The sequence below is a fragment of the Nicotiana tabacum genome, chromosome 6 (genome assembly GCF_000715075.1).
Source record: "Nicotiana tabacum cultivar K326 chromosome 6, ASM71507v2, whole genome shotgun sequence".
Taxonomy (NCBI): domain Eukaryota; kingdom Viridiplantae; phylum Streptophyta; class Magnoliopsida; order Solanales; family Solanaceae; genus Nicotiana; species Nicotiana tabacum.
The window spans coordinates 210737500-210809588 of record NC_134085.1 but is presented as its reverse complement, the minus strand read 5'-3'; the positions used below and the strand labels follow the sequence as shown (position 1 = coordinate 210809588).

At 38.3% G+C, this 72089-nt stretch overlaps 3 protein-coding genes across 11 annotated transcripts; all 3 read right to left on the bottom strand.

Annotated features, from left to right (window-relative positions):
* Positions 1 to 25393: 25393 nt before the first annotated feature.
* On the bottom strand, positions 25394 to 47428 carry LOC107789812 (sister chromatid cohesion protein PDS5 homolog D). 5 transcript variants are annotated; one of them, XM_075256633.1, is made up of 19 exons: positions 46899 to 47428; positions 34640 to 34843; positions 34296 to 34474; positions 32545 to 32671; positions 32303 to 32470; positions 31460 to 31879; positions 31212 to 31301; positions 30768 to 30853; positions 28704 to 28755; positions 28090 to 28173; positions 27944 to 27996; positions 27699 to 27767; positions 27390 to 27606; positions 27243 to 27286; positions 27007 to 27072; positions 26697 to 26913; positions 26539 to 26582; positions 26285 to 26356; positions 25394 to 26204 (listed from the first exon to the last, which is right to left on the bottom strand). In XM_075256633.1, the coding sequence occupies exons 1-19, from the start codon at positions 46950 to 46952 to the stop codon at positions 25961 to 25963; spliced, it is 2490 nt and encodes an 829-aa protein (XP_075112734.1). In that variant the 5' UTR covers positions 46953 to 47428; the 3' UTR covers positions 25394 to 25960. The 5 variants fall into 5 exon arrangements, with proteins under 5 accessions (XP_075112734.1, XP_075112730.1, XP_075112732.1 ...); XM_075256629.1 differs by lacking the exon at positions 46899 to 47428 and adding an exon at positions 35329 to 35842; XM_075256631.1 differs by lacking the exon at positions 46899 to 47428 and adding an exon at positions 35329 to 35842 and having other exon boundaries at positions 26285 to 26353.
* On the bottom strand, positions 45452 to 46903 carry LOC142182344 (uncharacterized). Its single transcript, XM_075256634.1, has 2 exons — positions 46166 to 46903; positions 45452 to 45848 (listed from the first exon to the last, which is right to left on the bottom strand). The coding sequence occupies exons 1-2, from the start codon at positions 46617 to 46619 to the stop codon at positions 45838 to 45840; spliced, it is 465 nt and encodes a 154-aa protein (XP_075112735.1). The 5' UTR covers positions 46620 to 46903; the 3' UTR covers positions 45452 to 45837.
* Positions 47429 to 51900: 4472 nt separating the features above from the next.
* Positions 51901 to 66561, bottom strand: LOC107772387 (sister chromatid cohesion protein PDS5 homolog D-like). 5 transcript variants are annotated; one of them, XM_075256628.1, is made up of 18 exons: positions 65934 to 66446; positions 65578 to 65737; positions 63270 to 63473; positions 62889 to 63070; positions 62374 to 62500; positions 62120 to 62287; positions 61150 to 61999; positions 60932 to 61050; positions 60715 to 60807; positions 60445 to 60537; positions 60187 to 60279; positions 59813 to 59895; positions 58611 to 58662; positions 58277 to 58363; positions 58139 to 58179; positions 56460 to 56511; positions 52886 to 52923; positions 51901 to 52804 (listed from the first exon to the last, which is right to left on the bottom strand). In XM_075256628.1, the coding sequence occupies exons 2-18, from the start codon at positions 65698 to 65700 to the stop codon at positions 52075 to 52077; spliced, it is 3135 nt and encodes a 1044-aa protein (XP_075112729.1). In that variant the 5' UTR covers positions 65701 to 65737; positions 65934 to 66446; the 3' UTR covers positions 51901 to 52074. The 5 variants fall into 5 exon arrangements, with proteins under 5 accessions (XP_075112729.1, XP_075112728.1, XP_075112726.1 ...); XM_075256627.1 differs by having other exon boundaries at positions 65578 to 66517; XM_075256625.1 differs by having other exon boundaries at positions 60932 to 61999; positions 65934 to 66457.
* Positions 66562 to 72089: the final 5528 nt, after the last annotated feature.

The window sequence follows — 72089 nt, the reverse complement described above, 5'->3', positions numbered from 1 at the left end:
TAGGCTCTCCTTCTCAAGAAGAACCCAAGTCAACTTAGCACAAACTAGTGTTTGAACCACTAATTCATAGATTAAACCATGAAATTAACCCAAATAACAAACACTAACCTTAAATCACAACACCCATCAATTACCCACACTAGGGTTGAGCCACAACCCTAGCTAATGGGTCTGGCTACTCATGCTTGAAGAGAAAAACAGAGAAATAGATGAAGAGAAAGACATAATAATTAATTACTAAAGTAAATACAAAGATTCAATGACTACAACAAGGTAAAAGTGCCCAAAATGGCTACGAAAAGTGTACTCACGAGCGCATCTAACGTATGATAATATCTGATACCCTAAAAATGGAAAAAGGTTCTATTTATACTAAGCTGGAAAAAGTGGACAAAAATGCCCCTACGGAGTCAGTGCGGACCGCACAAAATGGTGTGCGGACGCACTAGGCTCTTGACTCTGCAAATTTAACTCTCTGAACCCAGGCTCTGCGGACCGCACAGAATGGACTGCAGCCACGGAGGCATCTAGTGCGGTCCGCACAAACATGACCGCGGATCACACATGCTTGATCTTCAGAACTTGGTATCTCTCTGAACTTTGGTTCTGCGGACCGCACAGAATGGTAGTGCGGCCGCAGTGCCTTCTGTGCGGGCCGCACACTATCTACTGCGGCCGCATTACTTTAATGCTTGAAAATCCAACTCTCTGAATCTCCCTAGTGCGGACCGCACAAAGTGTAGTGCGGCCGCACTAGGCCTGTTTCTCCTGAGTTTTGTCTTGTCTTTGGTACTTGTGCCAGTTTCACTCATTTTGAGCCGATCTTTGACATCTCATCACTTTGTTGATCAAACCTGCAATCGAGCAAAACTTATGAGCCTTTTGGGACTATTTTGTATGAATTTATAATCAAAGCGTAAGCAAGAAGGAGCATGAAATGCATCAAAATCCCTAGTTATCAACTCCCCCAAACTTAAGTTTTTGCTTGTCCTCAAGCAAACAAAATAAAACTCACCCCTTAAGTGAAAATCCAAGAATTTTCAACTCTCCTAAAGTGACCTCAACTAGCATCAATTGGGACTAACAATTTCCCGCAATACAAATGAATCATTAACAACTTTTAACTTTTGAAAAACCATGGATCAAGTGTGACACAAGAGCATTAAGAGTTGACTCAACACATCAAATAACTCTCTCAATTTCTTTGGTCATTGTGGAACCCAAACTCACACATCCTCAACTCTCTCTAAGCAAACCTCACCTTTTTTAATATTGGCACACAAACCGAGGTTAATGGAAATTCACTCATCTCTCTCAAGAAAAAGTTGCAAGTCCGGTCTAAGTATCATATGCTTTCCCCTTATGTAAGTATCCACTAATGTAAGCTTCATTCAACTCAAGATCCTATAGGGCTTTTGTGGAGTCATTGTGAAGACTTTTGGTTCAGGGTAGGAAATATTTTGATCTAAGTGAGTTCTATCTTCCTTTAAGCACTTCTTTTGATTCATTTGGCACACATTTTCTTGACTCTTTGAGTCATCTCACTTCTTTCTAAGGGGTTAGAGAGACACGTTGTCATTCTTTCTTATGCAATTCAAACCGTTTCTCCTTTTTCACCTTCCACACCTTTCATTCTTTGCTTTTCTTGAATCCCTTTTTATTCTTTTTCACATTGAACATTCTTTTTGTCTTTTGCTTTTCTTTCTTTTTCATTACCTTTCCTTTTCTTCATTTTTGTGCCTTTTACCACTTTGTTGTCATCCTCGTCTCTCCCCCCCCCCCAAACTTATACTTTTGCCATGTGCTCAAGGAAAGATTGGGTGCCAAGAGATGGTATCTTTAGAACGAGTATAGGCTTGTATCATGGTTCTTGAAAGAAAAAGGTCCAAGGCTCAAAAGAGTTAACTAGGGATCATGTCATTGGTAGGCTATGGAAATTTTTAAGCTATCATTTGGATCAAGGAGGGCCTATAATCATGTCTCAAGTCAAAATTCACTTAGGATTTCGCCTCAACAAACATTCGGGGCAAGTTCTAGACCAATGACTCGGGACTTGGCTTTGTAATTCAATTACTCACCACACAAGCTAAAGGATCGCTAAAGACATAGAGTCGGGGGACCACAACGACCTTAGATACGATTTGAGCGCACAATGGTCCCGAAAAACTACTTGATGATTATCGGTCAACACAAGAGTCTCATGGTCACGACTTTTACCATCCTAAACACAACATTTTGTCTTTGACCATGGGATCAAAGGCAAATGTGTTAGGCCCAAGTGAAGCTTTGCTTGAGGTACCCTTAGCTACAAACTACTGAAAACAAAAACAAAAACGGACTCAAACCCTTAAGAAGGTTGTCATTCCATACATCATTGGGAAGAGCCACCCGGTTCACACAACACTCCACCTTTGGAAAGAACGGTGGCATTAAGAAAACCAAAGGCTTCTAAAAACGTCCAAAACAAAACAAAAAGCTACGAACATAAATAAGAAGCTAAAAATGAAATATTTTTGCGGAAAATAGAATGAATATATACAATAGGGAGTTTGAATATACAACAGGGGATGAATATATACAATATGATGTAACTTTATATACAGACCCAAGGAAAGATAAAAAAATGCGATAAAAGTAACTAAATATAAAATTATATACAGACCAAATGAAAAATCAAGAAAGCATAAAGATATCAATATATACAGTCATCCATAAATGTGTAGGGCTCACCCCCTCAAATAAAAGCTGTCATTGTCCCCAATGTCAACTAGTCTAAATAAGCACCAAAAACAATAGAAAAAGAATATAGAAGACTCCCTAAACCGTGTTTGTCTGCATAGGATCATGGGTGGTCCCTGGGTCCTCTGTGTGCTCGGGAACCTCAGGGTTCCCGGTGGTTTGCCCTGCTGCTACTGGGACCTGGGCCTGGACCTCGACAGGCTGTGGAACTAGTACATCCTATGGCTAACTGGAGAAAGCCTCCGGTGGGTCCGCCAACTAGATGATTGCATCGTCTGCTCTCGGGATCTTCCTCCTCTTTGGAGGCCTCTGGGTCTGATCCGGCTGTAGATAAGTTGTTGGGATTGGATCATCAAGTAACAGGTCCAAAGGCAGCTGGTCTGCCTTCAGTCTATCTATATCTGCCTACAGCGCCTTCACGGAATCCTCAGAGGCATGTGTCTTTCTAAGCTTCTTGTGCTCCCGAGCAAGCTCCTTGAGAGCTTTGCTGTGTGAATCAACTGCCTTGATCAGTGTCGCCTAAGTAGTGAGGATTTTCTTTTGGTTCTTAAGTATCTCTTTCAAAGCATCCTCTATAGATTGGGGCACCTGAGGGGCTGGAGGAGCCGACTGAGCCTCTACCGTGGTAGTCAATGTGGACAACTTGGATGAGGTAGTCTGCATCCAGTTGTTTATACTCAGTAGGTCCTGGCTCAGCCGGTGGGTAGTGATGGGATGGGCCCGAGTAGATGGGATCTCCAGGCCTACTAATGTGGAAGGACCAGGATGAATGGCTGAAGGTGTGGAGGGTCCGGGAAGCATGTCAGCAGAAATGGAGGTAGGCTCAGCAGGGACCTCTACCACAACTGGCTCTTCAGACCGGCCAGTTGGGGCAGAAGCAGGGGCTTTGTAGTTCTTGTCCTTGGGGTTGTCATTTCCCTTCAAGCTATACCAGGAGAAAGGGGTTGTCGCCTTGACCTTGATGTCATATGGCCTCCTGTACACCTTTAAGTCCCGGAAGTACATAGTGAGGATGTTGGGGAAAGGATAGTTCTGGTCATGTTCGACACCCACAATAGAAATGATTCGAGACATCACATTCCCCACGTTGATGGGGTACCCTGCCATAATAGAAGCAACCAAAACAGCCCGGTGGAGAGGAAGGGTCTGGTCATGGGTAGTAGGATCTAACCGGCTGCACACAAATGTCTCTTAATCTCGAGCCTCAAAGTTCAAGGTTCTCTGCAATATTTTGAGCCCCACAGTCAACCAATCAGGAACGGTACCTGGGATTGCCAGGTACTAAGCTAACCATGGACGAACCTCCTCGCTCATCTCCATCTTTGCCATATATAGAGTCTCATCCTCCTCGTTGAAGCCCAAATATTCGTTTATTGACTTCCCATCAAACAAAACTTTTAAATTACGAACTTTGGTCACTTTGGAGCCCTTTTTGATGTGGGCTACATTGCAATAAAACGCTTTGACCAAATGCTCGTTGGCATCGACACAGTCATCTAAGAAGTGTTCCCAACCCACTCGAGTTCTGAATTGTCACATTAGGGTTGAGGGGTAATAGATCTTTGTCAATGCAACTCCGCTCCTGTATCAATTTTTTCACTAGACACCACTCCCTAAACTTGTGGTATACCACCTGGCTCACAAACCTATCCTCCCAAACGTCGGGCTTTCTATTTCGGGCAATGCCTCCAACCTGAGGCTCACCACCCTTAGCTACCTCCTCATCCCCCTGTACCTCCTCCTCACCTCCGCCTGTACACTCCCCAGATAATGAAGTTGTGGGGGAGGTGGAGTATTCACCACTGCCAGTTGCTGAGCCCTCAGACGACTCAGTAGAAAAATGCCTTGGTGCTTGGGCAGTGGGTGATGAGGGAGGGTGCTTCTATGTTTGGCCCTCTTCGGATACGGGATGTATTCCGGGACTAAGTCCGAAGAGATCTCCCGAGAGGGATCGTACTCACTCCCCGACATGTCAATGGCTATGTCAGCCACTTTTATGGTCTTCCTCATGTTCTTGATGTTTTGCCTAGCTTGGGGAGTGAGTTTGACCATTTTTTATTTTCCACCCCGGGAAGATTCACCTCTGCCGGGTTGTTTTTACCTCTTGCCTCGTTGTTTAACCATTATCTGCAAACACAATCATCTAACATTGTTAGTATCAACAGAAGCAGTGGGAACATTGGTGCAGAAAGAATTGCAGAACAGACTTAAAATGTTGCAGACAGGTTGCAGGAATTGCCCAGTGCAGACCGCACAAAATGGAGTGCGGCCTCACTGGGGCCAGTACGGTCCGCACAAAAACTACTGCGGTCCGCACTGGGATGGGGTTCAAACTACCCATCCTTTGAATCTGAGCAGTGCAGCCCGCACAAAATGGTATCGCGGTCGCACTAGGCCAGTGCGGACTGCACAAAGTATAGTGCGGCCGCACAAAGTGGTATTGCGGACCGCATTAAGGCACCGCACTGAAGCGACCGAGGTCCGCACTACGTGCCCAAACTTGGCACTGAGTTAAGGCATCATATTTTGCTTTTAAGTCCAAATTTATCCCTAATTTATGTCCCTACATGTTTACCCAATCCAGTACACTAACTAAGTAGATAAGAATCAAAAATCTAACTACCCTAACCTAACAAATTAAGACATTACAGGAGAAGGACGAAATAAAAACTAACAAAAAATGAAAATTAAATGCAAGTGACAAAATTAAACAAGTAAAAAGAAAGATTAATGTACCATATTGTGAGGTGAATTGAATCAAATGAGATTCAACAAGTAATCACGTGCAAGTGAGACGATGAACAGTGTTTAATTTCTCAGAGGTTTCAAATTTGCGAAAAGGGTAACAGGGGGTCCTCAGGGTCTATTTATAGAAAAGCCCATGTGGCCCAGCCTCACCTACCAGTACGGACCGCATAAAATGGACCGCGGTCCGCACTGCCTTGTTTAGCACAAGCTTGAGAAGGCAACCTTCTGTGGTCCGCACAAAACGGACTGCGGCCGCAGAGGTCCACCGCAGATCGCACAAAATGTAGTGCGGCCACGGTGGCAAACTTTAGAGAAGCTTCATCTTAGCCACACCAGTGCGGTCCACACAGAATGTACTGCGGCCGCACTGGAAACTTCATAGACCTGCACATTTGTCCATCATGCCTTACCCTGCATCAACATAACCTTGCAACATCTCACAACCAATTAGCCCAAAAATCAATCAAATACTACAAAGAAAATCAAAGAAAACTACAAAAAGAAAAAGACATGGGTTGCCTCCCAAGAAGCACCTGATTTAACGTCGCGGCACGATGTAGGTTACCACCACATCACTTGAGATGAAGGAGCGCCACCACGTGGCTATCATCAATCTTTCCAAGATAATGCTTGACCTTGTGCCCATTAACTCTAAAGACTTCACTATTTTTGTTATTCAAATCAAGAGCACCAAAAGGGGTCACAAACACAACTTCAAATGGTCCACTCCATTTGGATTTGAGCTTTCTCGGAAACAGACGTAACCGGGAGTTGAACAAGAGAACCAAATCACCTACATTGAACTCCTTTCCACGAGCATATTTGTCATGAATGTACTTCATCTTGCCCTTATACAAGGATGAACTGGAGTAAGCATGGAATCTAAATTCATCAAGTTTATTAAGTTGGTCAACACGAAGATTAGCTGCAACATCCCATTCCAAATTCAACTTCCTCAAAGCCCACATGGCCTTGTTCTCTAGCTCAACCAGAAGATTTCATCCTTTCCCAAATACCAACCGATACGGAGACATCCCAATCGGAGTTTTGTAAGTCGTACGATAAGCCTATAGAGCGTCATCCAACTTCTTCAATCAATCGGTCCTATTAGCATTGACCGTCATTGACAAGATACTCTTGATTTCCCTATTGGAGACTTCCACTTGACCACTAGCTTGAGGGTGATAGGAGGTATAAACCTTGTGATTAACAATGTACTTGGAAAGCAACGTGTCGAAAGCTTTATTGCAAAAGTGATACCCCCATCACTAATAAACGCACGAGGAGTGCCAAACCTTGTGAAAATGCTCTTTTTAAGAAATGCAACAACATTGTGGGCTTCATTGTTAGGCAAAGCCACGGCTTCAACCCACTTTGAGACATAATCAACCGCCACAAGAATGTAAGTATTCCCACAAGAGCTAACAAATGGACCCATGAAATCGATGCCCCAAACATCAAAGATATCTACTTCAAGAATGGTGTTGAAAGGCATCTCATCCCTTTTTGAAATTCCACCCGCTCTTTGGCATTAATCACACCTCTTCACAAAATCACCTGCATCTTTGAACAGGGTTGGCCAATAGAACCCACAAGTAAGAACTTTCAAGGCGGTCCTCACCCCACCATGATGGCTACCATAGGGTGAGGAATGACAAGCCTCTAAGATACTCAATTGTTCTTCCTCCGGGACACATCAATGAATCATACCATCCGTGCAAATCTTGAACAAGTATGCCTCATCCCAATAGAAATCCATTCTTCCTTTGGTTAGAAGAGAGATCATACGGGATTACTCCAGTCACAAGGTAATTGGCAACATCGGCAAATCATGGCATATCATTTATTGACATCGTCGGAAAATGAATCATTGATCTCAAGGCCATCACAAGACCTTCCCTCCTCCTCCAAACGGGACAAGTGGTCCGCCACTTGGTTCTCACTACCTTTCCGGTCCACAATTTCTAGATCAAACTCTTGAAGTAGTAACACCCATCTCATCAATCTTGCCTTGGATTCTTTCTTTGTCATCAAATACCTAAGGGTGGCATGATCGGTGTGCACTATAACCTTGGCCCCCATAAGATATGGCCGAAATTTTTCCATTGCAAACACTATAGCCAACAACTATTTCTCGGTGACTGTGTAGTTCCTTTGAGCCTCATTCATGGTCTTTCTTGAGTAGTACACTGGATGAAACATATTGTTAACCTTTTGACCCAAGACAGCCCCAACCGCAACGTCACTTGCGTCACATATGAGCTCGAAACGCAAGCTCTAATTTGGTGCAGTAATGATTGGGGTAGTGGTCAACTTAAGCTTGAGAAGCTCAAATGCTTGCATACATCCCTCATTGAACACAAACATTGCATCCTTTTCTAGTAGCTTGCACAAGGGGTTTACCACCTTTGAAAAATCTTTTATAACCCTCCGGTAGAACCCCGCGTGCCCAAGAAAACTCCTCACCCCCTTGACGAAAATGGGGGAGGAAGCCTTGAAATCACCTCTATCTTGGCTTTGTCAACCTCAATCCCACGCTTTGAAATCATGTGGCCCAACACTATGCCTTCCTCAACTATGAAGTGGCATTTTTCCCAATTAAGTACGAGATTTGTGTCTTCACATCGGTCCAAAACTCTATCCAAATTTCCCAAACACTCTTCAAATGAATCTCCAACCACACTGAAATCGTCCATGAAGACCTCCAAAATATCTTCCACCATGTCAGTGAAAATAGCCATCATGCATCGTTGGAATGTCGCTGGGGTATTACACAACCCGATTGGCATCCGAGAGAAAGCGAAGGTTCCATATGGACAGGTAAAGGTGGTCTTCTCCTGGTCATCCAGAACGATTAAGATTTGATTATACCCTAAGTATCCATCCAAAAAGCAGTAAAAGGCACGCCCCGCAAGGCGATCAAGCATTTGGTCAAGTAATAGCAATGGGAAGTGATCCTTGCAGGTCACCTTGTTCAGCTTCTGGTAGTCCATGCATACCCTCCATCCGGTAACTGTCCAAGTGGGAATAATTTCATTGTTGTCATTTATCACCACATTCATGCCACCCATTTTTGGCACACATTGCACCAGAGAAGTCCACGAGCTATCGGAAATGGGGTACACAACCCCGGCATCCAACCATTTGATCTCTTATTTTTTCACCACCTCTTGGATTGCCTCGTTCAATCTTCTTTGATGCTCCAAGGAAGGTTTTGCATTATCCTCCAAGATAATTTTGTGCATACAGAATGTGGGGCTTATTCCCCGAATGTCAGCCAAAGTCCATCCAATTGCCCTTTTTTGCCTTTGAAGCACCGCCAAAGTGGCCTCAACCTTCATGTTAGTTAGGCAAGAAGAAAGAATAACTAGTAAAGTAGAAATTGAGCCCAATAACTCATACCTGAGGTGTGGAGGCAGTGGTTTCAACTCTAACACCGGTGGCTCCTCAATTGATGGTTTTGTTGGTGGAGTTTTCTGGTTTTCAAGATCCAAAGACAATTTTCTAGGCTTATAGGAATAAGAACCCATTCCATGTAAAGCATTCACGCATTCCACTCGGCTTACATCCTCATTGACATCAAGATTTAACAATATGGATTCCAATGGGTCCTCCACATTGATCATTGCACTGGTGTCATCAATTATCACTATTGTGACAAGGTCAACAAAAGAGCACACCTCAGTACTGTTGGGTTGCTTCATAGATTTGCACACATGGAAGACCACCTTTTTATCACCCACTCGGAAGGTGAGTTCCCTTGCTTCCACATCTACCAATGCCTTCTTGTAGCTAGTAAAGGTTTGCCCAGTATGATAGGAACTTCATAGTCCACCTGGCAGTCCAAGATCACAAAATCAGCTGGCAAGATAAATTTGTCCACTCGGACAAGCACGTTATCAATAATACCCAAGGGTCTCTTCATCGATCTATCCACCATTTGTTACCTCATGGAAATCGGACTAGGTTGCCTAATACCCAAAGTTTTAAATACTGAGTAAGGCATCAAATTGATACTAGCTCCCAAATCACATAGTGCCTTGGCAAAATCTGCACTCCCAATGGTACAAGGAATGGTGAAAGCACCGGGATCTTCAAGCTTCGGGGCCATTGAATGCACTATAGCACTAACTTGGTGAGTCATCTTTATAGTTTCACAATCCATAAAATGCTTCTTTGTGACCAAGTCTTTCATGAATTTTGCATATCCCGGCATTTGTTCAAGTGCCTCCAGCAAAGGCACATTAATAGATAAGCTCTTCATCATGTCATGAACTTCTTAAATTTATTATCATTCTTTTACTTCGCGAGCCTTTGAGGATAAGGTAGAGGTGGCCTTGGTAAAGGTGCATTGGCTTTAGGCACAACCGGCTCCGGCATGTCAATTATGTATTCCCTAGATGGGTTCACATCATTTTAAGTTTCCACCTCGACTTCTTGAATATCAATCCTCACTTCATTGTTCATATTTTCATTAACCGCATCTTTAACTACCAAAGGGACTTCGTCATCTTGCAACTCAACGTCATTATCCACGACTTGCTTTTGCTTAGAGGCATTCACATCACCGCCTCTCCCACTTCTTGTTATAACTGCCATAACATGATTGTTCCCACCCTTTAGGTTCACTACCGTATCACTTGGTAGAGCACCCTTCGGGTGAGTATTCAACGGCTGAGAGAGTTGGCCTAATTGCACCTCCAAGTTTTGGATAGAGGTGTTGTGAGAAGCTAATTGTGCATCAGAATCTGCATTCTTCTTCATCATCTGCTCGAACATCATTTCAATTCTACCCATATCATTACCCGAAGAACTAGGACCTTGAGATGGAAATGGTGGTGGATTGTTCGGTTGTTGGTACATTGGGGGCCTTTGAAAGCCTTGCCCTCGGTTTCCTTGGTTTCCATTGTTCCATCCTCCTTGAATATTATTGCCACCCCAATTATTGTTATTACCATTCCAATTCCCTTAGTTGCCTTGATTGTTGTTCTGATTGCCCCAGTTGTTGTTTTGGTTGTTGTTCCCCCAATTGCTACTGTTTTGTTGTTGATTGCCCCAATTGCCTTGAGGCCTCCACTGTTGTTGGTTGGAAGAGTTGCCCCGTTAGCCTTGATAGTTGTTTACATATTGAACCTCTTCACTTTAGTCATCATAACCATCATTTTGAAACTCATCACATCCATCATCAAATTGCTCATAATTCCCTTGGTTTTGTTGCCTTCTTTGCCTTATCTTGTTGACAAGCATATTAACACCCTTCATGGCATTCACTAGACGAGGATTTTGGACTTGTTACAACTGTGCCTTAGCCAATTGATTCATAGTAGTTGTCAACTCCGCTATAGCTTGCCCATGGTTATGTAATTCCTTGTGCAAATGAATAATCGTAGGGTCACCTTGAGGCACATTGGCTCTACTTTGCCATGCAGAAGAAGTGTCAGCCATCTCATCAAGTACATCACATGCCTCACCATACGACAGCTTCATAAAGTTGCCCCCGGCAAGTTGGTTCACTATGCATTGATTTTGTTGTATTGATGCCCCAGTAGAAAGTTTGTTGGATCATAGCGTCAGTCATATCATTGTTGGGGAATTCTTTCACCATCGTTCTATACCGCTTCCAAATCTCATGCAAAGGTTCTGTGGGCTCTTGCTTGAAATCCAATATCTCATCTCGAAATGCCGCCATATGCCCGGGTGAAAAGAATTTAGCAATGAATTTATCTGCCAACTCATCCCAAGTTGTGATGGAAGGATCGAGAAGTCTCTCGAGCCAATCTAATGCCTTCCCCCGAAGTGAGAATGGGAAAAGTCTCAACCTAAGAGCATCCTTGAACACATTCATCGGTTTGCTCCCCCAGCATATATCCACGAACCTCTTGAGATGTTTGTAGGCATTTTGATCCGCAACGCCCGTGAAGTATCCATGCTACTCAAGTAAAGTCAACATTACATTGGTTACCTGAAAGTTGCCCACCCGGATTCTGGGTGGGACAATAGCATTTATATAACCCTAGTTTGGAAGTACTTTGGGAGCCACTCTTAGAGGTGGCGGAGGAGGGTCTGGAATGTTGTCATTTGGATTAGCATTGGCATTGTGGCCTCTACGTTGTCCTTGAGGTACAAGAGGTACCTCATATTGTTCAACATCATCTACCTCCTCCCCCGCAATCACATTTCCAAGAGGGTCATTTGCGTTGTTCAATGCCATTTTAGTACCTGAGTAGTGACACAAACAAGTAAGTTACAAAGAAGGAAAGAATACAAAGAAGGAAAGAAGAACAATACACAAAACTAACTAAATAGATAGCCAAAACTGTTAGCTCCCCGGCAACGGCACCAAAAAGTGATCGCTGCCAACTCCGCACCACTAATAAGTAGCGAGAGAGGGTCACAATAGCTTTACCCAATTTTCGGTCAGGATCGATATCCACATAGAGCTAGAATTGGAATTGAGTGTCTATTTATCCTAGGATTGCATAGTGTTCCAAATTGCACTTCTCATAATTTTTGGGGTTTTCTTTTATAATTCTACTTTTATCAAACTACAAATTATAAATTAAGCTAAGAGTTAAATGCTACGGGTTATTCAAATATTCTAAAAACACTAGGGTAGTGGCATCCACCTAGGTGGTCAATTGACGGGTACTTGAAATTAAGGTTCTATTGACATGATTGGGGAGTATGATATAATTGTTGCACTACTCTACCACTCTACACCTCTCGGTGGTTCAAGTAATTTTTCCCAATCGACTTTCTCAAGACCAATGGGTATGCAAATTTGCTCAAGCAACTTAGAGTTCAAGTCGGGTATTACTCTTTCGAGGTTTAACCCTTTAATTGGGACTATCAATTCTCTTAAGTCCATCCCAATTCCATGTTGGATCAATTTCGGAGACTTAGGCTCTCTTTCTCAAGAAGAGTCCAAGTCAACTTAGCACAAACTAGTGTTTGCAACCACTAATTCAGTAATTAAACAATGAAATTGACCCAAATAACAAACACCTAAAGTCAATCTAGCAGTAAATTGCAACACCCATCAATTGCCCACACTAGGGTTGAGCCATAACCCTAGCTAATGGGTCTAGTTACTCATACTTGAAGAGAAAAACAGAGAAATAGATGAAGATAAACACATATTAATTAATTTCTAAGTTAAATACAAAGATTCAATGATGAAAACTAAGTAAAAATGCCCAAAATGACTAAGAAGAGTCGTCTCACAAGCGCAGCTATTGTATTACAATATCTGATACCCTAAAAATGGAAAAAGGATCTATTTATACTAAGATGGAAAATATAGACAAAAATGCCCCTGTGGGGTTAGTGCGGACCGCACAAAATGGTGTGCGGCCGCACTAGGCTCTTGAACTTGAAACTTGACTCTCTGAACTCAGGCTTCGCAGACCGCACAGAATGGACTGCGGCCACGGAGGCTTCTAGTGCGGTCCGCACAAACTGGACCGCGGACCGCACAGGCTTGAAAGCTCCAACTTCACCCTCTTTGAACCCTGGCTCTGCGGACCACACAGAATGGTAGTGTGGTCGTATTGCCTTCAGTGTTGACTGCACAAAACCTTCTGCAGCCGCACTACCTTAATGCCTGAAATACCAGCTCTCTGAATCTCCCTAGTGCGGATCGCACAAAGTGTAGTGCGGCCGCACTAGGCCTGTTTTCCTAAGTTTGTCTTGTCTTTGGTACTTGTGCAAGTTTCACTCGTTTTGAGCTGATCTTTGACATCTTGTCACTTTATTGATCAAACCTGCAATCAAGCACAACTTATGAGCCTTTTGGGACTATTTTGTATGAATTTATAATTAAAGTGTAAGCAAGAAGGAGTATAAAATGCGTCAAAAATCCCTAGTTATTAACAACACACCACATATACCATACCATCCTAGGATAAACATGAGAACTTCATATCCCTTCCGAGCCACAAGCAACTATGTTCTCACTAGCCAAGAACTTTCCATTGATCCCATCTAGAAGAAAATCACTACGCATCCCATGCTCTTCACGCTCGTAGAAAATGTACATCTCTAACCGTGGTAGAAACCATCAAGAATTCTCTGAATTCCATTTACAAAACTAAACCCTCAGGACTGAATCCTTCTAACTCAACCAAGCTATGCAGGCCACTAAAACCCAAGAGAATTGCCACGAAACACCTGTAGAAACTCATTACCTCGTAAGCACTCAAAGAACTAGTCATATCCTTACCATGTCGATCCGGCCTACTACCAAGTTATCCCATATATCCAAGTTCCTTCTGATACCTTAGGAAACTCATGAACAATAGGCACAGAATCAATAGAAAAAACCTCGGCATTAGAATCACGAACATATGCCAAATAAGCCAAATGTCCCTTCTCGACCATACGTCGAGCCTTCATATATGAGATAACACTGCGGGTAGAATGATCAGGAGTCCATCTCCACTCTAAATGAGGCAAATCCGACAAGGCTAAGGTCACAGTCTTGGCATGACAGTCCAAGATAGCGTGGTATGGTGATAACCAGTCCATCCCCAATATGACATCAAAATCAACCATGTCCAGAAGTAATAAGTCTAATTGGGTCTCAAGACCCCCAATTACAACTATACAAGAACGATGGACACGATCTACCACAATAGAATCACCCACCGGTATAGACACCTATACAGGAGCACTCAAGGAATCACTAGGCATGACCAGATATGGTGCATAATAAGATGACACATAGGAGTACGTAGATCCTAGATCAAATAGAACTGAAGCATATCTACTACAAACCAGAACAATACCTGTGATAATTGCATCGGAAGCCTCAGGCCTGGCTGGAAGAGCATAACATCGGGGTCGGGCCCCACCACTCTGAACTACATCTGTGGGATGGCTTGTAGCTAGCTGGCCTCCACCTCTAGTGGCCTGAGCTCCACCTCTAATACCTCTACCTCCACCTCTAGCTGGTTGGGCGGGCGGTGGAACACTTAGTGCTTGAACCACGGCACGGGAACCCTAATGCTAAGAACTGCTCGGTGCTCGAGGGCAAAATCTAGCAATATGCCTCGTGTCGCCACAAGTAAAAAAGCCCTCCGCTTATGGGGCTGACGATCCTGAAAACTCTGAAGTGGAGGTGCACGGATAGCAGCTAGCGATGCACTATAGGACTGTTGATCAGAATATTGCATGTGAGAACCACGGCCACCTGGGGCACCATGAAAATCCTGAAGTGCTGACTGAAAAGGCCTAGGAGGATGGCCTCTACCATACAAATGCCTGCCTCTAGATGAGGCACCACTAAATCTTCCTGAATGACGAGGCCTCTTGTCAGACCCCTAACCACCTCCTTGTGATAGAACCATCTCAACCCTCCTGTCCACATTGGCCACATCTTTAAAGGAAATCTTGCTCCTTGTCTCCTTAGCCATCTGAATTCGAATAGGCTGAACAAGTCCCTCAATACTCTCTCTCTCTCTCTCTCTCTCTCTCTCTCTCTCTCTCTCTCTCTCTCTCTCTCTCTCTCTCTCTCTCTCTCTCTCTCTCTCTCTCTCTCTCTCAGTGGGAAGTATAAGAAGAGCATGAAGGGCAAAATCAATAAACCTAGTCTCGTACTGAGTAATAGTTATAGAATCCTGCTGGAGACGCTCAAACTGCCTCTGATAGATCTCTCTCTGGGTGATAGGAAGAAACTTCTCCAGAAATAGCTGAGAAAACTGATCCCAAGCCAAAGCTGGTGACCCAACTGGTCTAGCCAAACAATAATCTCTCCACCAAGTCTTGGCGGATCCAGATAAGCAAAAAGTAGCAAAGTCGACCTCATTAGTCTCCACTATCCCCATGTTCTTGAGAACCTCATGACAGCTGTCTAACTAATTCTAGGGATCCTCAGAAGATACACAGTTGAAAGTGGTAGTGAAGAGCTTGGTGAACCTGTCCAATCTCCACAAGGCATCAGCAGATATAGCTGCTCCATCACCGATCTGAGCTACCACACCCGGCTGAACTACTCCAACTTGCTGAGTCATCTGCTCCGGAGTGCGGGTAGCAGGAGTCTGGCCTCCTCCTCTAGCCTGAGAGACGGTTGGTGCTACATAAAGCAAGCCTGCCGGGGTGACACTCTTGGAGTACTAGGGTAGCAGTGAACCCCTCTAGGACCTGAGTTGGGCCCACCGGAATTGCTTGGGCCAGACCTCATCATCAAACTCAACCTGAGGCTCCACCGCTGGTGTTGCTGCTCTGGGCTGAGCTCTGCCCCTGCCTCGGCCTCGGCTTTGCCCTCTGCCCGTTGTGGGAGCTGTTGTTGGGGGCTCGGGTTGTTGATGAGTGTATGAGAAAGTGCGTGTTCTCACCATCTGCGAAAGAACATAGTAGAAATTCAATTAGCATTGAGAAAGCAAACCGCACAACAGAAAGAATAGATGTGAAGTTTTCCTAACTTTGTAGCCTCTGGGAGATAAATACAGATGTCTCCGTACCGATCCCTCAGACTCTACTAAGCTTGTCTGTGAATTGTGAGACATATGTAACCTAGAGCTTTGATACCAACTTGTCACGACCCAGATTTTCCACCCTCGGGAGTCGTGATGGCCCATACGCGTGGAAGCTAGGCAAGCCGAATATTATAAAATCATTACCCTTTTATTAAACATGTTCAACAATTTAAAATAATAAGTGATTAAACGATGGAATAAATTAAATAACCGGAAATGCAGAAGACGAAAACTTAATAATTCAACCAAATACTGCTACATAATCTGAAGTACAATACTACCTAGAATTTGGTGTCACAAGTTACGAACTATCTAAGAATGCTACAAATAAGGTCTGAATGGAAATACACAAATATATCTCTGAATAAGTAAAAACAGAAAGAGAAATAATAGGAAGAGACGCCAAGGCCCATGGACGTCTGCAGGACTACCTCGGGTCGCCTGAATGGACTGAAGAAAGCACCCTCACTGCGGTCCAAATGCTCCAGTATCAGTATCTGCACACAGTGCAGAGTGTAATATCAGCACAACCGACCTCATGTGCTGGTAAGTGCCTAGCCTAACCTTGGCGAAGTAGTGATGAGGCTAGGACCATACTACCAAATAAACTTGTGCAGTTAAATCATATACAGCGGAAATAAAAGTAGATAATTACATCTAAAGTTGGGAGGGGGAGACATGTTGCAGGGAGTAACAGGTAACAACAGAATAACATTAGAGAAATGTAAGGAACGCCATAAATCAAATACCAGCAAAAGATAAGGAAATAAGAAACAAGTACACATATAATACCGTTGCAGGTGTGCAACCCGATCCCATTTCATATAATACCATTGCAGGCGTGCAACCCACTTCCATTTTATATAGTACTGTTGTAGGCGCGCAACCCGCTCCCATTTCAAATAGTACCATTTCTTACCAAATTTTACAGGCTCAATCTAAACGCCATATAAGACCTGTACCGGACTCCGGAACAAAGATACGGGCCCGATACCATCAATTTCAAAAACATTCAAATTTCCAAAAACTCATATATTTTCTAGAAAATAATTTTTTTTAAAAATTCATTTCTCGGGCTTGAGACCTTGGAATTCAATTCCGGGCATACGCCCAAGTCCCATATTTTCCTACGGACCCTCCAGGACTGTCAAATCACAGGTCTGGGTCCGTTTACCCAAAATATTGACCGAAGTCAACTTAAATTAAATTTTAAAGGCCAAATTAACATTTTTATCACATTTCCACATAAAAGCATTCTGAATATACGTCCGGACCATGCACGTCAATCGAGGTGAGGAAAAAGGAGGCTTCTAAGGCCTCAGAATACCGAATTTATGCATAAATCAAGTGATGACCCATAGATTTTTATCTACTTAAGCCTGAAGAGAAGTCCTGGATTGATTCTTTCTCAAAAAATTAGGTCGAATAATATATGGTTCACTTCAAATTGAGGTACAAACCAATCCTACCACATACTTCAAGATGTAACAGGAGCAGATTCGTTAACATGAATCAGCCGGAGTTTTCATCATCATAAACTTCAAAACTTTACAGTTCAAATCCGTAGCAAAGAGATGAGATTTGAAACTGTACAAACAAAAATATCTTTGAGAAGCTCTGTAAAAGTAAGATGAAGGTGGAAGATGAGAGAGAGATGAAGAATAGATATGGGGTAGGGGATACGAGAAATTTGAGGGGATAGGAGAAATTTAAGTGGAGAGAGAAAAATAATACAAAGATTATTTTATGGCTTAAAGGTAGGAGGTGTCCATAAATAGATATTTGGTTATAAAAAATCAAAAGGTAGCTATGGAATATAACTTTTTAAAAGGGTATTTATTTAAGGATTGGTTACCTCCTATAGAAAAGGTTGGTACCTTATTTATTTTAAATAAATACCCTTTTAAAAAAGTATATTCCATAGCTACCTTTTGATTTTTTATAGTCAAATATCTATTTATGGTCATCTCCTACCCTTAAGCCATAAAATAAGCTTTGTATTATTTTTCTCTCTCCACTCAAATTTCTCCTAGCCCCTCAAATTTCTTTATCCCCTACCCATATCTATTCTCCCCCCCCCTCTCATCTTCCACCTCCATCTTACTTTTATAGAGCTTCTCAAAGATATTTTTGTTTGTACAGTTTCGAATCTCATCTCTTTGTAGAATAGGGCTTTGTGAGGTATTGGATCACTACTTAATAGAATGAGAAATGAAAATCGAAAAGTGAAGCGTAACCTGATCGGAGAATTCGCCGGAGAGGAGAGCCGAGAGGTTGCGATCGGGAACACGGTGGTGGACCGGTGGTGAGTCCGCCGAACTCTGACCGGGTTTAGTATGTGCGCTAGGTGGTAGGCTTTGCATCTGTATCAGAGCTTCGATTTTTTAAAGTACTCACTTCGTTCAGTTTTTGAGTTTCAATTCTTTTAACAATGACAATGCCCAACGGGAGGGAGTATTTGCATTGTGAGGGAGTACTTGCATTTTGAAAATTGAGGTTCCTATTCCAAGGGAATTGTTACTTCCATCCATTGAGACGATATTAGGGTTGTTCTTGAACAATGACGACGGAGTTTGGGGCTGAGCAACTTGAATTTTCTGTTAATATATTTCAATGTATCTCGCTGTATTTTCATGTATTCCATTGTATTCATTATCTTTTTTTCATTGTATTTCAATATATCTCGTTGTATTCCATGTATTTCATTGTATTCACTGTCTCGTTGTATTCCATGAATGTATTCATATATTTTTTAAATTAATATAATTTATGTATTCAGATGTATATATGTATTTAAATTGCTCTGTTTTTGTCATATGTATATATGTATTCAAATTGCTCTGTTTTTGTTGTATTTATCGGCTGGGAAAAATATTCAGCATATTTTCTCTGAAGATTGCTATGTTTTTGGGGTGTTTTTCGGTTGAGAATCTTTTTTATAACTGAAAATATAAGTTTTGTGTGTTATAATTGAGTTTGTTGAGTTATATTAGGAGTCTATTATGTTAATTGATTCACTTCCATTTAAAAACAGCTGAATAGACCATGAATTGTGCTATTTGCGTTACTGTATTCACAAATACATATCGTGAATACAGTCGAATACAATAAGTTGTCTAGCTGTAATTTCCTGTTTCACACCGTGAATACAGTCGAATACAAAAATTTGTCTAGCTGTAATCCATTGTTTCACGCCTAGAAATGCTACTGTATTGATGAATACAGTAGCTTAAATACATCGAATACACTCTAAAAACCTTGAAAGCATAGCTATAGGAAGTAATATAGTAAATGGTAACTAAAAATAGCTAATAATCACTTAAACATAGTGATTTCTGAAAGTTTCTCTTTATTTAAAATAAATAAGGTATCAAATTTTGCTAGAGGAGGTAACTATTCGTCTAATCCTATTTATTTTGCAATACTGGGCCCAAGCTTGGACTGGGCTGATGTTGAGATTCATTTGATCCATATTCACCATGTGCATGCATGTTGGTGATTGACGGAGATATTAAAACTAGAGTAATAGAGTTAAATAACAACTATGGTGTTGTATTTGAATACCTGAAAAGGAAAGAAAACTAACCTTACATTAATATAAAACCAATTACAATTTTAAATCTATGTTTCAAAAGATGGCGATAGAACTTATAGCTAATTAGAATGGTTAATTATTTGTTAATTTTTCTATAGATTTTATTAATCAACGTGCCACTAAATGCAACAAAACCGCCGGTATTGTTAAATTACAAACTTTTTTATTTTCTAAAATTTTATTTATTAAAACAACGTTAAATGCAAAACAATAATGTGCCACTAAATACAGCAAAGCCGCCGCTATTTCTATATTTATGAACTATCGTTTTATACTCTTTGATAATCATCAGCTGCAAGTTGAACATATTTCCTTGAATAATTAGCGATATCGGAGTTGGTCTCTCTGTCTGATTGGTCTCTGATGGATACTGGCTAATAGAAAAAGAGAAATTATCCTCGATATTATAATGTCAAGTTAAGTAGAAGATGATGAATCAATTGCTCTCACTTCATGAGATTTAATTTTAAAAATTCTTCTATGACCGGACAAGCACGAGGTTGATTTTTGTTGACTTTCTGAAAATTGTGTAAAGATCTTAACTTTATTAATGAAAATTGGTTTCTCTTCATTATTATTATTATTATTAGGTCGTTTTTTGTTAGATTTGAGTCGTGTGGAGGCGAATTTTAAATAAAAAACGTTTTTAGAGTATTGATTACTAATAGTAAATTTTAATCTTCAAGGGACACTTGAAAAGAAAAGGCAGAAGTAACGTGTTGCTTGGTTGCTGTTTGAATTAAAAAGAGTAACCATGCTTTTGTATTATTAAGAGATACTACAATTACGAGTTCATTTAGTGGCGAAGCTAGAAAATTCAATAAGGGTGTTCAAAATTTGAACTTTATGCAAGGGTATTCAAAACCTATCTTTTATCAATAACGAGTAATATTTTATTTTATACACAGTATAATTTTTCGACGAAGGGTGTTCAGTTGACCACCATTGGCCACACGTAGCTTCGCCCTTGAATCTAGTATTTCAATTCATCACATTTGCTTCGTTTTATTTCCTTTCTTTTTTCCTTTTTGTGGAGATTAATTATTACCAGTAAAAGGCAATGAGCGTCTTTTCCTAATGTAGATGTTTTAATAAACTGAAACTCAAAAGAAACTTTTAAATACCAATTTTGATTAGATGATCTATCACGAGTTTGGAGGACGAATAAAACAAAGTGCGTACAAATTTCTTTTTCCTCTCTTTCTATTTAGACAAAAAAAAAAATCGGATTATTGATCAAAAGAAGAAATTAACGAAGGCGTATATGGCTTCTTCGACGTTAAATACAATAGCATAAATATATCTACCCCTTTCGTTAGTTAAATATATGATGATGGATTAAGCCTTTAACTGTTGAGAAAACAAGAAAAATGGCAACAGATAAAAGTACTCGTGAGGGAGAAAACTGTTGGTATTTTTTTAATAGCTGTTCAATTTTAGTTGCACCCACTGATAATAAACTTTGATGTCTTTTACTATTTCAGTGTTTGACTAATTAGAACCTACTACATTTCGTTAGTGATTTTCCACTTTATTTTACTTATGTTCCAATGACAACACCTTTTGCCCTGTTTGCCACTACACATAGTAAGGCTGCAAATGAACGTAACCTTTTGGACTAACTTTTGTCCATAATATTTTGCATGGGAAAATGACAACTCTATCGTTTTGTCTTTTTTCTTTTTTGTTATAGAAATTCCGAGTGTGCTTTTTCTAGATGGGGTTTGGTACTTTGGTTTATAGAAGTTTCCATGGAACAAGAACCTAGTATGACTTGATTCTGACCGGTGGCGTGTTTAACTTTTTTTGACGTAAAATTACTACTAATACATCGTATAAGTATGCAATTATTTAAATATGGAGATAAAAAAATTAATGAGAAAACTATAGTACCTATATGAACGATGCCCCAAATATGTGATGAATAATACAATTTACGGTTCTGGAGGAATCCTTGGTTTTTAAAAGCTCATATTCTTTTCTTTCTTTGCTATGGTGAATTAGATAAAGTAACAAAAGAAAGTTAAAAAAAAAAAAGGTAAAACAAAGTTAGAACCAAAAGAATAAATGTAGTAGTATTTGATAAACAAAAGTCGCCGGAGAAAACTTAAAGAGCAAAATAGAGACTGATAATTGGAGCAAAAGAAAGTTAGTGTTTGATAAATGGAGGAAAAAATCTAACTAGGAGCGTGAGATTCGATCTCTCGACCATAGGCTTTTAGAGCCCTTCAACACCCATCATAACCAAAGCACCCACCAAGTCTTTTGTTATCTGGGTGCTTGCTATTTTATTATATCCCTTTTATTAAATTCTCTATATAATTATACGTGTTTGGGGTCGAGGTTAATGGGTGCTCGAGCACCCAATTTTTATATGTAGATCCGCCCCTGATTCTGACCTCAGCATGATACGCATAATTCGCAGTACTCCACTTACTAGCTGCAACTTTAAGAGTTTAAGTCGTGTCTATTTCCCTTTCACTATTTACTGGCTTACTGCTGCCCCATATATGATATAGGTACATCATTTTCACCTAAATCACCTTAGTTATACACACACGCACGCACACGCACAAAGAATAAATGTTTCAGGCATTATACACACATACATACATCTATACACGCATATATAAGAGTGCGAGTGCGCAACATTTGAGTGCGCGCACACACACACTGACACATATATACATGAGTGCGGGCAAATGAAACTGTACTAGGTAAGCAATTGGTGAATGCTGAAAAACACCTTTTGTGATTCTTTTTTTTTTTTCTTTGGATGTTTGGGGCAACATTGCATAATTATTATCCCAGTTTGCATCCTATACATTAGGGGTGTACAATAGAAACCGACAAACCACACCAACCCGATAATCCGAGTCAAACCGAGAAAAAAATCTGACTATGATTTGGTTTGATTTGGTTTGGTGTTGGGAAAAAAAACCAGACCATAATTGGTTTGGTTTTAACCAAAGAAAGTCAAACCGAAACCAAACCAACCCGACATTACATATATAAAAAATTTAGATATATTTAATATATAAATATACTTATTGTTATGTAGTTTATAAATATTTCTTAAAAAATTTCATAATTTTATCTTTTAAGGTATTATTTCAAGGTAGGACTTGGAACTTCTGAATGTTTTAATAAGTTTTATAGCCATTAATATTAGTAAATTAAATAATGCTAACAAAAGCCGAATCCAAAATCAAATCAATATTAATGCTAACAAAAAATATTCAATTCAATATTACGAACGGGAATGTATTGAATATCTATTTTTTGTTTTGCAATAATTTTGGATAAAAATGCATAACTAATTTTTATTTTTTCTTTAGCGTTTAGTCATTTAATTAATACTCCCTTATTAGTCTACTTATTTTAACATGACCTAGTACTTTTAGATTATATTTATTTTTATTATGGCTTTTTAATGAGCAATATTTATATTACATAATTTTATTGTCTTTATTGTTGAATATTTTAGGTTAATGTCATTACACATCTCATATTTTGTATTATTTTCTTGGAAAATACTTTATATAGTTGTATCTTACTAGGATTAAAGAAATATTTTGAGCACAAGTTATATGTTTTGCTCTACGAAGTTTTTACCGGGAAAACCGAAAAAATCCGAATAACCCGAAAACCCGAGAAAACCGGAGATTGAAAACCCCGAGTTTTATTGGTTTGGTTTGGTCTTTAGATTTAATAACCTGACACAATTGGTTTGGTTTGGTAATTATAAAATCCGAACCAACCCGACATATGTACACCCCTACTATGCATCTCACAAAGTGAAGGATAATTATTAGATGTTCTTACAAGTTTGAGTTGGGATAACAAGTCCAACAATGGCTAATTAAATCACGGGGTATTATCACGTTTAGCCTGCATCAGAAATTATTTACATCTTATAGCCGAAAAAGTGTATAAAATTTGTATAATTTTTGTATATAACATACATAATGTATATATATATATACAAAATATATATATTGTTTCGACTATTATTTTTATAGCACCTATACAGTGTCATTTTTCCTTAAATATCTCTGCAGAATAGCAAGCCCAACAAAGATCTCAGCCCAATAATAAACTTAATGTACATGTTCGACCATATCCAGTAGCAAATGCTAGTGATGTGGTACCAGCTACCCGATAATAGATTTTGTGAACCTCTCATAGCAAAGGTTAACACCTTATTTATTTTAAATAAATATCATTTAAAAAAAATTATATTTTATAGATACCTTTTAAGGTTTATAGCAAAATATTTAATTTTGGTTACCTCCTAGTCCTAAGTCACTAAATACGCTAATCAGTTACAATATTTTCTCTCTCTGTACTTTGATACATCTCATTCTCTTTCCCCATCCCATTAAAATTTCCGATACTCTTACTCTTCTTTGTCTAGTTCGCTTGCGATTTCTCCTCCGTCGATATCCTCCATTTTAGTAGGAGAATTGTTAGCAAGAAGCCGATATCCTCCATTAGTTGATTCCTTCTCTGCTACGGAGATAACTAATATACCTGGATTGGTCCCAAACCAGCCAATTCCGTTAAGAGGTAAGAAAGCAACAGAGGAAGACACCTGAAGAGCGGATCACTATATATATGAGTAGAAGACTATTAGGCAATTACTGAGAGTATGTTTTTGTTGTTTAGCTTTGTAGATTTCTATACTACCCCCATTTTTTTTTGGAGCCATTCTATTTGGATTGAGTAGCAAGTGTCGGATCCTCCATTAATTGATTCCTTCTCTGATACAGATCAAGAAGTTGTCTTGCGGCATCATATTTCCATGCCCGCAAACATGAGCGTTATTGTTGGAATTCTAATGGGGACTGTATAGCAAGTGTCGAATCCGCCAAGGCTTGTCACTGTCGTTTTCCTTCCCATTCTCCTCCTAAACTCGTTCCTCACTGCTGTATAAGCTGGCTCCACTAGCCTCGTGAATACCGTCCCTGTCAATTGAAAAAATTGAGATATGGATGTTATAGGATGATTTTCTGTTAATATATATCAATGTATTTCATTGTATTCATTGTCTTTTTTTCCATTGTATTTCAATGTATTCCGCTGTATTCTATGTATTTCATTGTATTCACTGTCTCGCTATATGCCATGAATGTATTCATAACAACAACAACCCAGTATAATCCCACTTAGTGGGGTCTGGGGGAGGTAATGTGTACGCAGGCCTTACCCCTACCCTGGGGTAGAGAGGCTGTTTCCAAATAGACCCCCGGCATCCTTCCCTCCAAGAACTTCTCACCTTGCTCTTGGGGAGACTCGAACTCACAACCTCTTGGTTAGAAGTGGAGGTTGCTTACCATCAAAGCAACCCCTCTTGTCTCCCCAAGAGGGGAGGGTAGTGTTTTTTTAATTAATATAATTTATGTATTCATATGTATTATATAATTTCTCTGAAGATAGCTATGTTTTTGGAGTATTTTTCGATTGAGAATCTTGTTTATAACTAAAAAGACAAAAATTGTTTGTTATAATTGAGTTTGTTGAGTTATATTAGGAGTCTATTATGTTAATTGATTCACTTTCCCTTTTAAAAACAGTGTCATCCCCTATTTTCACGCCGTGAATACAGTCGAATACAAGCAAATACAATAATCTGTCCAGCTGTAATCCCATGTTTCACTCCATGAATACAGTCGAATACAACAACTGATTAGTTGGACTTCCCTGATTCACGCCTATTTTTGCTATTATATTCATGAATACAATAGCTTAAATACATCAAATACATCTTATAACCACCTAAAAGGTATCTATAATCCGTAATATAGCAAATGGTATCGATAGATGGCTAATTGCTACTAAAAGATAGTGCTTTATGAAAATTTCCCATAATAGATTCTGTGAGCATGATCTTTAGCCATAGAGAAACAAATCTACAGATGTGTAACTAATCCTAAGTAACTTCTGATAGTGCTTCAAAAATTTCATTGATACATTGAGAAACAGAATCCCACAGCTCCTCTCACCTATTATATGGAAGAATCAACCCGATATAGAATTCACATTCCCTTGCTTTATGAGATCTATGATCAAGCAAAGGACGTGAATCCTTGCTGACATATCAACAGGACTACCACGAATGCAGTTGCTTTGTTAACTCGGATTTCATACCGCAACCAAAAGAAAAATAAAAATTTTAAAAAAAATCTGCATGAATATGGTCGAGCATGGAATCCTCCAGCTGTCCATTCCGGCAAACTATGGTAACAAACTCAAGGTCTCATAGCTTTAAATGTTAAAGGAACTATCGGGTTCAACTATGATGTAAAACTTCCAAATTTGAATGAATAACGAGTAACGACTACTACCTTTTTCCCAAACTCAACTTCAGCATCTTTACACTTTAATTAGCTTCCTTCGTCAATCAGCCCTCTAAGGCACCATTGGAAAGTTTTGACGACGTTGTGAGTGCACTTCCGTTAATGAGCTCTCGGTTTCCACTTTGGAAGTCTTGGATCTCTGCTTCTGTAATGATGTTACCTTCCTTGTGCACAAGATCTTTTTGCCCACTGCTTGTTTCGCAAATAACATCAGTAGCATCATTCATCTTATCTGGATTTGGAATATCCAGGGATTCAATGTCACTCTTTTGGGCATTCATTCCAGACCTAAAGGAAGAAAACCTACTTGTCAAAATCAGTTCGGAGAGCAATACTACAGGGAAAGTGTAAAACAACAAAAGACCAACCTTCTGGATGAAGAGACTCTGGGTTCCTTTTTTGTTGAGGAGGTTCTTTTCGCTTTCTTATTCATCAATCTGCTGCTCAAGTTCATCAACCATTAACCATACAAAAAAATAGTAGTGGCATATTAAGGTGATACTAAATACAATCTCTATCATTAATGTAGTAAACAGAAGTAAATACGACAGACAACAGTCAAGAATATGTAAAGAACTAAGATATGTCCAAGGTAACAAGGAAATTCAGAATCAATACTTACAGAACAGATGAAACATCATTGCTTTGAAGATCTGTTTCATGCTTCTGTACATTAACAAAATAAAAAAAAATAAAAAAGAATCAATCACAAACATATGTAGTGCCATTTATAATTTTAAACTATATTAAGAGATAACACTGTATCAGATGAGAAAGGACCTTGTCAGATGGACGGTCTTCAAGAGTCAATGAGCTATCTAAGGAAAGTATGAAAGTCTCAGATCTCTGTTTCTGTGTGATCATGTTATCTTCCTTATCCACAAGATCTTTTTGCCCAGTGCTCGTTTCACAATCAACATCAGTAGCATCATTCATCTTATCTGGAATTGGAATAACCGGGGATTCAATGTCACTCTTTTGGGCCTTTCTTTTTGACCTGAAGAAAGAAACCTACTTGTCAAAACCCTCACAACCTTCCAGTTCAGAGAGCAATACTACGAGAAAAAGTGTACAGCAACAAAAGAACAACCTTTTGGATGAAGAGATTCCAGGTTCCCTTTTCTTTGAGGAGGTTCTTTTTGCTTTCTTTGAGCTGCTAAGTTCATCAACCAATAACCATATCATATCCCACCATAGTAGTCGCATATTAAGGTGATTATAAATACAATCTCTATCTTAAATGTAGTAGATAGACACACAATAGATGACAGTCAAGAATACGTAGCAAACTAGGATATGCCCAAGGATTTAGAAATCAATACTTACGGTATAGATGAAACATCACTGCTTTGAAGATCTGTTTCATGCTTCTGTACATATTGCGTCAAAAAGAATTGTATCACAAAGATATGTAATGTTAATGACAATCTGAAAATATGTTAAGAGATAAATAACATCAGATGGGTTTAGGACCTTGTCAGATGGATGGTCTTCAAGCATCAATGAGCTCTCTAAATCAACTTTCGAATTCTTGGATATCTGATTCTCATTGATCATGTTATCTTCCTTGTCCACAGGATCTTTTTTTCTGCTGCTCGTTGCGCAACCAACATCAGTAGCATCATTCATCTTATCTGGAACTGGAATATCCATGGGTTCAGTTTCACCCTTTTGGGCATTTCTTTTAGACCTGAAGATAGATAACCTACTTGTCAAACCCTCGGAACAGTCAGTTCGGAGAGAAATACTACAGGAAAAAGTGTATAGCAACATAAGAACAACCTTTTGGATGAAGAGACTCCAGGTTCCCTTTTTGTTGAGGAGGTTCTTTTTGCTTTCTTCTTCATGGATCTGCTCAAGTTCATCAACCAATAACCATATCATATCCCAATAATAGTACTGCCTTATCAAGGTGATATGAAATACAATCTCTAACATTAAAGTAGTAGGTAGGAGTAAACACAACATTCAAGACTATGCATAGGATGCATCCAAGGTACAATGAAAATTTAGAAATCAATACTTACGGAACAGATGAAACAGCATTGCATTGAAGATCTGTCTCATGCTTCCGTAAATACTTCATCCAATAGAATCATATCACAAGGCGATGTAAGGCCAATAATAACTTGAAAATATGTTAAGATAACACAGTATCGAATGAGGAAAGCACCTCGTCAGATGGATTGTCTCCAACCATCTCCCACCGTTCCTTAGTCAGATTCAAGGTTTCCACTTGTTCGTCATAATATAAGACCTCAAAAGGAAAGAAAGCAAATAGCATCAGTCAACTTGAAACTTCTAGATGGTTCAAGTTAGCAAAAATTACCACTTCACTTCTGGGATATATTTCCCTTTCTTGCAGATAAAATGGATTTTTATTGCAATGACTATATTTGGTTCCGTAAACAGTTCTGCCTCTATGCTACTGAGCAGGAAGATGGAGTCAATTGGACAGGCAGATATTTTTCGGTAAATAGCATTGCCATTTGCCTCAACATTACTGAGCAGGGAGTCAATTGGACTTGCAGATATTTTGGCAAATGTAATATTTGGAGTTTGTCTCGATTAAACTTGAGAAGGAAATAAATGATATCATGGATCCAAACTGACTACCGATGTATAACTTTACGGACTTGGGAACAGTGTATACATTCTTGTCATCATTATTAAGTGCATATATATCAGGATATCACAAAATGAAAAGCATATGAGCAATAAACTGGAATGAAAACTGTATAGAAATGAACTCGAAAACAGCAGACAGCTTGACAATAAGATCACTACCTTGTGTCTCTTTTTCACAGGATCAAACTCAGTAATTGCACCCTCATAGAACCTGCAAAGAGAAACTTAAGATCACAAACTTTAGCTAGACACTTTTTTCCATATTCAAGACATGATCAAAGTCAATTTGGTACAAGGAATTGAAGATGTGCTCTGATACTCTACAAGTCAAAATGCCAAGTGAACAATTAACTAAACTGTTTGCTGTCATCATTGACTTGGTAGTCATGTGCAATATGTCATTACTAAATGTTCCGAGTGAATTTACAGATTTAATTGATAATCTTTTTTTTTCATTGATAAAGCAGAAAAAAAATCTGGAAATATATTTTTTGTCAACCTAAGAAATTATCCGATGGTTCAAAAGAAACTTCCTTATATTCATGGAAATGGTGTTCCTTGTTGCCTTTTCGGTTAGTTTCGGTGACTACGATCGACGTTTTGTGTAAACGGATCGGGATTAACATTTTGACGGTCCTGGTGGGTCCGTATCGTGATTTGAAACTTGGGCATATACCCGAAATCGAATTCAAAAGTCCCTAACTTGATTTAACGTAATTTGTTGAAAACTAACAATTTAAAGGTTTAAAGAATTCCTATGTTTGATCGTAGGTTGACTTTGTTGCTATCGGGTTCGTATTTCGAATTCGGAACTTTGTATAGGTTCATTTCAGTATTTATGACTTGTCTGCAAAATTTGGTGCAAAACGGAGTTGATTTGACGTGATTCCGATGTCCGGTTGTAAAATTTCATGTTCTTAAAGACCTTCTGAGGCATCAACCTCCTTCAGTACTCCCATGGCTGCATTCTCTTCTGTTTTTTTTTTCTAAATAACCAACATCCCCTTTTTAGAGCATTGGTCCTAGCAATTCGTCAACTGTCTGTTTTTTTTTCAACTCAGTAATCAAAACCTATTACTTTGCAGATAAATCTTGGAATAGTTTTTCTTTTAGGTGGCCAAGGGGAGTATTTCTCTTTGCCCATCTAGATTCATTGTCTATCTGGTAATTATATTCACAATAATTGATATCAATCCAAGCTACATCAATCAATAGATGAGACACACTCAAAAATTCGTAACCCATACACCAGAAACAACCAGTAACTATTGCTAGTAAGCAAGTGAGCCACAGCATTTCATGCTACCAAGCACATCAAGAAATGATCTACATGTAAGACTACACATATTTCTTTTGAAAGAATATTGCCTAGACAATTTGCCACTGACTCCAACTTTTCAAGCAACTGAAACCATAGAGATGATAAAATTGAAGAATGATGTAGCAGTAAGACAAGATCTGGCAATGGGTTGATATAGAGCTTTGTTAGTTGATAGTTCTGAAGGTGAGTTGGCATTGCTGGAATTGTGAGTGGATGAGCATTTGGAAAGTATTAATTCAGAATCTATTATAGAAAGAAGCTGAAAAGTTTGACAGAAATACGAGTCAGTTCACTGGTAGAGGCAGAAGAATCTACAAAGGTTTAATACTATCATCAGTCACATGATATGGACGATGGTGATGATTGAGATCGCTGATAGTTTAAATTGAAGAATGAGAAAGAAAAAGAATTAAAAGAAAAGAAGCTCATATATGGTGGATATAAACATATATCCAATTTTTACCTTAGCCTACCAAAAGGACATCAAAGAAAAAAGAAAGAAAAAGAACAAGAAGAAGAAGACAACAACAGTTTATTAGCTTAACAAGCTAATTTCGAAACTCAGGAATCCATCGGCTGCTGATCAATACAATCTATCTCCACAGGAATTGTCTGCAAGTATAAGGTCTGCTTAAAGCATCGAGTAGTAAAAACTAGAGAAAACCAATATAAAAAAATACAAATAAAAAGAACCATGTGTGTAATTCTATGAACACCCCCTAAGGGAATGAAACAAATTCTTGCCTGACAGCCTAGCAGGTAGGTCAATTTTATAGACAATAAACTTAACAACAGAAGGCAATCAAGTTGATTAAAAGTGCTGGAATGAGAGTGGAGCTGTAACTACTACCACTAATTCACAATAGCGTGACAGTCCTGACACAACATTTTGTAGAACTTACACTTTGTCCAATGGCCACCAAACTCTTATTCTGGTACCAACCATTTCTTCTCCATAATTTTTGGTGATGTGACGCCTTCTAGAATTCTGAATGAAACAATTCGAACATAAGCTCTTCAGACATGAAAACATTCTAGAACAACAGATAAAGTGAAAGCAGTAGGGCCCTAAACCAAAAAATAGTTTTCACTCCTTTAAAATCTATTGAAAAGCGGTAAGAACAGTATTCGCTCCGAATTCAAGGAGGGTATAGCAGCTTATAACCTATTTTTACTGTGATTGGATTCTTTTGACAAAGCTAAGAAGTCATAAAATTTAGCAACAAGCCGCTACATTTCAACAATACTACGTAAATACAAGCAAAATCTGCAAATTTTGCAGATATGGATGTTACATAAACAAGGGTTACAGTTTGCTTCAAAAAATGGTAGGAGTATATTAGTACCTCATCCTTTACAATGGCAAGCTTCTTCTGGCGCTTAGCTTTGCCAAGTTTGCTTGACAGATTTTCATCCCCAAATGATAGTTTAATCGCCTGTAAAACCCACAAGTGTGAATGGAAAAAGGAAAAAAGGAAAAAAAAAAGAAAAAGAAAAAGAAAAAGAAAAAGAAAGTGGTCGTCACATTTGTGCTTGAAATAAACTATAAGCACAGATCTAGCGATAACAACTTCTTAGAAGTTTTCCTTTTAACCTCATCTCCTGTTTCTTCTACATCATGAGTTTCAATGGTAGCTCTGTCATTCTTCTGTTTCTTTTCATCAACTTGTTGCACTGATGGCTCCTCAGCATCAGTAAGGTCTCCTTCTCTTACAATGTTAAGGCCAGAAGTGGTCTCGACATCACCTTTTGGAACAGACTCGCTCTTCTTTGAGCTCTGACGTGGTTTTCTTTTGCTACATGCTGTGCCCTTATGTTCACTCCCAAAGTTGAGAACTGAATGCAGCGAGCCATTTCTCTTATCTTGAGATTGCAACACATCTCTTTCTGGAACCAACATACCCAGGTCAGCCTCCTTATTTGGCATGCTCTGTTTCTTCTTAGCCCTAACCCGGCAACCATGACTAGCATTGCTAATGCCAATATTCTTTAGCTGCTCTGTCTGACTGTGAAGCTGTAATGTTTTTGAAGAGGTGCCATTAATATTTAAAGGAGTCTCAAATAACAGCACCAGATGGACCAACTTTTACAGGATACACAGCATCAGTCACATTTTCATTTTCCGTCTGATCATAAAATTAATATAAGCAAAAAGGAAAAGTAATCCAATAGCTGCTTCTTTTTTTTACTTATAAGGAGCGTTTTTTAATCAGTAGTAATTCAATAGCATATTTTCATAATTAAAAGTAGTAAATACATATCAAGCACTATAGAAGCATTGGGCTTAGTCTCATTGACATTCTCGTACTGTTTTAGACAAATATTGCTTCGTGTGAGGTCATTTTCTCGTAGTACATGAAAAGGCAAAAAGCAGTTGCATAAAAGAGAGAGTCATGAACACATTCTCAGAAAAAAAATAGTCATGAATAGGACGCACCATTTGTTCTCCCTCAGGCATTTCATTGCATATTGAGGCAACTATGTCACCATAATCATCAAGATTCATGCTTCTTGACTTGAGGGCTTCTACAAGATAGGGTCTAACAGTGGAAGCACATTCTTTCAGGACTTTCTCTCCCAATTTTGACGAGATAGGTGAACAAATCTGTACAGTATATAAGATCAAGAAAAACACTAAAGAAACATGATTAACAAAATTACTAGGATGAGGTTTATTGCCTGATTTTCCTTTCTGACGCTATCAAGGAGAGGCTGAAGAAGCTCCATTGAGATTTCATCACTTTCTTCTATGAGCAGAGTCATGATTTCTTCCATGCTTGTGAATACAACATTAGGATGGTCGGGCCTTGAGAAAATCACAGCATCAAACATAAGCATTCATCAGAGAAAACTTACACAAGATAACCTTATAATCTTTCACCGGGGTAAAATGGCATGGAGCATGATGTCAAAGTCAAACAATCACCAACATGCTTAAATGTGCTCGGAAGGTGAATAAGAACTTAAGTATCACGATAGCTAGCGGACAGTTTAAAGTGCAATTTATGTGGTCCACCACCTTTAAGCTAGTCAATACCGAAACGAACATCAAATGCTAATTGTATTGGTGCATAAATAAATAAGATAAACGATAACTACTTGAATTACATCGACGAGCCTGCTGCTCGTTCTTGACAGGCAAGCAGCCAACACTTAGCGTCCCACCGCAATATTAATTAATCATCTGCACCTCAATCCTGAATTAGCTGGGGTCCACTATTTAATCCACTGTAATCTGTTCCACTCTATTCAGGTTATTTCATTCCAAAAAAAAGGGCAGCCCGGTGCACCTAAGCTCCCACTATGCGCGGGCTCCGGGGAAGTGTCGGACCATAACGGTCTATTGTATGCAGCTTTGCCCTGCATTTCTGCAAGAGGTTATTTCATTCCACTACCAGATAATTAGTTTTTTAAGGCAATTGATGTTTCTCTAATAGAAGATATTCTCAACATCTCACATATCCCTACACAAATAAACAAATTTGTAACCAGAGCAAAAACACTCTTGGCGAACACTAACCAAATGTAAGCGTAACGGAAATAACTAAGCCTTAATCCCAACTGGTTGATCACTTATATGGATCCTTTGATTCCATAGTGTTCCATTCTTAGCTAAGTCTACATTGATTTAGAGAAAATGTAGATCCTTTTAGCCAACTTTCCTCCGTTTAAGTGTAAATCTATCTCGTCCCTGTTTCTAACCTGCTAACCATCAACATTTGGAGGTATGTGTAGGATATGCCAAATCATCTCAGGCAATGTTCTCTAATTTATCTTCAGTGTGTGCTACTTACACCCTCTATCATATTGTTATCATTTCTAATTATACAAATCTTGGATGATCCACATTAGTCTTAATATCTGAATGTACACAACAATCTATCTTGACAATGTTGGACTATAGAGTCCTATCTCATGTAATTTGCTGGTTTTACAACCGTTCGATAAAACTCTCCTATCACATTGTTAGGTTATCACATAGCATTCCAAAAACTCCTTCATTATGCACTCTCATAATACTCCTCCATTTTATTCTTCCTATATAATTTATATGTGCTAGATCTCCATCTATCATACCATTCTTGCAGAAGACTGAGCCAAGATATTAGAAAATGTGTGTATGTAGACAATACAATCGTGTCTAATCTCATTCACCTTCATTCTTCCTTTGGAGGCTAAATTTGCAGTGCAATATTTTATCTTACTTTTGCTTATCCCAAATCCGTACTCTCTAGAGTCATTTTTCATAGTTCTATCTAATCTCACTTTACCTACATTCCCAGTGTAAAATCCTAAAAGTTCCATACTGATTTAATCTGAAGGAGGTTAAATTAATTGCTTGAAGGAATTAAATCACAACTCTATGTAACAGTCAAAAAAGAGAAAAAGGTTGAGAAACTTTTCACCAAAAGGAAAATTTGCTAAGTTACCTGATGATTCTGAGAAACAGCTGGAATATCTCAATAACTAAAGCATCACATTCAAGGTCCAGCAGCATTAAACAGGCCTTGACATCCGCCACAGTTTCAAGGATATGCACAGCCTTATAATAATGGCGGGCTGAATGAGATAATTCTTCAAATGCCCTTACTATAAGTTGGAAAATTTCCTGAGAGTTTTCAATACAAGAGTGTGAAAACAATAAGGTAATGGATATAAAGTTTGAGCAAATGACATTAGCTAAACTAGTTAGTGTGGTTCTTTCTACACATATATAATATGTGTGTGTACTAGGAAAAGAGAACAATAAAGTAGAATGTTATATCTTGGATACCTTCATTAGTCCATCATCATAAGGTTGCTGAGGGGCAGTTATTCTAGAAAGCTCACAGAGACAAGATACAACAGAGAATTTGACGTCCACATCAGCATTCTTTAAAAGTTCACTTCCAACCATAGCTCTCATTACTGGTCGAAGTGCATCTTTCATTGAATCAGAAGGGGCTTGGCCTACCTTTACCAATAGAGATTCTACTTTCTAAAAGACACAAGAGGAGAAAAGTAGTCAATTTGAGGCTGCCATAAATTACAGAAATACGAGCAAACAACTTCAAGAAGATATAAAGCCGGTTCATAAAGATTAATACACGAATATGGAGAAATTGCTCTATGGTGGCATTCATCTATTATATAATGGGATTGTCCTTTTCATTCTAATTCCAAAATCATTACATTAAACCTGCAATTGCCACTTCCATTCCTCCAATTCTGATTCAACACCATGTCATTTATAATAGGAAGAACAAAAGATTTCTATTTGAAGTCAAAACTAGCCCAAATTTATCTAATTGACAAACAGCCATTCCCCTCAAAAAGTCTTATCGTTTTCAACATCAAACAAACCTAAACTGATAACACATAAAAAAAAAAAAAAAAAAAAAAAAAGAGGAAATAAAACACAGATAAAGCTAGTAATTTGTATGTGAAGAACATGAAATAAATAGATAAAAATTGAAACTTTACATCGAGTAGATTGAGGAGCTCTTCAGTGGAAGGAGGAGGAACAATAAGCCTAATCCCACAATCTTTGAGCTCATCCTCAATTTCCTTTTGGGAAGAGTCCAAAGTAGAGGAAGCAGAAGCAGCCATTTCACAGCAGCATTTACTCTCACTCTCACTCTCAAAACCCCCAACAAACTTATATCAATTGCCCAAAAAAACACTCAATAGAACAAAATGCAAGCTCAGACACAGCAAATGCTGATTATATAAGAGGAGAGAGACAGGTGGGATTTGTGTTGGGAGTAAATTTGGGTCTAAATTTAAAAAGAAAAAAATTGCTGACATGCAGAGCCTCTTTAAAGTGTAATCTCCAATAGATTCATTCACATTGAATTGGTTTATTGTCCAATCTTGGGGTTGAAATCCGTAACCTATTTTCTGCTTTTCTTGTGTGCTTAAGCTCTATGCTATATATTTATAGCATTGAATTCTACGTGGCTATGCAAAACTGCAAAGAGACCAAATTTGGTGTTTCAACTATTTCAAGAAAGGATCTTTGAGACAAAGAAATAGAGCAACATTATCGGACACTTTTGCCCCTGGAAAATTGAACTTAAGCACTTGAGCATAGGTCTTATAGCTGTCTAATATTGGTAAAGTACTATAATGTCTACACTTTACTAGCGCGCTTTATTAGCGGGCAAAGGTGATTTTCGAAGCTCAAAGTATTTATTTTATTTTTTTATTTTATCTCTTTTTATTGGATAATTGAATTTTGAATATTAAATTGGAAAACTTACCTATAAGTTCTATGCTTACAAAAGGACTCACTTTAGACCCAGAATATTCGATTTTACAGAGATATTAACGTTTGTTGTATCTCTATCATTAAAGGAACACAGCATACTTACAAATAGAACATTTATAGGATCCAATTCTAAAAGGTTAGAGAAACTCTCATCCATCACTACAAACAACTAATGGAAAATCCACTCAAATCACCTAACATACCATCGGAACCACTGGACGACACTGTTATGGAAGAAGAAACAACCCAATCCCACTCTTACAAGAAAATGCTCCTAAATAAGCAAAATACAACACAAGCTGACTACTTCGCTTCAGAACTACAATCCACCATAACGCAACAAAAAGGAAAGGAAACAGTAGGTCCAATCCTAATTCTCAAGAGGATAAAAACAGGTTATATGAACCATGGCGTTACTCGGTCATCATAAAGCTCTTTGGAAAGCGAATGTCACACTACCTCCTCCGATCTAAATTAGTTGATTTATGGAACCCATCCGAACAGTTGATCTTGATCGACCTAGGATGGGATTTTTTCATAGTCAAATTTGGTAAAGAGGAGAATCTAGTGAAAGATATACAAAAAGGGCCATGGTTCATCTCTGGAAGTTTCCTCTTAGTCAGAAGATGGGAACCCAAATTCGTCCCATAAGAAGCGACATTATCCTTCACTGCAATTTGGGAAAGACTACCACAACTACCCACTGAATTCTATGACAAAGAGGTCCTAGAAAAAGTAGGCAGAAAACTAGGAAAACTCCTAAAAATTGATACGTGCACTTCAGCCACCCTCAGAGGTAGATACGCAAGAATATGTATCCAGGTACCCTTGGAAACACCAGTTGCTACCTCAGTTACAATAGGGGATTATAAGCAGTTGGTGATCTATGAAGGAGAAAATGTACTATGCACTGGGTGTGGAAGGATAGGGAACACCTTGAAAGGATGCTTACACAGGCAAAAACAACAACAAACACATATGCAAGACAGCCCAGAGAGCTCAAATTCAAAGCCAAACGGTGATTCAACCCAAACACCAAACAATGAGGAAGAAGAGGAATAGAAAGTGATTTCTTTCTCCAGAAGGCGTAAAAAAGAGCACAACACACAGCAAAATGAAGCAACGCACAAGAATAGAAAGGACAAACCACCAACAAAGCCAGAGGGCATCAAAGTAAAAATGTTCGATGCTACATCCGGTAAGTTCCTTGAAACTCAAACTTTCCGATACACCACTAAATCTAACCTGTTACAGGATATGGACCGAACCCAACCCACTACCACAAAGAGACAACAATCTGAAAAATAAGTTACAGTCGGGCAGCCCACAAGAGAAAGGCCCAACACAAGCGTTAAAAGAAAAGCGGACCCAGGGAATGCACAGCTGCACACAAATTTTGGACATGGGCCCACAACACAAACAAAAGCCAGGACAAACCCCATACTCAGTAACCCAAACCAAACGGACACTACCTCACACCCAAAGTCAACCAAGCCCAAAGGTCAAGATGAAAACCAAAAAATCCAGACTGGGCCACCTCCCATCTCTGCAAAAATAGACTCCATGATAGACCCCAATGATGACTACTACAACACTACGTTTCCCCTACCAATACCAACTGGAAAAAATCCCTCAATGAAAGCTCAAGAGCCAAAGTTGTATAATCAAGAAATCCTAAGTGATTTGACAGAACCCATCAATTCAATCGGATATTATAATAATCCCATTCCTAGTGTATCAGACACAAATCCCAAAATAATAAGCATGTTTGTCGATCCAAATCCACAACCACCAAAAACGTTTGATTGCCCCAATACCCTACCTTTTATTACTAACCCAAAAACGGATAGAAAAAAAAACAAAAATGGAACCAAATCCCAACCCCCCAATCTTCCTAACCTCCATCCTACCACTACTGGACCACCTACCAACATCATGGTTGGAACTGGCACTCCATGGACAAGCCCTAAGCTACAATTTTCAGTTGGGCAATTAACCGATCTCTCTAATCATACAGAACCTAGCTTATCTAGCAAGGGTAACTGCAGAAGCCCTAAACAAGGGCTTGGGGATGCTTGGAGCACAAATGTGGCAGTCAGTCATGGACCAGACCCACCCAACCGACATACACCAGAGCAGCGATTCATTTATCCACGACAGGATTCAGCAGATATTCAACAGCATCCCGTTCTTCCCAGACCCATCAGTAGAGGACCCATATGCAACCCCCTCCCCCCCCCCCAGTTCAAAATCCTCCAACCGGAATCATCCCAGAAAACTTCACCTTCAGTGTAGGAGAAACATCAGCAACCACCCTAAGAGAAACAACATCAATCGCCTCTGGGGAACATCTCCAAAGGAATTTCAATAGCCCTAGAGCTACTGAGGAACCACGAGGTGCCAATGGACCAGGAAACAACCCTAATCGACAACCTAGTGAGGATGGACTCACTATGGTTGGAAGCATTAAGAGCTATGGAGTTCAGTGTGGAACACAGCGAGACGTTGATCCTATTTTTCCCAAAGAACCTAGTTCGTTGCGGAACTGACTTCTCCTCTCATCTGAATCAAGGTACACTCAAACCTCTTCTGACCCTAACCCTAGTGATAAGATCCCAAAAATATCAACACAGGAGAAGAGAAGTGATGCACCCCTAGGGTAGGGACAAGGCATTTACGAGCAACATCCCTCCATCACTTCACCCTCTAATAAATTTCACAATATGGAATGTTAGAGGGGCAAATAGTGCGGAGTTTAAGAGTCATTGCTCAGAAATGTTCAAAATGCACAAGCCTGTGATGTTGGTTCTCCTGGAGACCAAAATGGCAAACCACAAAAAGCTAACTGAAGAGTTTCAATTCGACATGCACATGCAGTTCCCTACTGTATGTGGAGGGATTCTTCCCTCCAAGTTGATGAAGTAGCTGTAAACTCTCAAGGTATCCATGCCATGGTCAAGGTATTACCCTTAAACCCCCCTTGGTTTTTTTTTGCAATCTATGCTAGCAACCACATTGAGGATAGAAAGGCCCTCTAGGATAGTTTAGTTTATATCTCCAATAATCACAGAGGGAGTTGGTTTGTGGGTGGAGACTTCAATGAAGTCCTGAAAGCAAGAGACAAATTTGGGGGAAACGCTATAAACACCCATAGGAGTAACTCCTTTTGGAATTATATTAACAATTGTCACCTTGTAGACATAGGATTTAAAGGTAGCAAGTATACTTGGTCTAACAAGAGGTACAAAAATAGGTCATATCTAATACTAGAAAGAATTGACAGGTGTCTTGCTAATAACCAATGGATAAATGAGCACCCAGAAGCTAACATTACTCACCTTCCCAAGACCCATTCTGACCTCTGCCCCATGCTTTTCAAGCTAAGCAATAACAATCATACTCCTCTCAATAAACCTTTTAGCTTTGAATCAATGTGGTGCAGCCACCCTCTGTTTCAAAACTTAATTAGGGATTCTTTCAAGCCTGATTCTATACTAATCCCTTCCACCATCGTGTTCAATGTTAATGCTCTCAAATGGAATAAGCATACCTTTAGAAACATCTTCCACAAAAAAAGAGGTTGCTAGCAAGGATAGAAGGGATCCAAAAATTACTTTTTTATCCCAATAGCACCTTAATGCAAGTTTTTAAAAGCAACCTCATTGAAGAGCTTAGCTCTATCTTGAAAAATGAAGAGGACTTTTGTAAAATAAAGTCTAGAATTCAATGGCTCTCGGATAGAGATGCCAATACAAAATTCTTTCACACTTCTACTCTAAATAGAAGGAGGAGGAATAAAACCCTCAAAGATAACTCAGGTCAGTGGATGTTTGAGGCTGGGGAAATCAAGCAAGCAATCTCAAAGTTCTTCCAAGAATTTTATACATCATCCCTCCCCCAATCCCAGAATGGCTTGTCCTCCACTGAAATCCAGGGGCATTGCCTCTCCCAGATTCAGCAAACAACAATTGGGATGGCCCTGAGGGATAGTGAAATTAAAAGTGTCATATTCTCCTTCAAGCCTTTCAAAACTCCTGGACCTGATGGCCTTCACCCTTTCTTCTATCAAAAATACTGGGACATAGTGGGTAAGGATGTCATCCAATTCTGCAAGAAATGTTTCTCCACATCAACTATGAACCCAGTCATGAATGACACCCTCTTGTGCCTCATTCCAAAATGCCCTCAAGCCACAATGATCAAAAAATTCAGGCCCATAGGCTTATGTAATACTGTTTATAAGACAGTAACAAAAATCATTGTCAATAGAATTAAGCCTTACCTCCCTCACATCATTGGGCCTAGTCAGGCTAGCTTCCTCTCCAACAAGAAGGCTTCAGACAATGCCATTATAGTCCAAGAATACATCTCTCACTTTGGAAAAATGAGAGGAAAATCCTCTAACATAATCCTAAAGATTGACCTGGAGAAGGCTTTTTGACAGACTAGAGTGGTCTTTCATTAAGCAAACCCTCCATGCTTTCAAATTTACAAACACAATTATCAACCTCAACATGTCATGTATCAGCTCCTCCACCATCTCTGTAATTGTTAATGGAGAGCAAACTAATCCCTTCATGCCCACTAGGGGCATCAGACAGGGTGATCCTCTATCCCTTTACCTGTTTATCATGTGTATGGAAAGACTTTCCAGAGACATTGACAATAATGTCCTCCAGGGTGAGTGGCACCCTATCAGCATTAGCAGAAGTGGCACTAAGATATATTACCTATTCTTTGCTGATGATCTAACTCTTTTTGCAACAGCTAACCAAGTAAGTTGCAACACAATCATGAATAGATTCAATTCTTTCAACTTGGCATCTGGGCAAAAGATCAACCTTACTAAGTCAAAAGTCTATTTCAGTGCAAACTGCCAACCTCAACAAATGGAGCTCATCTCAAACACCCTTTCCATAAAAGCTTCAACAAACTTTAGAAAATACCTGGGGTTCCCAATCTTCCACAAAAGACCCACTCATAGTGATTTTCAAATCATTATTGACAATCTCCCCTCAAAAATGGCTGGGTGAAAAACAAGCATGCTTAACATGACTAGGAGAATCGCATTGGCAAAAGCATCTCTGAACTCAATCCCAAATCATGTAATGCAATACATCAAATTGCCAGCAAAAAGGACCAAAGAAATTGACAAAGTTCAGAGGAATTTTATCTGGGGCACTACTGCCACCAAAAGAAAGATGCACCTGGTCTCATAGGATACAGTCACTATGCCTAAGGATAAGGGGGCAGGGAATCTAGAAAGCTGAATTGAAAAACAAAGCCCAACACTCAGGTCTTGCCTGGAGGCTATACCAAAATCCCTCAACCCTATAGGCAAAAACTCTTATTGCAAAACACTGCAATTGGCGGATCCCTCCAAAAAAAAGCCAAGTCTCACACCTGGAAATGCATCCTAAAAGGATGGGAAACATGCATGAAAGCAAAAAGATGGGTAGTGCATTCAGGAAACAGAGTTAGTTTTTTCAATGATCCTTGGATAAACAACCTCCCAGCTATAAGGTCCCTTATACAAGGTTCCCTGACAAGAGAAGACATGACCAAAATAGTTATCTCTGCTCATCATTATGGAACTTGGGATCTCTCTACTCTATCTCTCACCATCCCCCAAAATATCCAAAATTCCATCTATAACACTTTCATTCCATCCAACCCAATTAAGGAAGATAGAATGATCTGGGGGGAGCCACATCAAATGGAATCTATTCCACAAAATCTACCTACTCACTCTTGGATTTTTGCCAACATCAAAGACAGGAAATCATGACCCACAATTTTTCATAGATTTGGAACAATAATCTCTTCAATAATAAAAAAGAAAAGGCAAATTCAAAATGTATTATAGCTAAGGTCACTGAATATGTTACAATCATGTTGGATAAAGAACCCAAAAACAAAAAAATATCTGGGTAAAATGGGAGCCACCAAAAATATCATGGTGCATCGCGGACGCGGGAGTGGAGTCGCGTTCGCGAAGAGGAGTGAGTCAGTTGGGGACCCTAGGTCCTTGGTCTACGTGTTCGCGAGGTGAGGGTCGCGTTCGTGAAGGTATGAGTTGGTTAAGCATCATGTTCGCGAAGCAGTGGTCACGTTCGCGAAGAGCAAAGCGAAGAGGCAGTCTGAGTTGGCTTACGCGAACGCGAGAGGCGTTCGCGTTCGCGAAGAAGGAAGTGTCTAGGCAGAATCTTTAAATTCAAAAATGAGGGTTTAGTTCATATTTTCAAAAACTCATTAGAGAGCTCAGGAGAAAGCAAATTTAGAGGGGATTTTCATAGGAGTGAATGGAGTAAGTGTTCTTCACTTTGTTTGGGTTAAATTCCATGATTATGTCTTGATTTTTATCATTTAATTTGGGAATTTAGGGTGAAAATTGGGAAAAGATGGAAGAAAGTTTGGAGAGTGAATTTTAGGGATTTGGAGGACCATTTGATGTCGGATTTTGGTGAATTTGATATGGGTAGACTCATAAGTGAATGACTTTCTAGTTTTATGATTTTACGGATTCTGAGACGTGGGCCCGGGGGTCGGGTTTGGCCAGTTTTAGGATTTTTGAGGTAATTTAATTACTTTTGCTTGGTCTTTGTTTCTTTAGCATGTATTAATGATAATATATTGGTTTTAGTTAGATTTGGGTCATTTAGAGGCCGAATCGAGAGGCAAGGGCGTCGCGGGATAAAGTTTGGCTTAATTTGAGGTAAGTAACGCTTCCAAACTTAGTTCTGAGGGTTCGAAACCCCAAACTATGTGTTCCATGATTACTATTGAGTTGACGCAAATGCCAAGTGATAGGCGTGTGGGCGTGCACCGTGAGAATCGCGGCCTTGATCATTCCATGGCACCGCTTAATGAATCTTTCTTGCTAATATCTATGTTGTGATTATGTGATTAAGTTAATGAGTTGTAAATCATGCTAATTGTCATATTAAAGCTTCATGCCGATACTGTTGAGACCCGAGAGGTTGTTTCTTGCTGTAATATCATTAGTTTCATTGATATTTTGTACTCAGTCCTGTTCATACATTTTATACCATGCCTCGGTCTCGATTTTTGTTATTTGGCACATCATATCATTGTTCGGGCTAGTATCATGACATTGTGAGCCCTTGTGGGCGAGACTAGAGAGTGATGACTGAGTAAGGCCGAGAGCCTGATTGTGAGTGACAGTTATGGGATCGGGCTGCATGCTACAACGGTTATGTTGATGATTATGATAGCGTTTGGGTTGTAGAAGCCCCTCCGGAGTCTGTAACACACCCCCAGTGAGCGCAGTTGATGATATTGAGGGATGGATCTTCCCTGGACATGGATTTTATCCGAAGTATTTATACCTGTAGATGGATCTTCTCCATAAGGCTGGAATGGCCTTCCTCGGTATTGGATGACTGCGGTCAGTGATGTGTATTCCGAGATGGATTTCCCTGATCCGGATGGCCATATATAGTACCGAGTGGTTGAGAACATGTGAGAAGAGGTACACAGAACATTGATCATGTTGTTTGTGCATTGGTACATAGAGATTTTCTGAGCTTTATACTCCGTACTGTTCAGATTGTATTTATTTACTGTTGGGTTTTTACTTAAACTGCAAGCATGTCTACTTTTCTGTACAGTTCAATTATATTACCTGTTGAGGTTTGGTTCGTCACTACCTGTGAGTCCATAATTTGGACTTGTTACTTACTGAGTTGGTGTACTCATGTTACCCCATGTACTTTGTGTGCAGATCCAGGTATCTCGGGCCACGGTAGCGGTTGCTGATCATTTCAGTTGTGGATTTTCCTTGGAGATAGCGAGGTAGAAGTCTGGCGATCGCAGTCCCGCCTTTCTCCTTCCTTATCTTCCTCTTAGTGTGTTTGTTGGCTATTCTCTGACTATGCTAGTCTTGTTTTATTTCGAACAGGTGTAGTATTTTGCTCATGACTTAGTGACACCCGAGGTTGGGCTTGTATATTTTTGCTTTGTTTTGATTTTACTTTATATCATTTATCGGAATTCAGTTGAAAACATGTTTTTACTTAAGTTTTCAACGAAATATGGATTATTTGGAAATGATTTGGCTGGCCTAGTTTCACGATAGGCGCCATCACGACCGGCTCGATTTAGGGGCCGTAACACAAATCAACTACTGCCCAGGTAGAGTTGGATTCAAGAGCCTGAATCTCTTGATGAATTGCCTCTACCCATTTCTTTTGTTGAGCTGCTTCTTTGAAGGTCTTTGGTTCAGTCAAAGTGGAGAAAGCACCTAGATATGATTGGTAGTTTGTTGATAGATGAGAGTAGGCAACATAAGAGGATATGGGATACTTACTACCTTTGGAAGAATTAGTAGCAGTGACATAGTCTTTCATCCAAATTGGAGGTGCATGAGTTCTTTGTGGTCTCACAATTATGGATGAAGGATCTGCAGATTGTATGGCATGAGGCTCAGAAGTTGCTGGTGTGGATTGGTCTACATTCTCAATGTCTATTAACTCAAAAGTTGAGCCTGATGGAACTGTTTCATATAACTCCCCTTGAATGCCATTATCATCAGTGGTTGAATTGTCAACTGGAAGATGCATGGTAACATGATCTGTCTTAAGAATGAGAAGATCAACTGGTGGCAAATCCTGTTGTAATGAGACTGGATTTTGAGCAAGGGTTGTACCCTGCAAGATTGACTGATTCTCAACTGTGATGTGGGTAAACATGTCTTCCTCAGTACCTGAAAGGTTTTTGAATGAAAAAATGTATTCTTTAAAAATAACATCTCTACTAACAAAGAAAGTTCTATTTTCCAAGTCATAGAGCCTATATCTCTTTTGAGTGTCAAAATAACCAAGGAAGACAGTTCTTTTTCTCTAGGAGCAAACTTATCTCCCATTGGCAAGCTACTTGCATACCCCCAACAACCAAACACCTTCAGATGTTCTACACTGGCTTTCTTGTTGTAAAGCAGCTCATATGGAGTTTTTCCTTCTAACACAGGAGTTGGTAGCCTATTTATCAAATATATTGCAGTCCTTACACATTTACTCCAAAATCTAATAGGCACTCCACTTTAAAATTTTAAAGTCCTGGCCATTTCAAGGATATGTCTATGTTTTCTCTCCACAACTCCATTCTGTTGTGGAGTATAAGGGCAACTACTCTTATAGACAATCCTAAGTGAAGCAAATAAGGGCAACTACTCTGATGCACAATCCCAAGTAAGGCAAACAATTCATTGCATTTAGAATTAAAGAATTCACTACCATTATCAGACCTCAAACATTTCACAGATACAACAAACCTTACTATTGAGATGAAATTCTTTAGTACAACCACAACTTCACACTTAGAATTCATCAAACATACCCATATATACCTGCTAAAATAATAGCAAAATACTATTTTTATCATATGTGGGCACTTTTTAAGGCCCCCAAACATCTAAGTGCACAAGCTGAAAAATGCTAGTGGACTTTGTATTACTAATAAGAAACTGAAGTCTGCATTGTTTAGCTAAGGGACATATGTCACAGTCCTCAATGTCAGTGTTACTGACTTTATTCTGCACTGTAGACACATGTTGTATAGTCTTCAAAGAGGCATGCCCTAGTCTGTGGTGCCATACTATGCTATCTGACTTCTTTTTCAAGGTTGTTCCTGCCAATACTGCTGCTCTCCCCCTTAGCAAGTATAAGCCTTCTGATTCTTTACTAATCCCCAGTACCTTGCCACTATAAAGCTCCTAAAACAAGCAGAAATTAGGGTAAAAGTTGAATGAACATCTCAGTTCCTTGGTAAGTTTTGACACTAACAATAAATTAAATTTAAAGCCAGGTACATGTAGAACATTTTCCACATTTTTGTTTCCTAGGACCATTGAATTTCCTGCATGTTTTATCTCTGCTCTAACCCCTGTTGGTAATTGCACACCACTATGTTCTTGTCCTTTCATGCTTCTAACATTGCTTAATACTTCCTTATTATGAGTAATGTGATGTATGACTCCTGAATCTACTATCCATTCTTCTATTGATGGACTGCAAAGTCGAGAGGCTATACCTGCCATATTTGATGAGAAATCTCCTATTGTTGGTTTGTTCAAGAGGCCTACCAGCTGTTTGTATTGTTCTTTTGTTAGCACATGAGTCTGAAATGGATTTCCAGACCCTGTTGCTTCTTCAGTACTTGCAGCATTTACATAAGGTCTAGTTCCTCCACTTGGAAACTTCTTCTTGCTTTTAAAATCTGATGGATATCCGATGATCTTGTAAAAAATTTCTTTCAAATGTCCTTTATAACCACAATGTTCACAGATTATGCCAATCTTCTTTGGCTTGAAGACCCGACCTCTTCCTGCCATCATAATCAAAGGATCCTTGTTTGTATCTGTAACTCCTAATGATCTCTGGCTTTCCTCCTGTGTCACTATTGCATAAGCCTCATTTATAGTGACAACAAGCCTCCTCAACAACAGATTGCTCCTTACATTACTATACGTCTCATTCAATCCCATCAGAGAATTGTAACAATCTCTGATTAGCTAAAAGTTCCAGTGATGATCTAGATTCCTCACATTCACAAGCAGAGGTTAAAATCAGTACATCTAATTCATTCCACAAGTCACTCATTTTTGTGTAGTAACTAGTTACAGAATCAGTACCCTGTTTTAAGCTAGCTATTTCTGTCCAAAGATGATATATTCTCGTCAAGATACACCTATTAAATTTCTCCTTGAAATGACTCCAAACCTTCTTAGCATTAGAAGCAAATACAATACTAGGCATTAACTCACCTGCAACAGTGCTTCCAATCCAGCGATAACACGATTGCATTGCATTTCTCTCATTGTTCAGCAAGTTCTCCTCTATACATGCTTTTGACACACGTTCCGTCCATGAACCCTAGCTTTCCTTTTCCTCTCGATGCTAGCTTCATCGTCGTATTCCACAAGGCATAATTTTCTGGTCCTGTGATTTTGATATGAAATAGAACTAAGCCCAGAGCATCGGAAGCTTGAAGGAACAACGGATGATTGTGCTCTAGCAAGGTCACTTCATTTCCAGCCATGTTCGCTCAAATCGGAAAACTCAAAACCCTAATTTCGGAGTAATTTCCCTGCTTTTCTTCTGAATTTCAAATCTAACCTCTAGAATTAAGATCGAGGCTCTGATACCATGTTAGCTGAGCTAGATTAAGCAAGCTCCAGCAGTAATTCATACATGCAGTGAAGTTTATCAATGGAACAGTGAAATCGTAAGAGAGAACAAGAGAGAAGAGAGGAAGAAGAAATCGGTTCATTTTCTATTTCCTGTTGTGATACAGAGGAAGAGATCTGTGTAATCCCTTTTATCACTAGTTACAAGTCCTATATTTTCTCCTATTTACAAACTACTCCCTTCTAGTTTCTTGTAGGTCCCTTTAACATCGTTCTCTTCAATACTAATACCCATCGAAAGACACATAGACAAAACTAGTTTAGCTCATTTCATATCATCCATTTTATATTCATTACCTTTTATTTCACACGCGAATCTTTATATAAATAACCGGTCGGATGCATTGTTTACTTTTCGTAGCCGTATATATAGATTATATACTGATATTATACATGATTATATACATATTATACATCATACGGCTATTTGTAGTCTAAGCGGTTGGGTGAGCGACTGTTTAGGTTAATTTTTCAAATTAAAATTATAAATATAAGGAAAGCCTCCAACTTACAGTAAGAGTATTTTCCAATATCATACTGTTGTTATTATAAAGCTGTGCATATTCTTGAAACTGTTGTAGATGTCAAGGCCTGTGTGGTGCTGCTGGATTTGTAGGATTTAAGCTTTAAGATTTCTGTAGTACTGAAGTATATGACACGAAAAAAGTAGAATTGGTGGTTAGAAATTCTGGGAAAATGCTACAATTGTATATATCATTAAGAAAATAGATATAGTACCACTTTTGCACTTCAGAAAGAAGTGGCATATATTCCATGAATCTACTTGTTGAGTCTTTTTCAGATTAAACATTAATGAAGAAGCACAACGTTAAATTAAAAATTTTAATTTTTGAAGAAGGACATATTTAAAGTTAATTTGCACTAATTCTAAACAAGCTAATAGAAAAACAAAAGGAAAAATGGCGAGCCTCCAATGCAAGAGTTTTAATTACTATCTTTTTTTCACAAAATCCAATACAAGAGTTTTGATTATCTTTTTTTCACAAAACACACTCACAGACATAAAGTATATATAAAGAATCGATGTCCAAAAAGAGTAAATAAAACTGAAAATTTCGGAAGTATTTCATTTTCATTTTCTCCCTCAGTATCGTAGAATTAATTTGATTTAACTTAAAGCAGGGTAAATTTCACAAATGATTTTAAATATAACTATGATTTTTTTTCACCAAAGTCATATCATTTTGTTTTCTCACATAAAAATCATAAAATTATTACTAACTCTCACAAAAATCATAGTGACCGAAAATACAACTTTTCAGTAATATTTTCTTATTCCATGGTTTTTTTAAAAAAAAAATTCTGTCTAATAAATAATAATTCAACTAAAACAGGAATGATCCAACCTGATCTAACTCCGGGACCTAATACCCATATATATAAATTAAAACAATACTAAAAGTGAATCATTCAAACACTATATTTCTATCTTTTATTTATTTTCAAGATTTTCATTCAAATTTATAGCATTTTTTTATTTTAAGTGCTCTCTAATTATACCTTTTTTTTTTTGTTAGAACTCATGCATTCCAAACTAAGTTTTTCGTAGGGGAAAGATTCAATATTTAGGAGTATTTTAACGTATGTAGATGGGTATTGGGTGCGGTTGGGTCGGGACATTCCTATTTTAAGAAAAAAATACAAAAATGACCAGTTGGCCGAAACTAATTACATTCGCTAGACAAAAAATAAAAAAATATTATGGTATATAACACACACACACACACGCGCGCGCACACACACATATATATATATAATTTACTATTATTTTTTGAAGCGGCAAAAAATATATATTTATTCTATTTTAATTGGATTATTATTTAGTATGCTGAAAAAAAAAAACGAAAAAGTTGGAATAAGAAAATACTACCGGAAAATTGTATTTTTCGGTCACTATGATTTTTATGTAAATTTGTGAAAGTTTTATGATTTATATGCGAAAAATAAAATTATATTGACTTTGGTGGAAAAAGTAATAATTATATAATCATGTGTAAAATTTACGAATAAAGTATCACTTCAGTGACAAAAAATAATGAGATATAAAGGTGCTGGACACTTATGTCACTTGCAAGTATGAATTGTTGGACTTTGATGAATCAAAAGTTAATCATTTCTCCTAATCTCCAAACATCTAGATTTTTTCCCCTCTAATATATTATTTAACAAATCAGTCCACTGACATAAGATAAACTATACAATTATGGGAGAAAGCAGGGAGAATTGGGATAGTCTAATGTCTTTCTTATTAGTTGATACCTCAACGGGATTTTAAGAACCAAAATGGAGTCGTAAAGCTTTAATTACCGAATCACTTAGCCTCATAAAAGTTGTGAAATAACTGATTAAAGAAGTGCATAAAAATACTTACATCGATTCACATCGAATCTTTGAAACTTTTCCAAAATTGAAATTCTCGTTTGACGACATAAAAATGAGAGATATATATGTCAAATTCATCACGAACAAACAATTGCTGGTGAGTATATTTTGCATAAAATCTGAAATAAGTACAAAAAAAAAATGTCGTGTAACGCTAGAAAATTAAGATGTTAAGAGATGAGAAAAGAGATATCTATTGGTTTGAAAGAAACCTAATTGGCGTTCTTTATGGTACTTAATTTTTCCTCAAGTTTTAAGATATTTGGTTGACTTACTTATTTTGAAACATCGAATAATCCGTCAAGAAAAAAAGACCGATATAACCTTGGCGAATTGTTCGATGCAAGATCAAAAGACTAAAGCACCCTTGACTCAAAAAATATCAGTTACGTTCTATGTTTATTGCTTCTCCTTTACAAATTACTCAATTCTTATTCTCAAATCTCCAAAGTGAATAAGTACAAGTATCTCAAAAATGGAAGTTGCACATCTTTGCTTGCTCCTAGTTCATGGTGGAATTCATCGCCATGAATATAATCTTCCCCTCTCACAGACAATCATGTACTTGAGGATCAATTGAGTATATAATCTTGTAAAGGATCTCATGTTTGCCCCTTTATGTATATTTTTTAATCATTTATTCTTTACCTTTCTATATAGACATATCAAAGATTTACCACATTCACTCGGCATTAAATGTAGAAGAGTTTCCATGTGGTCAATGTGAGTAAATGATTTTGTGAGTATAACTACGCAATGTACATAGGAGTATATGCCAATAGCCCGTTTGGCCAAGCTGCAAAAATCAGCTTATTTTGAGAAGTGTTTTTTTTCAAAAGTGCTTTTCTCAAAAGTATTTTTGGTGAGAAGCAGTTTGTGTTTGGCTAATTAGTTTGAAAAGCACTTCTGAGCAGCAATTAGTATTTGACCAAGCTTTAAAAAACTGCTTCTAAGTGTATTTTTCTCAATAGTGTTTCTCAAAAAAGTGCTTTTGGAGAGAAGCTACTTTTTTCTGCTTCTCCAAAACTGCTTCTGCTTCTCCTCAAAAGCACTTTTTTCCTTTCAGAAGCTTGGCCAAACACCTCAAATTGAGGCCAAAAGTGCTTTTGGCAAAAAAAAACACTTTTGGCCAAAAATAAGCTTGGCCAAACAGGCTACAATGTACGAATACACTTGTAAGATACTCATTAGAGTAAAGAATCATATCTGATAGAAAAGAGTTGAAGAATTTATTTTGCAGAAAAATCAATATCTTACTCCAAAATTTCGAGGGAATCATAACCTGACAAGGGGTTCAGTTATATTTACTAGACTAGATAACAAGATACAACTGCTGATCAAAAATAAAATCTAAACAATGAAATTAATCCTGATGAATGTTTGGAAAAAGTGAAGGACGTCTTCCTTTTCTCATAGGACAAATATTCCATTCCGACACGAAATTTAAATCTAATCTTCACCCCAACACTAATTTCATTGAGTATTCATTTCGGTCTCAATTGCTGACGAATCATCATCTCGACCCAATAGATAAAATTCTACCAGAGCAAGAGACTTTTTTTAAATGTCCTGTTCTTGAGAAAAGATGTAAATTCTCATTTCAGTTTAGGACACCTTGAAATTAAGTAACCAACACTCATCCAAAGAGTAAATGATTACAGTAAAAACCTATTATTTCAAATGATCTGCCCACAGCTAAAGGGCAGCACGGTGCACTAAGCTCCCGCTATGTGCGGGGTCCAAGGAAGGGCCCAACCACAAGGGTCTATTGTACGCAGCCTTACCCTGCATTTCTGCAAGAGGTTGTTTCCACGGCTCGAACCCGTGACATCCTGGTCACATGGCAGCAACTTTACCAGTTATGCCAAGGCTCCCCTTCAACATCTGCCCACAGCTAGGGGGAAGAAACTATCTTCCTTGTCCCTAATCAGACTAACTTCATAATGCATCTGAAGAGAACTCAATATTTAAGAAACACATCAGTGCAGGTTCTGTAACAGAAAGTTATCTAATTTGAAGCGGATTAGTTCAAGTGTACCTTAAGCAGCTCCTTTTCAAAAAAAAAAAAAAAAAAAAACTAAAGAAAGACACTGAGCACATCACCCCAATTGTTCATGGTGTTGTAGAGGCCATGGTATTAGTCTTCCTTGAGACAGTACACAGTAACCTAATAATCTTTTCCAATCATGCACATATCGCATTACATACAAAAACCAAGTCCAGTTTTTTGTTATATGACAAACTTGAAACTGCACAAAATGCGAAAGTTTGCAATGAGATAAATGTCACCATCATGTACAAAACAAGTCTCAACCATCTGCCATCTGCCATCTTCCCAGCTTCATGCAGGCTACAGAAGGTCATTTGACCTACTCTGCCAATATAGTGCATCCTTACACTGCTCGATGTCCTGATGAATCTTTTCACCCAGCATTTCAAATACTTTGACAGACCTTTCTGCCTCTCCTGCTCGGCTTTTCGCCTCTTGCAAGCGCCTTTCAGCCTTTTTGAGCCGTTTCTCTGCTGCTAAGACCTCCCCATTCCTTTCTACCAAGTCCTTTTTAGCTGCTTTAGTGACAAGCATTGTAGTCACCCTTAACTCCATTAGATTGGAAGACTTTTTCTTCACATCTTCCTCTTCGGATATCTCCTCAAGATACTGCTGCAGCCAAGAAACATCAAGCTTTGCATCTGCAGCATCAGAGACTACAGATTTCATATCTTGAATGGCAGAAAAATTAGCATCAATATCACTGGTTTTCAGCTGCCTGACAACATCACTAACCACCTCAAGAAGGGAAGCTTTGACGGTCGGTGATTTATACTGACAGTTGGCTGTAATGTCACCATACTTGCTAAAAATGGCAGCAAGTGTAGGAGCACTGCTCACTTTTACTTTATAGCCATGCACATCAACCAATTCACAGCATTCATCACCATCTTCGATAGGAGAACCTAGGGAAACCTTTCTAGGTGTTGTCAAGCTCATTGGATTTCCCTCTATCTCAGATTCTGAAACTTCAACTTTGATCCTTTTAATTTGGTGCATTCCTTTTTGAGTTAAATCACGTTGCATGGTCCTTAATATAGAAATACTTCATTCAGCTCCAATTCCATTAATTATTATGCAGAGGGGGTTAAATGCCATATAAATAACTTACTTTGTTGGACGAGGAGTCAGATCATCAGTTGCTTTCCCCTGCCAATTTTTCAAGCATAGACAGGTGTTATGAAATAAATTAAAAATGGGCTTTCGAATTTCTATTAAGGTATCTAACAGAGTAGTCAAAAGTGGAAAGTGCAGCAAAGCGCCAAAGTCAATTGGGGCTTTAAGAGCAATGCACAATTAAAGCTTAGGTTTTAACGAAGAAAAGCGCTACTGAAAAGTGAAAACAGTGAAATACATAGAAGTAATGCAAGAAGATGTAACTATAGACACAAACAATAAATATTTTGACAAAAGAAGGAAAAAAAACAATAATTAAGCCATATATTTGAAGTAAAATGAAAATCAAGTCAATCAAGTTAAAAAACCATTATTTTTTATTCAGATGACAAGATGTTTTAACTTTTTAGTGGCTAGATTTCTTATACTAAATTTCCAATTATCTTTTCCTAATCATTAAAAGTTTAGTCATAGCATTTTATTAACAGTTAGTGTATAACTTTGTCAACTAAATTCATTGTCTAGTGTACTGCTTTTAAAGACATAGTTCATCGATGAGAGGGGCACGCTTGCCGCCTGCCATAGAGGGCTCCTTCTTGTCCCGATGTGGAAGAAGTGTATACACATGGGCCTACAATCTCGACCTTAGTATGAAAATAATCTACTATCTAGAAATCGACAGTAGCGCCAATTAAGCGAGGCGAAGCGCACAACCCAAGTTTCAGGGTTTAAGGGTGCCTTAATTGAGCCTTTAATAACATTGATATCTAAGGTCTGTACATCCCAAGGCAAAATGTCAAATATTGTTTGATACATTGGACATTAGCATTACTTGAGCATGAATATGTCTCAGAATGCGATGTACCCATGGAATGTCTTTATATATGTCTAAACGTGCGTAAATAATCTAAGAGCTTTTGAACTCTAAATTCTCACTACAAATCTCGAAGGTTGTCTCAAACTCTAATTTAAAGCATGGGAGTATACGAAATCGTAAACTAATGTGGACTAGCAGCAAACTCTGCCCCGACTTGAATTTTCTCCTTTATCTTAAGAGAACCTCAAAGATTGTTTGTTGAAGCATTCTGTTAATCATAGTAAAGCCACATACGACTATGTTGTGTTAACTCAAGTTAAAGCCAAGATAACCATAACTAGACCCCTTAATTAGATGCTTGAACTGATAGGAAAGTAAGCTGACTGACACCTACAAATTGAACTTCCACAGTTTAATTTTCTCTCTTTATCCGTAGAGAACCTCAAAGACTATTTGCTGAAGCATTAAAGACACGCACAATTAGATTGTCTTAACTCTAGTTTAAGTCAAAGGATGAATATAGAAAGACCGATCCATAAGATTAGATGGGAATGAATTGGAAAGTAAGCTAATTAATACTTACAAATTGAACTGCCACAGTTAAATTGTTGAGTGCAGTGGTGGAACAAGTTCCAACTAAAAAAGCCACTGATTGCTTATTCCATAACTCTTAAGAATCCCATGAGCAAACCGTCTATTGCAACAGTGACACAAGGACAGTTTTTTCTGCCTCTCCCTCAACATTATATGAAGACACTTTTCTGCCTCTCTGTCGATGTTAAATAACTTTTTCTGCCTCTCCCTCGACATTATATAAAGGCAACTTTTCTGCCTCCTTTCCGTGAAATTTGACATAAGAACACAATAACCTAACATTATCCAGTAGCAAATGAGAACTGTCGCCGATTTTTTTAATCTCTACATTTTTACTTGAACTCAAAGATTAAAGATAATTACTTTAATAATCCTATAGCATGAAGAGAACTACAAAATGAGGGACAATAATTTGAATCGGAATTTATGGACGATAGTCTTATCAGATAGGAAAATGCTAGTGCATTTGACAGCTAGGGCGGTCTTCCCGTGATTTCACTGACTTCACTAAAGGGGAAAAAGTTGGATGTTATTCCAAAATACAGGGTTAAAGAAATTGCAGGAAAATCTCGTTGGGTTTGGACGATCAAAGGGGAAGCCTTGTTATGGAAACTTGTTAATGCATTTTAAGGTATGACAACTTCCCCAAAGAGGTAAATGGATTTTAGCGAAAATAAAATAATTGTTGAATCGCACCGCTCAGCAACATGATATGCCATCACCCTTACTAGGAATGAAAAGGCACATAGACTAAAGATGGAAATGCAGTAGAGAACAATAATAGCACTACTGACCAACCCATAAGAAGGTATTACGTGGATAATGATCCAGGAATCATCTAAATGGAACGTTATTTGGGGATCTAGCAGCCAAGAGGGAAGAGGTGTGAAAAGTTGAACATTCTTTCATATCTATTCGCTGTCATACAAGGCAGCACAATACAGCATCTTGGCCAAGCTAACGTATATGACAAGAATTCAATGCTCCTTGGATAATCATTAGCGATCATTCACAAATGGACCATATATCTGCTTTAATGATAATCGGCAAGGGAGAAATTAAGGAAATATGGACAATGGGTGTCTTTTGGGATCAGATGAGTAAAGGACATTACTATAGTGGAAATTGTAAGAAATACAAGAGGAAACACAACTTAGTCTTGACAGTATGCAGTGTAATGTTTGATAGGAGTCTTTTTAGTCTGTTTTGATATGTGTATGTGAGTCGAAACTGTCGACAATCTCTGAATCTAGAGAATCCCAAGTTATTGAATATATGTGATAACCCAAATCGAGTATTAGATTAAGTGGGTCCAAATGGAGTGAAATGGATAGTGAGGATCCACATAGCCAACTTAAAATTGAAGCACAGTTGCTGTTATTGTAGTTGTAGAGAAAACATGGACGGCTGAGATGAAGCAGAGCACGAGCTTGAAAGCTCAACAGAGAAACAGAAAGAGATGAGTGTCATTATAATCTTTTCTCCCCGGGATCTAACAGTTTGATCAATAGTGTGATTTGTAGTATATAAAGAACCTTCTGTCTATTTTGGTTTCGAGTTTGCTATATATTCACAAAAGAAAGGCTAAAGAAAACGGCAGAACCATAAACGACTTTTCTCAAGACCCAATTATGGTAAAAGAATAAGAATAAGGCCCTTTCAGCTTTTACCAAGGGAAACATAGAGGAAGTTGGAGATTTAAATTACTATTGATCACCAATCAAAAAGCAACTGCCATTGATCAAATGTAACTCAAGACAGAAGTTATCTCAGAAGCCTAGCAGGCCTTTGCTGACCTCCAACCAAGAAAACAGAAAAACTCTTACACCAAGAGAAATAATAAATTCAGTTATGTGCTTACACCACCAGAGAAACAAAAGGTATTGTGTAAAAGGAGATGCGGTAACTACAACTATGTAAGCTTTGCAGTATAAACATAAAATGTTGCCTGTTCCAATCAAATTCTTTCAACGTGACAAAAAAGAGAGGAAATTTTATTAATTAACTAAAACTTCTTCAATCAACTTATCTTATACAAAATTTGATGATGAAATATGAAAACAATAAAAAATAAATAGAGTAATGTAATCTTAGAAAGAGATCTGAACAAAAACATGTGTAGCTCACAGGCAGAAATCTTCCACAAAAGTACTCTCACCTTCTTCTTTTTCCTTAAATGACGATATGAATCAATGATGCAACCAAGGCGCCTGCACATTAACAACTTATGTTATCAACCACTAAATTGTTTCGCACATATTTGAGAAAGCAAGAGTTGTGAAGAATATAACGTGAAAGTTTTAAACTTCAAAATGCAACATAGTATCTTATCCTAGTTCATAACAAAAAATAGTACTCCTATCGACTGTATTTTTGCATTACTACAGTGTGTCCCAGTAGTTGGTCTAGTCCTTCTGATGCATTAAAAAGAATTTAATGGAAATCTGCACCTCTGGACAAATAACAAGGAATGCAATCAGTAAACACATTGAACACCCAAAAAAAGTTCATTCACATTTTCTTTTCAAAAAAAGTTCATTCACATTCTACCTTTACTGGGGTTTATTTCAGAAGTTTATTAATACTTCAAAATGGACAACAACAGAAAAACTTCGCCACAAACATAACATTATTCTGTTGTTTATTATTCACATACAACTTATCAAGTATATACTAAAGCCGTGCTTGACTTTTAGCTTTTTCATTTTAGCATGTACATTCAGAATAAATTCTTAAAAAGTCTTATATCTTGTTTAAATCCCAAATATACTAGAAAGAAATTGCCTATCCACAAAAAACTAGAAAGACCTGTTATTATCTGGAACTTCTTTTGATAAGTTTAATTATCTGGAAAACGAAGTAACCTTTCAGGTTTTTTGTTTTCTTAAAAAATTAGGAAGGGTGTATGTCAGTAATTCTGTAATTAAATTAAAGAAGGCAGGAGGCAAAAAAGAAGGTTTCATTTTTAAGGGAAACGTAGTAAGGAAAGATCTCATTCTGTTGAAAGGGCAGAGACAAAAGAAAGAATTTAACATGATTCTATTAAGTAAATGGCTGAAGGCTCTATTATAACAGGTTGGACATTTAAGGGCATCGCTTTTAGCTCCGAAGCTTGCTAGGATACTTTCAGTGATGGATGCATTACTTAAGAATCCACCTTTGCAAGAAGATTTGAACACGGTTTATGGTTGGACACAACCATCACTATTCTGATGCATGCAATTAACATATAACATTAAAGCATATAACATACACTTCCAACCAAGGGTGAAGATAGATGTGTAGGGGTAGTTTACCTGAAAATGAGGACACCAATAGCACAGCAAGAGAAGCAAACTAGTGAAATAGGGAAAGGAAGGCAAATGTATAAAGTTTGGACATCCAACCTATCGAGAAGTTTTGCTAAAGAAAAAGAAAAGGAAGAAAGGAAAATAAAAGGATGTGAATTTTCAGTGAGACTTGCAGGTAAATCCATGCCTATGTGAGACAACTACAATAAAAGTGGATTGTTGAATTTAGATTCAATGTACTGAGAGGAAAATGAAAGGGCGCTAAGAAGTACAGGAAAAGCTAAATGAAGGTGGTTCACTCTTGTATCTATAGCTATCCAGCACGTAACAATGATCTAAGTTTTAACTCTGACGCTAATATTTCACTCTCTGTCAGACATAGTTGTAACCAATGAGATGCCAACTGTAAAAGTTGCACCCTCAGTTCTCACTATCGTAATCTCGAGACAATAGGGACAAAATGTTTCCCCATGTCAACTTTAAAGCAGCATTCTAAATCATCATAATGACTTTCCACGAATGAATAAGTTGGGTGAAGGAAGCTTACATGTCAAACGAATCACTGGGACCAGAAACAATCTCTCTCCTCTGAAATACATCCACCAATAAGTTATGCAATTAAAGACAAGTACAGAACAGACGAATAGAGAAGAGAAGGGAAAAGAAAAGACTGGTAGGAACCCACAGGATCTGATGCATTGTCCTCTACAACCAGTTCCCAGTGTTCGCTTGTAAGATCTAGCGTTTCTTCATCACCATCATCATAGATCACCTTAGAATACCATGAGAAAAAACATAAATGATAAAACATTACCAACACACAAGAAGCTGCTCGTCAAATTAACTCCAAATTAGATTCCGAAAATAATTCTGCCTGTGAAAATGTATACTGACACCCAGCCTATTAACATATGAGCATCAACCAGCTGAAGACCAAGGGAGTATGATTACATATAGCAGTTGACGTCAGTTAATATACAAGATAAATAATGTCTTACTAAAACATGCTAAATCTTTACCATATGCTTCTTCTCTGGACGGTCAAACAAGGCGATATGTCCCTCATAGAACCTACAGAATATGAATTCTATGTAATGTAACATTTGAACTAAAAAATATACTACATTAGAACGAAACAAAATAATATGTCAAAGTAAATAGAGGATAAAAAGGAAGCAGCTAAATGCTCAAAAGTCTGCCTCTACGGACCTAACAATTTTTTCTGAAAAAAGAACCATAAAAATACTACTAAATCTTTAATTAAATGTCCTTTGCACAATGATACTACCAAATCTCTAAAGACACAATGACTGAACCAAGCGCCAACAAGATACATTTGCTTAGCATCTTAAAGTTGTCATATTACTCCTTAAGAATGGTTTCTATAGGTTGAACTTTGAAACGCATATTCCCGTACTGAATTTCTTCCCACAAGCATTGGTGGAAAAAGTTATCCGGTACCTGTGCTAGTGGGAGGCAGCAAATATCCCATGGAACTAGTCCAAGCGTGCAGGAATCACCCACAGCATAGTTCGACTCAGTCCAATCAACCTTTTACGGCTTTTAGTCATACATTGTTAACATGCAGGTGTGTACCAGGCTCCCCTTCTCTAAAACAAGTCAACTCAGAATTTCATGCCAGGAGTTTAGATGCTCACAAGTCCTTATGATGGCTGGACTATACCAAGTACTTTTATTTAATTTTTACAACAAGAAACTTTAATATTACAATTGCCCATACTAATCCATCTTCTTTGCCCTGTCCAGCTAATTAGGGGTTCGATACAACAACAACAACAACAACAACGACCCAGTATAATCCCACAAGTGGGGTCTGGGGAGGGTAATATGTACGCAGACCTTACCCCTACCCCGAAGGGTAGAGAGGCTGTTTCCAGGACTAATTAGGGGTTCGATGTAGTCACTATTTCCTTCATGATTCAAACAGATCCCAGTATTTCTTTATGCATTCTAGACATCTATTTCTTATCATTAACATTTAAAAATATTTTACCTACCTTCTGCACATAACATCATAATTGAGGCTGATTCTTAAACATTAGTCATATTCAGAATATTATGACAGAGTGATTCATTCAGAGTTTGTTCAAATGAAAAAAATTGTACTCACTCAGTGAAAGAGCACTTAAAACATTAAAAGCTTTTAACAGGAATAGCAGAAGCTAGACTGCGTAATAATTAATTCAGTGAAATCACATACCTTTGATCCAGTGGCCACCAAACCCTTATTCTGCAGCCAATCAGCTCCTCACCTTGCTCTCTGACAACCTTATCCGCAGAATACTGAGAAGATTATAGAGAGGCTCATAAATCTTGAAAGCAAACAACATTAATCAATGCAGAGATGAGCTGGAAGCATGGACATTATGCACTTCAAATTTCTAATTGGTCAAAAGTCTTTTCTCTTCAGTTACAAAAGAAAACTAGATTTTTTTTATAAGTAAAATGGAAAACTAGTTTCAGCATATAAATAACCTCGTTAACTGTTAACATTCACTTTAGTAATCACTTACTGAAGGTTGTCTAATATCATTAACCATAAGCCAGCTCTAATAAGTGATAATAAATGTTTACCTCTTCTTGTGATGGCAAGGTCTTCCTTTTACGTTGTTCTTTAGAGGCTTTCGGTAAGGTCCTTTTCTTGGTTATTGAAACAGAATCCAATGCCTGCACAACATAATAAATCCAAGACTAAAGGGGTAGAACAAATAGTTTATTTAAATCCACATAACTTCCAAATTGAGAACATTCACTTTAGTAATCACTTATTCGAGGTTGTTTAATATCATTAACTATAAGCCAGGTCTAATTGATGATGATAATAATGTTTACCTCTTCTTGTGATGGCGAGTTCTTCCTTTTATGTTGTTTTTTAGAGGTTTTGGAAAAGTTGTTTTCTTTGGTGATTGAGAGAGAACCCAATGCCTGCACAACTCAATTTATGTACACAATAAGTCCAAAATTGAGAGGTACAACAAATACTTTACTTGAATCCACATAACTTCCTAGACGAGAACATTCACTTTAGTAATCACTTATTGAAGGTTGTCTAATACCTTTAACTATAAAAGCCAGCTCTAACTAAGGATAACAAATGTTTACCTCTTCTTGTGATGACGAGTTCTCCTTCTTACGTTGACCTTTAGAGGTATTGGCAAAGTTGCTCTTGTTGGTGATCGAGTGAGAAGCCAATGCCTGCAAAATCCAATTTATGTATTAATAAGTCAAGAACTAAGGGGCACAACAAATACCTTACCAAAATTCACATAACTTTCAAATCATATTCAGCAAATTGAAGCTAACTGTTTATATTTACTACCTCAATTCCTGATTCTTTAACTGATGGCCCCCGTCTTCTATCACGATAGCTGGCAGGTAAATTTTTCTTGTCACCTTTTTCATGTTTCTTTTCTAATGCCTCCAAGACAACAAATTCTTCTGAAGTAATCAATTTAGGTTGTGAGACTTTCTTCTTTGTTAAAACTCCGGGTAAATTTCTTGCTGAAATTGATGAAATTTGTGCACCATCATTCTGACCTATTATGTCATTTTGCTCCTTTTGGCGTCTTCTTATAGTCATTTTCGGAGTCTTCTCCACACCAGATGACAAGTACAATTCATCGGAGATAGCACATTTAGGTGAACAGCTACTTCTCTTTTTAGTATCTTTCCCATAATCCTTCCAGCGAATACAGGCTTTTGATCTCCTTTCTCCACTTAACCAAACATGATCATATCCTTCCTCTGGCTTTTTCAAAAAATTAGGTTTCCAACCTCTTTTCCTTGAAGCTTGAGTAGCTTCTGAATCTAGATCTTTTTCGGCTGCATGTATGAAACCTAAGTTTTCAGGTCGAGAATTGGTCCTTGAATCTGTATTTTTCTGCTGCTTTGTTGCATCTCCACATTGTGATCCTTTCAAAGATTTATCCATCTCTGGAACGACATCATCTTCCTTATGCTTAGGGTCATATTTCCCCAGCAAGTCAGATGGTTGATCTAAGAATGGAGTAACTTTCTCAGGTGCACCATGTGGTGCAAGCTCGCTAGAGTCGTCATTTGTAGGTGACTTGGAAGTTCCAGGTACAGATGGACCAACTTTGCTATCATAACCAGCTCCGCGGGTAAGCTCTTTTGAGTCATTATTGACCGGTGTCTTAAAGGAATCCTCTGCAGATCGCTCAAATAATACAACAGTGTCATCAGCTGAAATAACTTTAGAGTCAGCATCTGGAAGACACTTGGAAGTTGCTTCCGTGGATGGACAGGCATCGTCAAAGCAAGCAGCTTTATGATAACGCTCTTCAGGACCATTTTGTGATTTTGATGCTCCATCCACAAATTGATCAATTTCTCCTGGCCTAGAACTAGGGAGAGACTTTGTACCATTCTGACAAGGGCACAGCGAAGGAACCATTCACATCATTAGTATAAATCCAGAACAAATAACCAAACATGATTTTATCAATACCACATATGTTAACTGAACAATCCTATCAGATAGACCTACCGTAGTTTTACTTTTAGTTGCCTCTCTCCATATCAATTCAACAACTTCAGAATAATCATCAGTGGAAATCCTCAAGGACCTCAGTGCTTCTGGAAGATATGGACAAAGTTTGACAGCACTTATTTGAAGAACTCTCTCTCCTAGCATATAGGAGCGAGGTGAAACATTCTGAACCAAAAGACAACTTCATTAAAAATTCAATAAGAAAGATGCATCAAAGATAAATGAATGGAGTTGTAGAGGAGAAGCAATACCTGGTTTTCCTTCTTAACACTACTTATCAGGATGTTCAGAAGCTCCATTGAAATTCCGTCACTCTCTTTTATCATCATGCTCATTATTTCCTCGACATCCATGAATACATGATCAGGGTGGTCCGGCCTTAAAATGGGGCAAGATACAAAAATCCGTTGTCAGCCATTTCCAGAAAAAAAAAAAGAATGGCATGAGGAAAAGGTAGTCTTTGAACTTCATAAATAATCTGGTAGTTTTTGACATGCTATGTACCTTAGCATATAAGTTCATTTATACTGTATCCAATATATAAAGATACAACAGTGAATATTCGCATGCATGCTAGAACTCTTTTATATACTCCCTCCTTCCCATTTGTGATAAGAGTGTTTGATTGGTACAAAATATATATTCAAACATGACTCATCATTAATTAGTGACACTGAGAAAGAAATATCCAATTACTCCCTCCGTCCCAATTCATCCCCTCTTCCTTTAGACAAATTATGAACAAATAACATATTGGAGATCAAACCTTATGCTATTCAGAAAATGATGAAACATCTGAACAACCAATGCGTCTAACTCGAGATCCAACATCAGAATGCATGTTCGGTACTTCGCAAGAACTTCGATAATTGAAACAGCCTTTGAATAACCACAACCATCAATGCAAGACAATTTCCCAAATGCCAATACTGAAAGCTCAAAAAATTCCTGTCCAGCAATTGCGCAAGAAACTAAACTGAGAATCTAAATACTATTCATGCATCCAACTAACCAAGTAAATCATAGGTGCATAACTATTACAGAATCTGAACCATCAGTTAAAAGAAAAACAGCTTGGTTAGAAAAGAGACTAGCAACAAGTCTGACTTTATATTGAAGCAAAGAAGGCTGTAAGAGTTGTATTTGCCTGAATTATGCGATCATCATAAGGTTGATCTGGAGCTGTAATTCTCATGATCTCACCGATGCAAGATGCAACTGACACCTTCACATCTATGTCAGGATGCCGTAGAAGTCCATCTGCAGCTAGTGCTTCCCTTGCAGGTTGAAACGCATCTCGCGCCGATGCAGGTGGAACTTGCTCCACCGTTGACAGAAGATGCTCTAAATTCTGAATTCATACCAAAACCAAATGGTGAACCACATCAATTACATTGGAAACGCTTTTCTGTATAACAGATGAAGTCTAAATCATGAAGTTTTGCAGAAAATAAAGAAACAAATAAAGTTCTACACTACGTCACAAGGTCACGCATATCTCTCTCGCTCCATAGTTTTACGTGCTTTTACCGTCTGGAAGCTTGATTTTGTCCTTTACACAACAGCAAGTATAAGAGCATATAATAGATTACACTGCCAGGAAAAGTGAAAAAGCAATGCCAAATGAAAATCCTACTCTGATAAATAATTTAATATAAGCACAAGGTAAAAGCTTGGCCAAGTTCCTTAACATTAAAAAAGATTCAAAATGGATCATCTTGTATCGGAAACTAAACCTTCTTCGCTAATTTTATGCGAGGAACATGTTGATAACTGTAGATATCCTAGGTCCAGCTGCTATGTTAAACAAACAACGAAGAGTTAGAAAACTTAAGAATCATTAAACATAGTATAATATTTATTGAAGGATAAGGTATCACATTTGTCTCCTGTTCAAGCCTAAAAACTTCCTTAGGGTGAACACTAACCCCACTATCCCAAATCTACAAAAGGCAACATGCGATTCAAGCTTACAAGTGAAAGAATGTTCTTGTACTATTTTGAATAGCCAAGTTGACAACTTTTCTGGCTTTGTCCTGGCTCACCTCAAAGTTCAAGCATAAATTATTAGGTGTTTAGAGATCTCAAAGCCTTCTAATGAGTTCATACACATCTGATCCCATAAACCTTTGGTTTTCATCCAAAGCAACAAATAATTTAGGGAGACCATAAGATAATTCAAAGAATTTGTTAAACCTCGCTGCAATTCCACTTAACTTTTGCTCAAGGAGGAGATATACCCACACGAGGTGGACCATGCCAAGGAGAATTGAGGAAGTCCTAGCTTGTTGGAACAGAGATGGTAACCTTTCAAGACACAAAGAGAGATGGAAGATTGTCCAAATGCAAGTGGACAGTCTAGAAAGAGAGAAACCAGAGATGTTTGAAGATAACAAAAGTTCCATTCAGAAGCTGAAGATGAATTGTCTAGTCCTATTTTATTTTGGTGTAAACAGGATTACTTACAAGAAGCTGAGTCTATTTATGAGATTTTAGATTACTTATGATAGTTTAAGACTTAGGAACTCAGGCTTCAACTCTCCTTGTAATTATATAGGACTACACTGCTTTGTGTAATCTCAATTTATTATATATACTAATATGTTACCTTCTCAAAAAAAAAAAAAAAAAAAAAACCACACGAGGCACAAAATGGATGATTCATAGCGGGAGGAATATTAGAGCTAAAGGTGTGAAGCACAAACTCGTCCCAGAGCTGAGATGCAGTCACAAAACTTAAACTGTTTACACCTTGTTTATCACATGACGACTTCATGGACGTGGTCTTCCCCAAGCAATCATATAATTCCTACAATATCAATTAATTATGTCTCAATCCCAAACTAGAAGGGGTCAGCTATACACGAATCCTATATATCCGATCTGCTCTTCACGCCCTAGAAACTCATTGGATGTCAACCTACCACATCACTCCATCTTTATCCAGACTTTGAACCCCCCTCCCCAATTGCTTTGCAAAGCAAACATAAAATGGAGCTTTTAATTCTTCGAATATCTTTAAAAAGAAATATACCTCTTATTAGGAGGTGATCTTTCGCTAGGAGGCTTAATAGAGTCTTCAACCGATGCAAACCATCCTCCTTCCTCCCCCCTCCCCCAGCCCCCCTCCCTAAGATTCCAACTGCTTCAATCAATGACTCATAGGGTAAACCATTACCAATCGCCACTACATACACAGAAAAGGATCATTAAATCCTAGGATTAACTAACAATTTCTACCCGAAACAAATTTCAAATCAGTTTAGGAAGTCAGTAATAAAAAAATTAAACAAGTTACTATCTCATGACCTTTTATTAAACAAAACAGCAGTGTTGAAGAAACGCACATTTGCATAGAAGCAGCATTTAAGAAAACGCAAAAACTCTGATCTTGGTCGGGAATAAAATTGAAAAAAAAAAAAATACAGTGCCATTTGAAAAGAAAAGGGTCTCACATCAAGTTTCTCCAGAAGCTCCTCTTTAGAAGAAGGGAGCTGCTGAAGCAGCTCATTCCCAACTTCAACAAGTCTTTTGTTGCGTTCCTCTTCAGAAAGAGAAGCACGAGATAAGGCACCCATTCCGTTTTCTCACAGCACATACAGAACAAGAAGAGCACTGCAATTTTGAAACCCAACGAAATCAACAGAGAGCAAAGGCAAAAATGGAAGTTCAATAGGACCCCAAAAGGTGACGCCAGTACTAAGGACAAGTAACAGAAAGAAACAGAGAGAAAAGAGGGTTATATGAAAAATGGAAGGCATGCAGCAGAATCGGAGCACATCTGTCAATGAGTCTTTCAAAACCCACTTACTACATCAGCACCGTTTCAAAAACAAAATTAACTTTTTGTGCTGTTGAGAAGATGTAAAACAACTTCAACGTGTGTGTTGAGTAGGACTCAGGTCGTCTTAACCGCATAAATTTTCCTGGTTTGCCCTCTTAAAAAGTTGGGTTTCATTGAAATTTTGCTCCCGAGGGTATAGTAAATACTGAGCTTAGATTACAGTAATCTGTACATCTTCTCACTTCTCCTCTGCCCCTTTGGTTGTTTAATTTCATTTTTCCTCCCTAACTTTCCTGGCGCTTCTGCTATGAACAAATACAGCCACAACCAAATATCAAAAAGAATTACACTATAAGATGATAATAAATAATAATAATTAGAAGCTATCAGTCCTAGATTTTATTCCTTTTTGTTAATGTATTCTAAATGTCTTAGTGAAACTGCAAGTAATGTTCAAGCTAGCAATTATCAACTTTAGGACTTATAGGAGGAGTAATCAAAGAAGAAAATTAGATTCTATTCCGTAGTCTTTCTCTGGATATCAGAAATACAGATATCGGTTCTTGCATATATGGATTTAGTACTGGAAATTTGGAATGCAGTGGCTGTCCATGTCATCGAAACCATTACTCCATTTGAAATAAAATAATATGTGAGTAAAATGAGAAACAGAACAAAAAAAACATACTTACTCAGCAATCGTTTGGTACGAGATAAGGAATAATTAATCCCGGAACTAAATTAAAAGTTTATTTCATGTTTGATTGATAGAAAAGAACAGATCCCGGGATTAGTTATTTCAAAATTATAATATTTTCTATCCCCATAAAAAAATAAAAAAAATAATCTCAGAATAATTAATTCCAAAACAATTAGTCCTGGCATAACTTCTTTCCCACCAAACGAGCCCTAAAGTTAATCCAATGGAAAAAATGAGTAAACCAACTCAGTCGCCACCTGGAACACAGGAGGACCCCACTAATTAAAAGGTCTAAAAAGGTTACGGAACAGAGCCCTGTTCAGAGAAAATCTTAGGGAGGTGGGTCTAATCAAAACAAAACCACTCTTTAAAGTTTAATTCACAAAATTATTTTTAAAATACAACACATAGGGTCAGTATAAATTATATTGAAATAAGTTATGTTGGGATTAGTTATGCTGAATTCTTATTTATTTATTATTTGGTATATTATATTAAGAATGACAATTGCATAATTTTTAAGAAGAAGGTATAAGTTATAACGGTGCTAATTACTCCACCTTCTATAAGGTATAAGTTATCCCAGTGTTAATTTGCTAACCAAAAAGAGTATTAAGGTGGTATTAAATTTGTATACCACTCTTATACCTCATTAATAATATGCGAAATTTAGGTGATTTAGCTATTGTTTATGTTTCCGCTTGATTATGTTCCAATGACATATTATGGTTAATTGATAAAAAATAGGCTTTAATTGTGATATGTATATATTGCAGGACGAGGAGCTTGTATGATGCTTTCAAGAGGATATTGGAATGATTTATGATCAAGAACAACCCCTCGGAGTTGAGTGCGCTCAAGGACGAGATGAAAAAATGGATGAAATCAAGCTCCAGGTGCGCGAACAAACGCGCGAAGGCGCGTAGGAGTTCGCGCGTAAGAAAAGCAGAGGCAGAATCATGCGCGAAGTTATGCGCGAGCTCGCGCGTGTCCGATCCGGAAAAACGTTATTTAGGGGTAAAATTGGAAATCTAGAGAGAATCTCACTTAACCTATATAAAGTCAAGCTCGCCCAAGGTAAATCATCAAGGGTTTTCATAGTTTAGTGCAAGAAATAGAGAGGCAAGAGGCAAGGAGGAGTTTTGACCATCAAGTTCTTCTTTTCTTCTCTTGTTTTTGCTATTTTGTGATGAAATTGAACTTATTTGGGATGAACACTAGTATGAGTGGCTAAGACCTATTGTTCTGGGGTCATGGGTAAAACATGAATGTTGTTGTTTGGAGTTTAATTTGACAAAGTGGGTTTATCATATTGGGTTGTTTATTTAATTATGCGTTCAATTATTTTACTGAGTAGCTAACAGTGAAATACTATCTACGAATCTTTAGTTGAACTCGAAAGTGGGAACTTTAGATTGCATATAGAATTAAATAGAGCAAGTTCTTGAACCCGGGTCTCGGGAAACGGATTCGCAATTGGGATAGACATATACCCAATTGTCTTGCTTGGTTGAAATACAGGAATTGTAAATGCGTTCTTGTTAATCTTAATTCCATAGACATATAGGCATTGAGTTGACTTGAATAGGCGAGTAAGAACTCGACAGATTCTTATGAGTAATATCAACCCTGTCAATCAATAACCCAGATAAATTGATTAGTCATTATAAGCCAAGAACACAACACGGTTGTTAATTATGCATGTGACCCTGGAATATCCTCTCCTACTATTTGTTACTCGAAATTGCTATTCGTTTGGTTACTTGCTTTAGTTAGATTAATTCTTTATAGTTTAAGTAGTAAAATAATTATATCTCTCTTTTGTAAACAATCTCTTGGGTAGATACAGAAATTGGGTTTGAATCAGTCAACAGTTAATCATAAGTCTTCGTGGGAACGATACTCTACTCACTACTCTATTACTTGACGATCACGTGCACTTGCGTGAGTGTTTTTGGTCGCAACAAGTTTTTGGCGCCGTTGCCGGAGACTTAGAAATTAGCTACTTGACTGAATTGAGCTTTTATTATTTATTTATTCGAGTTTTAACTCTCAGTTCACTTTGTTTGTGCTAATACAGGAGTTTCTATTGAATGCGAAGAAGTAGAAGCGCAAACAATCTCCTTCCTCTCGATCCCGAAATTGAACGAACACTTCACAGATTGAGGAGGGAGGTGGACTCTAGAACCAGAATTGAAAGAGAGTTGGACATCATAGTTCAACCACAGCCAATTGAGATGGCAGGTAATGAGGAACGCGCGGTGATTGAAGCTGCAAGGCCCAGTCTGGCTAATATGACTCAGGCTATTGTGAAGCCTGACATCACTGGGCACTTTGAGCTAAAACAATACATGGTGCAGCTGATCCAATCCACAGGGTTGTTTGTGGGTTTACCTCATGAAGACCCGCAGAGGCACATTCAGAATTTTTTGGAAATTACGGATACCTACAACTATCTGAACGTTTCCAAGGTCTATGTCAGGCCGACACTTTTCCCCTTTTCACTGGTTGGGGAAGCTAAGGAGTGGTTGAATAAAGAGCCAGCAAATTCAATCCGCACTTGGGATGATCTGGCGAGGAAATTCTTAATCAAGTTTTTTCCCACTAATAAAACAAAGGTATTGAGGAGTCAAATTTTTGGGTTTGAACAACGAGATGGCGAGACACTGCATGGAAAGGTACAAGAAAATGCTCAGAGACTGTCCTCATCATTGCCAGACGGACGAGGTATTGGGTCACACTTTTGTAGATGGGTTAGATGATGCTTCAAAGATGAATCTTGATTTAGCTTGTGGGGGTAGTTGCATGGCCAGACCGTACAATGAAATCCAAAACTTGCTGAATAACTTCATTGCTAATGATAATAACTGGCAAGGTGAGGGTGATTCACGAAAGGCAGTTAAGTAAAAATCAGCTGGGTTACTTGAGTTAGACGAAGTGTCAGCCATGAGAGCCGATATTGCAAAGTTGGCCAATCAGATGACTAGGATGACAATGCAGCAACCACAGACAATGCAACATGTACAACAAATGACTATTTGTTGCGAACTCTGTGGCGACAGTCATATGAGTGATATGTGCCCCACGAATCCAGAATCCATCTATTATGTGGGGCAACAGAACAGAGGTCCACCGAATCAGCATGCACAATACGGGAATTCTTACAATCCAAATTGGAGGAATCATCCCAACTTCTCATGGGGTGGAAATCAGCAGAATCAGAATCAGCATAGACCCCAAGGGAATTTCAATCAGCCTCAGAGACCACCCCAACAAATGGAAGAAAGTACCAATGATCTGCTAAAGAAGTTGTTGATTGACAATCAACAACTCAGGACCGACTTCAGAAATCTTGAAAGGCAAATGGGGCAGTTAGCAACAAATCAAAACACTAGACTTGCAGGCGCCCACCCCAGTGATACAGAAAAGAACCCTCAAGTGAATGTAGTTACACTTAGAAATGGGAGGGAGCTAGAGGAAGTGCCAAAGAAAAAGAAAGACAAGCCCATACCTGAGGGAGGGTTGATCCCTAAAGTGACTCAAGAGCCAAAGAATGTTGCTGAAATTTCAGAGCCAGTGGAGGCCCCAAGACCACCACCACCTTTTCCCCAGAGATTGAAGAAAAATAATGATGATCGCATGTTCACAAAATTCCTCTCTATGTTGAGCCAGGTTCAATTGAATATCCTACTTGTTGATGTGCTTCGTGAAATTCCAAAGTATCTAAATACATAAAAGATATAGTGGCTCACAAGAGAAGATTAACTGAATTTGAGATAGTGTCACTTACTGAGGAGTGCACTTCAAGGGTCCAAAATAAGCTCCCTCAAAAGCTTAAGGATCCTGGCAGCTTCACGATTCCGGTGCGCATTGGCAATATTGATGTAGGTCGTGCTCTTTGTGATTTGGGGGCGAGCATAAATCTAATGCCCCTGTCCTTGTTCAAGCAACTGGGCCTGGGAGCTCCAAGGCCCACTACTGTGATGTTACAGCTGGCTGACAGATCGATAGCACACCCTGAAGGGGTGATTAAAGATGTGTTGCTGCAGATTAGGAAATTCATCTTCCCTGCTGATTTCATTATCCTCGATTATGAGGCTGACGAACTGGTTCCAATCATATTGGGGCGACCTCTCTTAGATACTGGTGATGCAATTATCAAAGTGAGAGAGGGAAAGATGATTTTGAGGGTAAATGACGAGGAAACAGTTTTTAATGTCTACAGAGCAATCCAACTTCCCCGCCACTATGAGGAGCTCTCAATGATATCTGTTGTTGAGGCCGATGAGCAGATTCATTATCTGAGTGTATATCTAGACGATTCTCTAGAGAAAGCACTTATGTTGCTTGATAGCCTAGGGGTTGATGAGGAGGTTGAGGAGATGATGCACATCCTTGATACATCTTGTGCGTACTTGCAAGGGACGCACCCCTTCGAGCCTTTGAATAGACCAGAGGGGCCTCCTCCAAAGCCGTCAATTGAGGAAACCCCAAAATTGGAACTTAAACCCCTTCCATCTTGTGAGCACGTGATTTTTGCTTCACGAAAACTACTCCCAGAGAAATCGAAAAATAAAACAAATTGCCTTTGGGTACAACTTTGAGAACTTTGCGTGACATTTTGGATAATTATTTTTTTCTATGAATGTTTAGTTTGTTTTAATTAATTAAAAATACAAAAATATATGTTGCATGCACATTTAAGATTTAATTGTACACTTAGGAATTAATTGAACCATGTTTTGTTTTTAAGAGAAAGAAAATCACAAAATAATGTATTTTTTGCATTTTTAGCATTTCATGTCCAAGTTATGTGATTTTATTTGATTGTGTGTGTTAATTGTTATTAAAAGTTAGTAGTACTTTTGTAAATTAATCTAGTCCTATAAGTTAATTTAGGATTTTTGGAATTTTTAATTTTATTAGTTCAGGAAAAGAAAGGCAAAATAAAAGAGTGTTAAGTCATATTTGGGCCAAATAATTTAAAGTCCAAACAATTTTTCTTCACCTTTGAAATTGAAACCCGGATACCCAGCCCATACCCCATCCTCGACCCGGTCCGCCCCCTCCTTCTCCCTCGACATCCATGGCTGCCCTCCTTCTTCTTCTTCGAACCAACGACCACCGGCGACTCCATCAACTCGTCGACATCCCGCCTCACGCCCACCACGACCACCTCCCTTCACGCCAGCCTTACTACCAATGACCACTGGCCAGCCTTTTCCATCAGCTCGTTCGACCACCTGAAACAGCCCGGCTCACCTTCCCCAAAGCCACCCTCCAGTCCAAAACGAGACCAGCCACCCTCCAGTCCAAAACGAGACCAACCATCCGAGGCCGTGCTCAGTCGTACGTCGAGGCAGTGCGTCGAGGTTCCGTCCGAGTCCGCATTTGTTAGTCAAGCGTCGAAACAGTGTTGTGAACGAAGCTGTGTTTCATCGAAAGTTCAGCATTGTTCGACGTCGGATCGTTAGCATAAAGGT

What these genes read in the sequence shown, in the direction of transcription:
- LOC107789812 (XM_075256629.1), bottom strand. Translation starts at nt 35,454, where the DNA reads ATGGCTGCTTCTGCTTCCTCTACTTTGGACTCTTCCCAAAAGGAAATT. An exon ending in TGCCTGAGGGAGAACAAATG is followed by an intron (nt 31,880 to 32,302) that starts GTGCGTCCTATT and finishes AAAACATTACAG; the next exon opens with CTTCACAGTCAGACAGAGCA. An exon ending in CTGTGAAAAAGAGACACAAG is followed by an intron (nt 28,174 to 28,703) that starts GTAGTGATCTTA and finishes TTTCCTTTTGAG; the next exon opens with GTCTTATATTATGACGAACA.
- LOC142182344 (XM_075256634.1), bottom strand. Translation starts at nt 46,619, where the DNA reads ATGGGATTGAATGAGACGTATAGTAATGTAAGGAGCAATCTGTTGTTG.
- LOC107772387 (XM_075256624.1), bottom strand. Translation starts at nt 65,700, where the DNA reads ATGGGTGCCTTATCTCGTGCTTCTCTTTCTGAAGAGGAACGCAACAAA. An exon ending in CAACTAAAAGTAAAACTACG is followed by an intron (nt 62,000 to 62,119) that starts GTAGGTCTATCT and finishes TGCCCTTGTCAG; the next exon opens with AATGGTACAAAGTCTCTCCC. An exon ending in ACTCGCCATCACAAGAAGAG is followed by an intron (nt 60,280 to 60,444) that starts GTAAACATTATT and finishes TATGTTGTGCAG; the next exon opens with GCATTGGATTCTGTTTCAAT.